This window comes from Xenopus tropicalis, chromosome 1, assembly GCF_000004195.4.
Source record: "Xenopus tropicalis strain Nigerian chromosome 1, UCB_Xtro_10.0, whole genome shotgun sequence".
NCBI classification, from domain to species: Eukaryota; Metazoa; Chordata; class Amphibia; order Anura; family Pipidae; genus Xenopus; species Xenopus tropicalis.
Window position 1 is genome coordinate 105,137,300 of NC_030677.2, and position 60,948 is coordinate 105,198,247.

General features: G+C 38.0%; 6 protein-coding genes across 8 annotated transcripts; all 6 read left to right on the forward strand.

Annotated features, from left to right (window-relative positions):
• The first annotated feature begins 108 nt into the window (after positions 1–108).
• On the forward strand, positions 109–1,668 carry LOC116412095 (gamma-crystallin-1-like). The gene is made up of 3 exons (XM_031905608.1): positions 109–144; positions 903–1,145; positions 1,328–1,668. The coding sequence occupies exons 1-3, from the start codon at positions 136–138 to the stop codon at positions 1,601–1,603; spliced, it is 528 nt and encodes a 175-aa protein (XP_031761468.1). The 5' UTR covers positions 109–135; the 3' UTR covers positions 1,604–1,668.
• A 5,003-nt stretch (positions 1,669–6,671) lies between these two features.
• crygdl.31 (crystallin gamma D like gene 31) lies at positions 6,672–8,095 on the forward strand. Its single transcript, XM_002939781.3, has 3 exons — positions 6,672–6,692; positions 7,330–7,572; positions 7,756–8,095. The coding sequence occupies exons 1-3, from the start codon at positions 6,684–6,686 to the stop codon at positions 8,029–8,031; spliced, it is 528 nt and encodes a 175-aa protein (XP_002939827.2). The 5' UTR covers positions 6,672–6,683; the 3' UTR covers positions 8,032–8,095.
• Positions 8,096–23,905: 15,810 nt separating this feature from the next.
• On the forward strand, positions 23,906–25,188 carry crygdl.32 (crystallin gamma D like gene 32). The gene is made up of 3 exons (XM_002939786.5): positions 23,906–24,013; positions 24,468–24,710; positions 24,849–25,188. The coding sequence occupies exons 1-3, from the start codon at positions 24,005–24,007 to the stop codon at positions 25,122–25,124; spliced, it is 528 nt and encodes a 175-aa protein (XP_002939832.2). The 5' UTR covers positions 23,906–24,004; the 3' UTR covers positions 25,125–25,188.
• Positions 25,189–37,073: 11,885 nt separating this feature from the next.
• On the forward strand, positions 37,074–38,358 carry crygdl.33 (crystallin gamma D like gene 33). The gene is made up of 3 exons (XM_004910963.3): positions 37,074–37,162; positions 37,622–37,864; positions 38,019–38,358. The coding sequence occupies exons 1-3, from the start codon at positions 37,154–37,156 to the stop codon at positions 38,292–38,294; spliced, it is 528 nt and encodes a 175-aa protein (XP_004911020.2). The 5' UTR covers positions 37,074–37,153; the 3' UTR covers positions 38,295–38,358.
• Positions 38,359–45,186: 6,828 nt separating this feature from the next.
• Positions 45,187–46,449, forward strand: crygdl.34 (crystallin gamma D like gene 34). Its single transcript, XM_004910959.4, has 3 exons — positions 45,187–45,257; positions 45,724–45,966; positions 46,110–46,449. The coding sequence occupies exons 1-3, from the start codon at positions 45,249–45,251 to the stop codon at positions 46,383–46,385; spliced, it is 528 nt and encodes a 175-aa protein (XP_004911016.1). The 5' UTR covers positions 45,187–45,248; the 3' UTR covers positions 46,386–46,449.
• Positions 46,450–50,290: 3,841 nt separating this feature from the next.
• crygdl.35 (crystallin gamma D like gene 35) lies at positions 50,291–57,328 on the forward strand. 3 transcript variants are annotated; one of them, XM_031905460.1, is made up of 3 exons: positions 50,291–50,379; positions 50,788–51,036; positions 56,989–57,328. In XM_031905460.1, the coding sequence occupies exons 1-3, from the start codon at positions 50,371–50,373 to the stop codon at positions 57,262–57,264; spliced, it is 534 nt and encodes a 177-aa protein (XP_031761320.1). In that variant the 5' UTR covers positions 50,291–50,370; the 3' UTR covers positions 57,265–57,328. The 3 variants fall into 3 exon arrangements, with proteins under 3 accessions (XP_031761320.1, XP_002939835.1, XP_002939823.2); XM_002939789.4 differs by lacking the exon at positions 56,989–57,328 and adding an exon at positions 51,312–51,651 and having other exon boundaries at positions 50,788–51,030; XM_002939777.4 differs by lacking the exons at positions 50,291–50,379; positions 50,788–51,036 and adding exons at positions 55,748–55,782; positions 56,593–56,835.
• The last annotated feature ends 3,620 nt before the right edge of the window (positions 57,329–60,948 follow it).

A 60,948-nucleotide genomic window follows, 5' to 3' on the forward strand; every position in this document is an offset into this window, starting at 1 on the left:
AAGATCTGTACATTTTACTTACTAGTCAAAAATACAGGTTCCAGGTTGAGCAGATGCAGACAGCAGCAATACAGGGCATATATAAAGGCTGCCTCTTCTCTCCTTTAGTGGCACTGACACTGTGATCCATTCACAATGGGAAAGGTAAGTCACAACCATCTAAATGTCCTGATAATCCTGTTGGTTGCTAATTACTATATAACATATATGTTATGAAAACTTTAAATGTGCAAATGATAGAACTGCACCCATTTATATTAAACAAATACTTACAGAAATACTATTTTTATAGTGATGAAGATTGAGTTCCCATTGCTTTGATTTATATATCTGAACAATATTTACTTACTTAAATATCAATACATAACTACATCTTGTAAAATTGAGGTTTCAGCTCCAACATTAAGAGAGTATAGACCATTTTGAAAAAGATGATTTTTCTTAAATTTACCTTAAAGGACCATTGAACAATCCAGTTAAGGATTAAAAATGACACTAGGTGGTTATGCATTAAAAGACACTAATTTTGCCCAGGAGCAGTAACCCATAGCAACCAATCAGCAGGAATAATTTAACTAACCTTGTTTATAGAATAAACATCTTATTGGTTGCTATGGGTGACTGCTCCTAGGCAAATTTAGTGCCTTTTATTGCACATGGGGGTTGATATTCTTATTTTATGCTGATTCATGAAAAGCCTTCTTGAAGTAAATTACACTACTAAGTGTCTGTTTGCAAGTTTAGTCCTCTTACTGTTCTCTAAGCTGCATTTATATTTTACATTCTGTTGTACAACATTGTGTAGTATGTTGGCACATTATAAACACAGGTAAATAATATAGTAATTACACTTTTCATTTCCAGATATGTAAAAAGATTTTAAATTAGAATGCTTTTTTTAGATCTTCTTCTACGAGGAAAGGAACTTCCAAGGTCGCCACTATGAGTGCGGCTCAGACTGTTCTGACCTGTCCTCATACTTCAATCGCTGCAACTCCATCAGGGTAGAGGGTGGTAACTGGATCCTCTATGAGAACCCCAGTTACAGGGGAAACCAGTATTACCTCTGGCAAGGAGAATACCCAGACTTTCAGAGATGGATGGGCTTCAATGATTCCATCAGGTCCTGTCGTTTTCTTCCCAATGTAAGTGTTTTCAAAGCTTTCCTAACATTAACCTCTTCTTCCAGTTTGAGTGTAGCAATAGTAGAAAAGAATATTGTACTTAAAGAGCTAGTAAAATAAAATAGAACAAGACTGATTAATGAAAAGATTTCATGTTTCCGAGTTTGTGGCTTGTTCAATATTTTTCATGTATTTATTTAAAGCACCATGGACAATACAAAATGAGAATCTATGAAAGGGGAGACTACCAAGGGCAGATGATGGAGTTCTTTGATGACTGCCCCAATACTTATGATCGATTCCGTTTCCATGACATTCACTCCTGCAATGTGTTTGATGGCCACTGGATGTTCTATGAGGAACCCAACTACAGGGGACGTCAGTACTACCTGAGACCTGGACAATACAGGAGATACAGTGACTGGGGAGCCTCAAGCGCCAGAATTGGTTCATTCAGAAGAGTTTATCACAGATTTTAAATCATTTTGAAACATTGCACACCAACTATGTTTATGTTTTAATAAAAGTGATAAATCCCTTACTATTCTTTTTGTAATTGTTATTTCTACATGTAGTGCAGTTTTGGTCTCCGGAACAACAAAAAGAAATAGAAAACTCAACAGAGTCTACCGAAGGGTATTAAAGTTAAAGTAGAGAATGGGTGTGAGTTATGTAGATAGACTGATCAAGCTGAGTTTATATACAGCAAAGAAGAGGTGATTTTGGTGGGATATAATCACTTTACATCACAACACAAAAAGAACAAAATTGATAGCTTGGTGACTTAATTGAATTTAGCTCTACCTATCACAAAATAAAAACATTAAATATATGTGTGGATTTCAAAACATTGAAAAAAGATGGGAAAGGTTAAATAGGCCTTTGCCAAAGTTAGAATCATGTTGTACAAGGATGTGTGCTAGTAAGCATCTATTACATAGTAATGAAATGGTGAAATCCAGATAGTTGCTATTGAATGGGCTTTAGAGTCTTCTCAAGTTACCAAGAAAGATTAGCTCAACTGTTCCTTTTCTCTTCCTGCAAACTTTGTAAAGATGCTGAAAAATTCCCAGAATGGTGACATTGACTCTTGTATACCACATGCATTAGAGTGAATGGGTGTTTTGTGCTGCATATTTTCTCACACCAAATAATTGGAGTCAATGGCTTTTATTTCAAATTTTTTCCCTATCGAACAAAAAAATATTTATATTTTGTGAAGCTAGAAAACACATTGTGAAAATCTGCTGAACACAGAGGTACCTTTCTTAATCACATCCTCTGATAGTAAACCCTGAGCTTTGAATTTTAATGTTTAATCTATGGGCATTTTATTGTATTACCTCTTTCTGTGACATTTTCCTAAATTTAACTTTAAAGGGTTTGATCACATCTGCCTTGTTTGCCAGAACTACTCTGATCTCAAGAGCTTTATACAATACTGTAGATCTCTGCTTAGAGATCTGTAAAATGTAATGTCCACATTCCTGTCTACTCCAAGTGCCCATTTCTATAAAACCTTTTCCCCTGTTTTCTTTAAAGGAGAAGGAAAGGCTAATAAAGAGTTAATCTCAAGCTGCAGGCATACCTTCAGTTGTCTCAATAGTGCCCTTAAGTCTCCCCATATTTCACCTGTTCAGATGATCAGAAGCCAAACAGGAAGAAAAAACACTGAGCTGTGTTAAGAAAGTTCCCATAATGCCTCACTCCTGCACCGAGACCCAGACCAGTGTACATGCTCAGTTAGTTAGACTATGAGGAAGCTTCCTGCTGATTGGCTCAGATCCACATTCCTAAGGGGGGGTGAGTTCTTAGCATTCTTGAGGGAGGGGGAGCAGGAGAGGCAAAACAAGAAACAAGAAATCCTGTATCTTTTGAAAGAGAACCCAGTGCAGTATTTCTGTGAGTGCTTATGGCTGTATTTACATAGACCTTTCTGATAAAGCTTACTTAGTTTTTACCTTTCTTTCTCCTTTAATGTCTTCCTCTAGACCTATCACTGTGCTTATATTCAGATCATATACTAACAGATTATATATCAGATCATATACTAACATTATTATTATTACTAAAATGCAAATGCACTTATTTTAGCAGTAAAATAAAACATTGGTTGCCATAACTGCCTTATATATTATTTGTATTGAAAAGTAAACATATTCCTTTAAATATGACAAAGAAAAAGATATTTCTGTAAAATGTTATGGCTTATTTGTTGGAATGATGGCTCAAAGGATAGTATTTAGATATGGGCTCCTACTCCTATGAAATTGAAACATAGAAGAGAGGCACATCTGACATGAAATTGGTGTCATTCTACTCCCTCCCTACAAGGTTATTAAACACAGATCAAAATACGCTTCTTATTGAAATCAATAATAATCTGATGATGGCAATTCCTGATAGTGGGAACCCCATGATATGTCCAATACAGAGGGTGATGTTACCTTTAAACAAGCTATGAAGGACCTAAATGAACTTTTAACTGAAAGTCAGGATGTAACATCAACTGTCAAACCCAAAGGCGTTTTTATGCCTCCCCAAAATTCTAGTTCTACAGTCACTATTTTTGGTTAACTGGTAATGAGGGACTTCTTACACTTACCTAATAGTGGTTACTCTAACCTGAGTGCCGATGAAAAATCAGCCATCAAACAAATTCAAACTTGGGGTGATGTGGTGGTAAAACCCTCTGACAAGGGTGACAATGTAGTGATTTGGCCTAAAATTATGTCTAAAATGGAGGCACTTAAACAACTCACTGATGTGAAATTTTATAGCAAGTTGCACCATGACCCAAATAATGCATTCCAGGAGGAATATAATGGTATCACAGAGGATGGATATCAGACTGGTTTGTTAACCAAAACTGAACGTAAGGCATTAATCAATATTTATTCCAGAACGCCCACTTTGCACATGCTGCTCAAGGTCCACAAAAATATTGCCAAATCCCCAGGAGGCCGATTGTCTCCGGTAATGGTAATATATGTGAACAAGCGAGTGTATATATTGATAAAAAGTTACAATCTTTTGTCTGCAACCTTCCTTCATATATACGCAATACAGGTGATCTTTTGTCCAAGGTTACAGGGATGAAATTACTTGCTGCTACAATTTCAGTATGCTGTGATGTAGAACACTTGTATTCAGCATAAATTCAGTCTGAAAGCAGTATGATTCTTTCTGGAGACAGAGACTGATTTGGATCATGAGTATATTGATTTCGTGATATCGCTAATACAGGTTTGCCTCACTCATAATTTTTTTCATTTTTAACAATAAATCCTATCTTCAATAGAGAAGAGTTGCGAAGGAGGCAGCCTTCGCTCCCACATATGCAAATGTATTCTTGGGTTGGTGGGAGGCAAATTGGGTCTTTACTGATGAAACCACAAAATATACAAGATATATAGTGGATTGGTTCCGTTATATCGGTATGACCTGCTGTTTTTGTGTATGGGGACCCCTGAAAGGTTAGAAATTTTTTTGTCGGTACGTAACGATAATGATCTTAACATCAGATTTCCCTCGGTATTACAACAGATGGTGATATAGTCACTGACATATAGAAAACCCACTGCCACCAATTCAATTCTCTATTATGAAAGTCATCATCACACTCCTACTAAAAAAGCTATCCCCTTTGGGGAGTCTGTAAGTGTGAAACATAATTGTTCGGAACATACTACTTTTGTGAAACGGGCCAAAGAACTTAAAATTAGGCTCTTACAAAGGGGTTACTGTAGAAGAGTGATTAAAACCTTTTACCATAAGGCTGCCAATCTGTCACGGATTACAGATAAAAACTAAAAACACACAAACATCTGATAGTTACATTCGGTTTATCAGTACTTACAATAATCAATGGCCCTCAATCACTGCCATTTTGAGGAAACATTGGCATGTATTGGGGACAGATGTGATACTGAGAAAATATGTGGGGGAATACCCATGCACGTGCTGTAGAAGATCTCCCAATCTTCATGATAAACTCGTCTCAAGTCATTTTCAATCCATCACTTATAATGGTGAGAACAGACAAAAAGGCACATTTATGTGTGGAAATTGCAAAGCGTGCAAATACATGTACAATCTCAAATCAATAGAGGATAGGTTCAATAGAAAACATTATATTAATGATTTCTTTAACAGACTGAAGGTGTATTTGATTACATGTCCGTGTGGCAAAGTCTATGTAGGCAAAATGCTCGGATGTTGAAAAACAGACTCTTAGAGCATGTCAGAAATGTAGAATCATCCCCTCAGGATGCACTGAAGAAGAATAAATTAACCCCCATTGTTAGGCACTTTCTGGAATATCATGGGGGTAGTAGGAAGGGGTTAAAAATTTCAGGTCTATGTCTGATCAATCTGGGAATAAAAGTTGGTAATGTGGATAAAGTCCTAATGCGAAAGGAAAATGAGTGGATTTTTTTAATGAATTCACGTCTTCCCAAGGGGCTTAATGAAAGTGTATTGTCATAAGTATTTTTCTTGATAAATCAACTGTCCTATTCAGGTGTTATTTTTGTAAACCTATAACCTTTGCTCTTTCTTTCTTCCCCCTTTTCTTTTTGTAATTATAAATTATTTAAGGCACCCCAGTTCTAATTTGAATCAGCCTTTAAATTCTATCTAAGAGTGCATGTGGGTGGGACTAAAAAAAAGTTGTCATTTAGCATATTTATAAACCTATTAGCTTTTTCTGCCCCCCATTAATTGACACAATGTCTGCATAATTAAAGTCCCCTATAATAACAACTTGACCTAGTTGTGAAGCCTCCTCTATTTGCACTAGTAGCTGGGCCTCATCCTTCAGTGAGAAGACACCAATAGGCAGACTCATACATCACTGGGATAATATCTTTAGAATTGTAGGTCTATTTCTTGTTCACATATATGTTAAACATGGTAAATGTCACAGAGATAGGCGGATTTTGATGTATAGTTTTAGGGGAAGTATGGTGGCAATTTGGTAAGCACTGTAGCCTTGTAGTCCTGGTAGGGAGGTAGGTAGGTAGGTAAGAAAATAATCTGTGTAATTGTTAAACATTCTATGTGAAGTATGAAAGAACAGTTATATCAGTACTACACAAAACATAAAAAGTATTTTATTTACAAACAACTAATTATAAGCATCACAAAAATGGAAATGTTGTAAGTCTTATCTTAAAAACATAAAAACTATACTAAAACACACACAGTCGGACCAAGCACATTTTATTAAAATCCTTCAAAATTTCACACGAAATGGTTCCAAGGAGAGTGTGTTTTCTATAGAACCAATCACAGCCATTTATTCACTGAGATAATACATAATGCAGGGTATCACTTTAAGTAAAGCAATAGAATATAGGTGTCAAAAAAAGAGTAGAGAAACAGCTGTCACAGTGCAACAACAATAGAAACAAAAGAAGACAAAAGATCTGTACATTTTACTTACTAGTCAAAAATACAGGTTCCAGGTTGAGCAGATGCAGACAGCAGCAATACAGGGCATATATAAAGGCTGTCTCTTCTCTCCTTTAGTGGCACTGACACTGCGATCCATTCACAATGGGAAAGGTAAGTCAGAACCCTCTAAATGTCCTGATAATCCTGTTGGTTTCTAAATACTATATACCATAAATGTTCTGAAAACTTTAAATGTGCAAATGGTAGAACTGCACCCATTTATATTTAACAGAAACCTACAGAAATCATATTTTTACAGTGATGTAGGATTGAATTCCCATTGCTTTGTTTTATAGATCTGAACAATATTTACATTTTTAAATATCTATACATAACTACATCTTGTAAAATTGGGGTTCCAGCTCCAACGTGAAGGGAGTATGTACCATTTTTAAAAAGATGGTTTATCTTTAATTAATAAAGGAATATTGAACAATCCAGTTAACGATGTAAAAAAACACTAGGGGATTATGAATTAAAAGACACTAAGTTTGCCCAGGAGCAGTAACCCATAGCAACCAATCAGCAGGAAGAATTTACTGATCACTTAAAGTAAACATCTTATTGGTTGCTAGGGTTGACAGTTTTGTCCTCTTACTGTTCTCTAAGATGCATTTATGTTTTCAATTCTATTGTACAACATTGTGTAGTATGCTGGCACATTATAAACACAGGTAAATAATATAGTAATTACACTTTTCATTTCCAGATATGTAAAAAGACTTGAAATTAGAATGCTTTTTTTTAGATCTTCTTCTACGAGGAAAGGAACTTCCAAGGCCGCCACTATGATTGCGGCTCAGACTGTTCTGACCTGTCCTCATACTTCAATCGCTGCAACTCCATCAGGGTAGAGGGTGGTAACTGGATCCTCTATGAGCACCCCAGTTACAGGGGACACCAGTATTACCTCTGGCAAGGAGAATACCCAGACTTTCAGAGATGGATGGGCTTCAATGATTCCATCAGGTCCTGTCGCTTTATTCCCAATGTAAGTGTTTGCAAAGCTTTCCTAACTTTAACCTCTTTTTCTAGTGTAGTAATAGTAGAAAATAATATTGTACTAAAAGAGCTAGTAAAATAAAAGAGAACAAGACTGATTAATGAAAAGATTTCATGTTTCCGAGTCTGTGGCTTGTTCATTTTCATTTATTTTCCATGTATTTATTTAAAGTACCATGGCCAATATAAAATGAGAATCTATGAAAGAGGAGACTACCAAGGGCAGATGATGGAGTTCTTTGATGACTGCCCCAATACTTATGATCGATTCCGTTTCCATGACATTCACTCCTGCAATGTGTTTGATGGCCACTGGATGTTCTATGAGGAACCCAACTACAGGGGACGTCAGTACTACCTGAGACCTGGACAATACAGGAGATACAGTGACTGGGGAGCCTCAGGCGCCAGAATTGGATCATTCAGAAGAGTTCATCACAGATTTTAAATCAGTTTGAACATTACAGAAAAAATATGTTTATGTTCCAATAAAAGTGACAAATTCCTCATTACTATTTTATGTAATTATTATTCGTACATGTAGTGCAGCTTTGGTATCCAATACCAAAAAAAAAACCATGGGATTAAAAGAGTGTACAGAAGACTATTAAAGTTTATTTAGAGAATGGGTATCAATTATGTAAAAACACAAACACAGCATTGTAGTGACGGTAAAAAATGCAGTAGGAAATAAAGAGAGGGTTTGTGTAAACATTCTGATCCTCAAAGCTTGCCAAGTACAGGTTGGCATATGTAGGTGCCACATTACTTCCCATTGCTGTCCCCCAGCATTACATATATTATAAGTCACCAAACAGAAAATAATTGTCATGTAATACAATTTTCAATAAATCAAGCAGAAACCTTTGTTCAGCATTATAGTATTTGGTGCTCTTGAGTGAATTCATAACCACTTGGATCCCCATGTTGTGGGATATGGAAGTGTACAGGCTCCCCAAATCTAGGCTCACTAGGTAGAACTCTAGGTAAAGAGATATTACCTAGTAGATTCAATAGTTGCATATTATAATAAGTGGTTGTAGGACCTTATCAAGGTAATTTGCTAGTGGGGGAAAAAATCAACTCAGTTCCCGCTACTATTGGCCTCCCCAGTGGATGAGATGGGTCTTTGTGAATTTTAGGTAGAATTTAAAATACTGGTGTAATTTAAAATACTGGTGTTCTTTTATCAAAAAATTTGAAGTATCCTTATCAAAAACACCCTGATCAGAGGCCTGTTTGACAATTTGTGCTATGCGGTTTTTAACTTCATATAAAGGGTTCCTGGTAGCCATAGGTGGAGGGTGACTTTTTTGTTTGGGGAGGCTAAATATGGGCCGTACACAGACTGACCTACAGCTAATGTGAGACTTAGTGGATTCGCTGCTGGTGTAAAAAATTAACCTCCCAACTACCTCTTGCCATTCCCACTGACTCCCAGGGATTCTGTGCAAAAGTGCAGGTGGGGGTGCTTTTTTTAACCCTAAAATGCTTAGGATGTAAAAGCATTCATACGTGCACTTCTGTTAGGGGTTCTCTATACATTTGTGTTTGTGATCAGTTAGCTTCAAGGGGTAGTTAACCTTTAAATTAACTTTTAATATGATGTAGACATTGATATTCTGAGACAAGTTGCAATAGGTCCTCTTTTATTTTTTATTTATTTTTTTTAAAGGTAAATTTTTATTAACAACAGACAGACAATTGTGCCAAACATTAGTAGTGTACATTTCCCAATAGTTTAAATTGGTTATACAGAGCTGCAAGACATACTACATAGAGATGTAAATTCACTTTGCATATAAGACTTGTTGTATAGAGTTAGTCCAACCCTGCCTCAATCCACGGGTTCCAGATCAGGTCAAACTTAGCCTGTGTTCCCCTTGCTTCTGAGGTAAGTTTAATTAGTGGGATTGCTTGGTTTACCAACTGTTTCCATGTTTTTATGGATGGTGGTCATGCTCCCATCCAATGCATGGCGATGTTTTTCCTAGCATAAAAAAGAAGGGTTCGGTACCGATTTCTGGCATAACTGCTTGGAATAATGTCTTCTAGTATTCCAAAAAGGCATATGGAGGGTGAGGTGACATGGGGAAAGTCCAGGTTATCAGCTAGATTTTTTAAGATTTTATACCAGTACCTGGCAATGTCCTCTTTTATTTTTAATGGTTTTTCGGTTATTTAGCTTATTGTTCAGCAGCTCTCCATTTGGTATTTCAGCAGCTATCTGGTTGCTAGGGTCTTATTTACCAGGTAGTGGTTTAAACAAGAGATGGGAATATGAATAGTTAAGGGGCCTGCATGGAAAAATAAAACTGTAGCTTCACAGAGCAATACTTTTTGGTCAGGCCCGGATTTGTGGCGAGGCCACAAAGGCCCGGGCCTAGGGCGGCAAACATTTAGGGGCGGCATGCCGCCCCGCCGCACCGAAGTTCTGCTCCCATACGGAGCAGCGGGGACCTCTCCCCGCTGCTCCGTATGTGTTCATATCAGCGCCCGCAAAAATGCGCATGCGTGCGCTGGGGGGGGTGAGTTGCGCATGCGTGCTCTGGGCGAGTTGCGCATGCGCGGGGGGCGGCTGCGTTGGGTGGCCTCCGGGCGCTCAGATTTTAAATCCGGCGCTGTTTTTGGTCAGTGACCCTCATTTGAAAGCTGGAAAGAGGCAGAAGTGAAAGGCAAATTATTCAAACTATAAAAAAATTAACTAGGAAGACCAATTGCAAAGTTGCTAGGAATAGGCCATTCTATAACATACTACAAGTTAACTTAAAAGTGAACCTCACCTTTAGATGTGTTTAAGTTAGCTTTATAGAGAGAGAGGCAGCAGGTACTGACATCCCATGCACGTTATATACAGTGAGACGCAGTCTTTATATACAAAACCAGCACATTATATGCAGTGAGACGCAGTCTTTATATACAAAACCAGCACATTATATGCAGTGAGACGCAGTCTTTATATACAAAACCAGCACATTATATGCAGTGAGACGCAGTCTTCACATACAAAACCAGCACATTATATGCAGTGAGACACAGTCTTTACATACAAAACCAGAACATTATATGCAGTGAGACGCAGTCTTTACATACAAAACCAGCACATTATATGCAGTGAGACGCAGTCTTTACATACAAAACCAGCACATTATATGCAGTGAGACGCAGTCTTTATATACAAAACCAGCACATTATATGCCATGAGGAGTAGTCTTTATATACAAAACCAGCACATTATATGCGGTGAGACGCAGTCTTTATATACAAAACCAGCACATTATATGCCATGAGAAGCAGTGGGTACTGATGGCAGATATTCAGGCCCTGGCACTATAACACTGGCACTGATACACAGCATTGGCTCCACTAACTGTAACTAACTAGAAATGAAAAAAACAATGACAAAAGTAAAAGAAAAATAGAAAGTGCAAAAAACCATAACAAATATATAAAAGCACAATGAGCTTTGTCAGGGGGAAAAGTTAACTTACCCTCCATCTGTTAGGGTAGGGGATAGGAATATTATAGATATCAAAAAACTATTTAATTTCAGCTAATGGGTCAGTCTTTAGAACATATAAAGTATAGTACTTGTGTATAGTACCTGTGTATAGTGCCTGTGGGATTAAAACTGCAGCAAAAGTTCAAAGTTGGTTTTTGGGTAAAGTTTACAGCCTGCAGATTCTTCTTTTTTTTTGTCTTCAATTCTGCACTGCCTCCAGTTTGCAAAATCTCCCGATCCCTGTCTGCATCTGTGCCTTGATTGGTCAATTTTACTGCCTGTCAAGAAAGCTGTGCTCTGATTGGAGAATCCACAAGAAGAAAGATCCAATCAGAGCACAGCTGATTTCTGCAGAACCCGGAGAAGATTTGCAGGACAGTGCAGGTTTTAAGGTGCCAAAGCAGGTTTGGGGAGGCTTAGCCTCCCCAAGCCTTATTGAAAATCCGCCTATGCTGGTAGCCCTTGTATTTACCTCTGTGTTATAAGTTGACTTTAAATTTCTTGGACATAATATTCTTTGTCCATTAGTACTAGGGCCCCTCCCTTATCTGCTGGTTTAAAAATCACATCAGGGTTGTTGATTAACATTGTTAATAGCTCTTTCTCCTTTTTATTTAAATTGGATTTGAACTTATGAGGGGGTACCAACACATTCCCTTTTAAAAGATTCAACATCTTTTTTAACCAGCTGTATATAAGTTTCTACAGCGCTGCCACCTGGTGGAGGAAGAAATGTACTTTTGTTACATAAACCAAAGTTCTTAAAAGTCAATTGTGAACAGTTCAATACTGCATTGTGGCTGTTAGTATCCACCGCTTTGTTAAAGTATGACTTTAATCTTTGGGTTCTAAAAATCCTTTCCATTTCCCTTTCCATTTCCACTTCCCTTTTGCAAGAAAGACACACAAATAGGAAGTCCATCAGACTGGCCTTTGCGAGTCAATACACATCTGCCAGTGGACATATTTGTATGTATGTATGTATGTATGTATGCATAACTTTATTTATAAAGTGTCACAAGGGTACGCAGTGCTGTACAATCTTACAGAATACAAAATTACACACAGGGAGGACAAGTGATATAATAAATAAATACAATAAATATATATATATAAGTGCCATGTGGTATGAGACACAGTAGGAAGGAGGTCCCTGCCCCGTAGAGCTTACAATCTAAGTGGTTGGGTAACATACTGGCACAAATTGGAAGGTAAGAGTGCACCAGGTATGGGCATTTGCCCTTAAGCGCAGGACTGGGCAAAATTCTATTTCTATTCTATTTCAAAAATTCTACGCAAACACTGGCATATACTACAGCACAGTGCCCCTGAAATAAAGGAATTTGAAACACTCCCTCTAATGGCATACAAAAGAGGGAGAAACAGAAAAGATTCTCTGGTAAAAGCAGACATAGGCCCAAAGAAAAAAAGTGGCAACAGCTAAAACCAGGGACTTGAATTGTATGCAATGCAACAATATTGTAAAGGGTAACAATTTCACTCATCCCCACACTGGAAAAAGGTTCACCATCAAACAATTCTTTACATGTGAATCCACATATGTTGTATATCTAATTAAGTGTCCCTGTGGATTAGCATATGTGGGTGAAACAACACAAATGGTAAAGGACAGGATTTCAAAGCACAAACCTACCATTAGATGTGATAAACTAGAGCTTCCCTATCCCAGCCCATTTCCATGCAGCGGACACACACCCTGCCAGTTAAGATTCCAGGTAATTGACGGGGTCCCTAAACTGAGATGAGGAAGAGACCATCTAAAAGCTCTCAAAGAGAAGGAAACATTTTGGATCAATAAGTTAGATACACTTTGGTCAAAACGTTTAAATAAAGAATACACACCCATTTCATTTATTTGAGGTAATTCCCTTTGTGTTCTATTAAAGGTCTGCTTTGGTTTTAAACTATATTAATAAAAATGTTTCCTCTTTTTTTAAGGTTTTCAACATGTATAAAAATTGGTACCAGATCCCAGACTGCATTAGGGAGGATGCCTTGTTTCTTTCCTATCTGGGGAAAAGGTACAAATCCCTGATTTGTATTGCTATTCACTTTTATTCATATGTCTAATGTACTTTATTGAAAATCAAGGTTGACTTTATGTTACTCTCTATGCTTTGCACATTAATTGGTGGATCTGTAATTTCGGGGTGTGTCCTGGTATAATCCATGTAAGAAGTGTTACCAGGCAGGCTTGAGAAAGGGCTGATCTAAGCCTGAAAGGTTGCCTGTTTATTCTGACCTGCAAATAAAAACACCTTTTCACTTTTGCAACAAGGATGTCCTGCAGTTTAATTTCACTGTGATGTTCATCTAAACCCTTGGCAAGGGGTTATATGACTGCTTAGCACCGGGCTGAAAAGTTCATGGCAAGGTGGTAGAGGCACACACCAATAGAGTGAGTAAGGATAAAAGCAACAAAACTGATAGCCTAGTGACGTACCCAGATTTAGCACTAGACATCTTGTAATACGTTACAGAATGGGAAATATGCATCTAGCTCTAGTGAAGTGGGGGAACAGGGACCCCGTGAATGAGCAATATTAAGGGGCTGATTTACTAACCCACGAATCCGACCCGAATTGGAAAAGTTCCGACTTGAAAACGAACATTTTGCGACTTTTTCGTATGTTTTGCGATTTTTTCGGATTCTGTACGAATTTTTCGTTACCAATACAATTTTTGCGTAAAAACGCGAGTTTTTCGTATCCATTACGAAAGTTGCGTAAAAAGTTGCGCATTTTTCGTAGCGTTAAAACTTACGCGAAAAGTTGCGCATTTTTCGTAGCGTTAAAACTTAACGCTACGAAAAATGCGCAACTTTTCGCGTAAGTTTTAACGCTACGCAAAATGCGCAACTTTTTACGCAACTTTCGTAATGGATAGGAAAACTCGCGTTTTTACGCAAAAATCGTATTGGTAACGAAAAATTCGTAAAGAATCCGAAAAAATCGCAAAACATACGAAAAAATCGCAAAATACCGATCATTACGAAAAAAACGCAATCGGACTCCATTCGACCCGTTCGTGGGTAAGTAAATCAGCCCCTAAGTGTCAGGATAATTTATAAGGTATATGTTTAGAGAGAGCCTCGCACTACAACTCTACTATAGGGTGCTCAGATGTGTAATGGAAATTTAGATAAATTGAAAGGACACATATTTAGAGCTGGCACACCTATAACTAATAAAATTTAGCCTTTATTAAGAAGATACTAAAACATATTTAGTTTAAAAAGATAGAAAAGCAAGAAAAAAGGATTTCTAAAATAACTACCCTATGCCTTGTTTGTAGATTATACTGACATATCTGTGACAATCGTCACATTACTGCTCTATCGAGGTTTCTGAAGAATTTCCTCAGATATTGTAACAAATGTAACAGTACATTCAGTGTAAGCAGTTCTGCTGATGCTCTCGACTGGAACCTTTACTATGTTGCAAAGGGCCGGCAATTGTATCAAAACATTTAGCTCACTCGGTAGCGAGAGTATAGGGTAAGTTTTTAACCTGTTTATTTCACAGGGTTCTATGGTTCAAATCCCGGACCTCTCAAATTGTTGCGCTCACAGTATTACTGATGAGAAATTATTCACTCTTTTCATGTTCACATTTCTTTGTTAGTTAATTATTTATTGTATATAGTTTTTAGTTTGTTAATGCAATTAATCGGCAGATATAACCGATTCATATGGGACACGTGGGAACAGGAGCTCACGGTAAGTTTGTGACCTGTTTATTTCACAGGTTCGAATCCCCAATCTCCCGAGTTGTGCCACTCAAAGTATTGCTAATAAAGAGTTAATAACTGTTAGCGTGTTTGCGTTTCTTTATTGGTTTTGGCTTTTATTGTGTATTATTTTATTATAGATAGAAGTGTATATACCCAAATCAACTTGTAGCGTGCATCGTCATTGCACACAGGTATAAAACTCGATCCCAACACAGTCTTAAGCTGTCAGTATAAACTCCGATTTCTTATAAAGTATCATATGTGCTAATATAAATTGTATATAGACAGTAGGTTAAATTGTAGTTTAGACAAGAGTTCAAGTCGCTATACTAAGGCCAACACCAATCAGTCCGATAGTCATTAGCAGTTAGTCTGAACTATAACTCCCACGTATTGATTGAGTCGGGGAGAGTTCTACTTTGATTCTGGTCCACCGCGCTTATTAAATAAAAAGCATTCGGTCTTAATTATGCACATACATGTCGGTCCGGGCTTGCTACCACTTACTTAATTAAGGTAAAGTTCGTGGATGGTATTCAACTTGTTTCTCTGTCTGTGCCTTGCCTACTGATACTCAGCGTGATAGAATCTCAAAAAAGTGCGTGACTACTTAATAACAGACCTTTTTTTTGTACGAAAGCGATTCTGATTACGGCTGTCAGTTAATATTCAACTGACTTTCACTAGTCTCACAGAGGTAGCCGGGAATTATAATTGGGTCAAATGATTTCCCTAACACTCAAAAATGATCTCCGTTTACAATCCCCTGCGAACCATTACATGATGCGTTTACAAACTTCGCTTCTCCCCCCACTATTAGCTCTGATATCAAGGTACGAAGTCAAGGAATGCGAAAAGTGTTCTTTCTCAGCTGGAGTGTCAAACAATCTTAAGATTTAAATCCTTGTGCCTACAACTCCACAAGGTTTACCTCGGCACGGGAGATATAATAGTTAAATATCCTATGTTTACTACCCGGTACTTTTTTCGGCAACGGGGATGATAACCCGGGGTATACACGCCGCCCAGTCACAACTCCCAAAACAAAGATTCGGACGTCTATTTAAGGTTGTTCTCAATTTTAACACTAGTAGTTCTGTGCCTACAAATCAGCGTTTCTTTTACCTCGGCACAAGAGTTGCCCGCACAACTATATACTCCTCCCAATCACAGCTTTGACGGTGAGGATTCAAGATAACACTCTCAATTCTAGATTGGTAAAGTCTTTGTGCCTACACCTCATTGTTCTTTTACCTCGGCACAAAGATTGTAACATACACATCCGATCACAATACTAGATCTCAACAATAACTATATAAGCCGATCTCGACGTAAGGGGGTTGATTAATCGATTGATCAAAATCCCATGCCTACCACTCATTATTTTAGTACCTCGGCATGGGAATTGGTCATATAAAGGTACACACCCAATCACCGCTTCAACAAATAACGAGAATTGCGAACATCAGTCTAAAGTTTAAGTCAGTAAACCCTTGTGCCTACAACTCAGTGATGTTTACCTCGGCACAAGGGTAAATGGCATAGAGTATACACGCCGACGCGCGTTTCGCTCGAAAGCTTTGTCAAGGCAAATCTTGCTCCTTTCCCTGACGGGTTCTTTTTGAACCCTTCTGAGCCAATCAAATAAATTATTACTAATGCCCCGCCTCTTGGACTCTACGGTAGAGAGTCCGAACATTTGGATTCAGGGCAGGGGATGAAATTATATATTTTATGCTCTTATGTGTTTGTATTTCATGCGAGTTACATAGACGCAATGAATCATCAATTTACATATACGATTTGGGATAGGGAACAGAGTTCTGTTATTTATGCTTTTGTGTGTTTCCATTCTAATTTCACGTTCCAATTATATGGAACGGGTAGGGCATCAATTGGTTAATAAAATCTCTAAGAGGGCCATCGTAAAAATAAAAGAATAAAAAACAAGAACAACGTTCCGTTGAGAGTGTTCTTCTGTCAGTTTCCTTATATGTTACCCGTCGTGTCTTGGTAGGGGAGTGCAATGTGTAACCAGGGTACAGGATACATAAGGAAGTGAGGGAGAAGGAAGGAAAATAGACTGAGTGAATTTGAATGTGGCAAGTGTAATAATAGTGACTATGTACATTATGCATAGTGCGTATTTCTGAAAGACCCACTGTGCTTTGTGGTGATGTGGACCACAGTGAGAGTGAAACAAAAGAAGAAAGGGGGGGGGGTAGAATCATTTACCCAATATTCATAAAAACTTAAAAGTGAATGGAGCAATTTGCCCTTGATTCGTGAGGACTGAGGTGAAAAAGGTGACGGATTGATTAGTGAAAAAGGGGAAATGTTGTTCAGGATATAATAGTGTGCTATAGAATAAATAGAATAATATGGTGAAAGTGGGTGTGAAAGCAGGGAGGGAGGGGTGTGTTGGGGGCGTGGATTCGTACAACACCCTCCCTGGCTAAAGTGCTGCGTGCCGAATAAACGTGAATGATCATGAAAATGGTTGCGGAGGTGAATCAAATCCATAACATGTGACGAATGATCACATGAATAAATACTTCAATCCCTTAGAAATGTGCTTAAATCGATATTTTCATTCATCCCAAATGGGGAGAGGGAATTGAGAAGAAAAATCCATCTACTCTCCCTCCTCAACAGGTGTTCAGTAATATTACCTCCCCTGATTCCCAAAGACACGTGTTCAATTGCCCAGAATCTAAGCTGACTGGGACACGAGTTATGATATTCGAAAAAAAGATTCGCTACGGTACTTAATATTTTGTTATTTTTGCGATCCTGTTCTGCATTGTTTATTGTACTAGTGTGTTTCTGTATTCGTTTATTCAGGGGTTGGGTAGTCATACCCACATATTTCTTGTTACATGGACATTCTAAACAATATATTACATTTGTAGTTTTGCAGTTTATATAGTCATTGGTGTAATGTAGATTACCAAAACGATCTTTGAAATTTTTTTGAGTTTTTACCAGATTACAGGATACACAGCTCCCACATTTAAAGGTTCCCTTGACTATCGGTTGTCTCTTTTTGTTAATAAAGTGACTCTTAGTTAAGTGGTCTTGTAGGTTACGGCATCTCTTATAACCAAAAGACACCTGTGCCGGTAAAATATGTTGTAAATCTGGATCTTGTCTCACTATGGGCCAGAATTTATTAATGGTTTTTTGAATCTCTGAGGAGTGGGGACCAAAGGTGGTTATGAACCTAACAGGTTGATCTTTTGGGGATCCCCTACGGTTTGTTTTTAGTAATTGATCTCGATTAGTCGTGGAGGCTCTGTGATACGCTCGTTTTAACATCTTATTGGGGTAGCCTCTTGCCCTAAGTCTTTCCTGCAGTTGTTTTGCTCGGACCTTGAATTGGTCAAATGTAGAGCAGTTGCGTCTTATCCTTAGGAATTCCCCTGTGGGTAGTGACTGTTTCACTGTATGCCTATGGAAACTGTTATAATGCAAGACAGTATTGGTGGCTGTCTCTTTACGGAAAAGGTCCTTGATGATATTGAACTGCTCATCTATGCGCACAGTGAGATCCAGAAATGGAACTGACTCTTGTGACATAGTTTTGGTAAGTTTAATATTGAGTTGATTATTATTTAAAATGTCACAAAAGTCATTCAGGAGATTTATGGGGCCTTCCCATAGGAACAGGATATAGTCGATGTAACGAATCCACAATGGGATATAATTGGTGAATAAACTTAGATCATCACAAAAGACGTGATCCTGTTCCCATTTGCCCAGGAAGATGTTAGCATAGGTAGGAGCACAAGCCGTACCCATCGCTGTCCCTTGCACTTGTAAGTAATAGATATTATTGAACACAAAGTAATTGTGGTGCAAGATAAAGCTTAGTAGCCATAAAAGGAAATATGCATAATCCTGGTTCATTGAGGAATCCATCTCCAAGAAGTATCGAGCTGCTTTTATACCCTCTTCGTGCTTAATTGATGTGTACAATGCCTCTACATCTAATGTTACCAACCAAGTATCCTTGGTTACATGTATCCCCTCTAATTTAGCTAGAACTTCGGTCGTATCCCTGACATAGGAAGGCAGGGATACAACGTATTTCCTTAAGTTAAGGTCAACGAACTTGCTAGCGTTTTCAGTAAGGTTCCCATTTCCTGATACTATAGGTCGACCAGGAGGTTTCGACCTACTTTTGTGGATTTTTGGTAGCAAATAAAATGTAGCTGTTCTCTGCTGTTCTACCATTAAAAATTATTTTTCTTGATTTGAAATTAGCAAGTCTTTGGAGGCTTCATCAATTATTTTGTTGTATTTCCTAGTGTATATTTCTGTTGGGTTGAAGGTAAGTTTTTTATAGGAATTTGATTGTAATTGGCGTTTAGCCTCGAGGGTATACAGCTCATTGGCCCAAATGACCACGTTACCCCCTTTATCAGAGGGTTTAATCTGGACATCCTCCCAGGATTTGATTTCCTTAAGGGCTGTCCTCTCTGATCGTGTTAGATTATCATAATTCGCTCTTGGCTTAGAATTTAGGCTTAAGAAGGCCTCAGAAACCATGTCTTTAAAAACTGCTACAAAGCGACTTATTCCGTACGATGGAGTGAAGATTGACTTTTTCTTACATTTGGTACTTATATCCATAGAACCTCCACTAAGGGACTCATTTTCTTGTAAGAGGGTATTCAAGATCTCTAACGCCTGATGATCTGTAGACAAAAAGGAACACCAAGAGCCCCAATAGTGTAATATGTTTTTACAAGGAGTAATGGTAGAATAAACAAATAAATACTCACAAGCCAGGGTTACCAATAGGCAACCACTGTATAGGCAGGTGGGGAGATTGTCCTGACCCCACTCAGGAATAAGAAGTCGCTCTCTGTAGAAGGAAGAAAAATGGGGATGACACCCCTCCACTCGGGGTGGACTCGGTATAGTGATAAGACAAAACAGAGGCGCCAAAAGGATAAAATTAGCTAAAAACACTTAAAAACCCAATGGGTAATTCAGAGGAGGTAGTAGTAAGCTTACCTCCTCCAGGCAGACACCAACAAAAGTGGTAATTTTCAGTAATAGTTTATTCACAACTGATGCCTGATGATCTGTGTCATTGTTTAAGTCGGAGTTCTCTTTGAAATGTTTTTTTAGGAGTATTTTCCTACAGAACAAATTTAAGTCTTTTTCTAATTCGAAGGGGTCCCATTGTGGTGTGGGACAGAAAGATAACCCTTTACTCAAGACTGTGATGTGATCATCATTTAAAGTGTGTTTGGAAAGATTAATAACTTGCAACGCTGTATTCCCTATAGCTGATGGCGATATCTCTTGTAGTTGTAATTGCGTCTGGCTTGTGGTCTGAGGGTTTCTCTTTCTCTGTCCCCTCCTGATCTTGAATTTCGATTTAGTGGGGGAGTGTGATCTGTTTGGTTTCTTCTTATTTGGGGTCTGTTGTACCGCTGACGTTCTTCTAAAAAATCTTTTCTAAATTTTCCGGTCCTCGGGGGTTCTGTGTCCGTATCTGATGTATCGAGATCTTTCTCATCTCTTTTAGTGAGGTTTTGTTTCTTATGTGGCCAGATGTATACCCTACCCATGTCAAGATCTTGTTGGTCCCTAAAGAGTTTGCGTTTTTTTTTCGATGAGGATTGATTCGAATCTATCCACTTCTGCTATTAATTTCTCATACCCTCTCTGGGCTTCAGATTGGCTTAACATGATTTCTTGTTGTATTGACTCAATCTCCTTTTCCAGTTTGTCTAGCTTTTCTCGTTCGTTCGCAATCAAAATGCCCATTAATTTAAAAGAACATGTGGAAAGGGTATCCTCCCATTTCTCTTTGAACTCCATATTGGAGAATTCAAAGGAGGGGAAGATGTTAACTCGCAGACCTCTAGGAATAAGATTTTGTTTGGAATATTGTTCAAAAAAGTTCATGTTCCACCAACTTTTGGTTTGTTGGAGCATTGTCCCCTTTAAATCCCTTAGTAATCCATTGCTATCATTGCCGTTACTTCTATCAGAGTTTAACGGTTTAGAGAAAATTGTGGAAAGATTTTCTTTTCTCTGTTCGTTCCTCTGTCTGATATTGAGAGAGGAAGTTTCGTTGCCTACTTGAGAAGTGTTTCTCTGAGACATGCTGGCTAATCAGGGAAGATGAGATGTGTGCAGAGGTGATAGGGTAGTTATTTTAGAAATCCTTTTTTCTTGCTTTTCTATCTTTTTAAACTAAATATGTTTTAGTATCTTCTTAATAAAGGCTAAATTTTATTAGTTATAGGTGTGCCAGCTCTAAATATGTGTCCTTTCAATTTATCTAGGATAATTTATAAGAGCACTTTCTAGGAAAGTGAGATAGTGAGATTAGTTAGAAAGAGCCGTTTTCTGGCTCCAACCAGGAAAAATTAGCATTCTTCCCTACAGGCATTGTTGCCTTAGAGCAGGGCCACAGTCAAGAGGCAGGTATCAGGTGAGTTTCTATCCCTGATCCATAGTTGGCTGTGAGGGATCCTTGGTTGTTAAGGGACACCCTGAGGATACAGATACTTGGCCAGGCTACTCTCTACATGGAGGCCATGCTGGTTGGTGGTACTTTCCTTCCCCACCCTCGGCTGAGGTGGGCAAAGCCGGTGGAAACGATATTTTTTTTGACTGTTGTGCAATTGCCTGATATCTCCTCTGTGTGAGTTTTGCTATAACCCTAATTCTATTGTTCAACTGCAAGAAACTTCTGGTGCCCATTTGTTACTTTGCACTGCACACAGCAACAATGAGTTGTAGTTGCACTACACTTTAGCTCCGTTTGGTCACTTCCACATAGCAAAGGCCCACCCTGAAGGATTGAGTCACGTGTACCCCATGCTCTAAACCTAAACTAGCCATGCTGTCGGCTTGGTTACAGCCAAAAAGGGGTTACAGACTCATTTACTAACTTTTGAATCTTTTTTTAACTAAAACAAAGTGCAAATGTTCCAAAACCGTACAATATTACACATTATTTGTATGCAAAAGTAAACACTTTTCCTTCAGACAACAGTGTCCCTTCAAATGAAATATAGAAAGAAATTGTCAGCGTTTGGTCTAACCCACACCGTAGTGTTGACCAGCTGCTAGAAACACCCTTGTGCCAGCACTTGGTCTAACCCACATTCAGGAGTTGACCAGCTGCTAGAAACACCATTATTTATGCACAAAAGGAAAGAGAAAGATTGCCAGCGCTCAGCTTGCCTTTAAAAATTTTTTTTACAAAAAATGATGTGTAGTAGTACCACACTTTGGCCAAAATATGTAAGCTATTGTTTTTAGCAGCTGGTTAATGCCAGAATGTGGGTTAGACCAAATGCTTTCTATGTTTGGTGTACAAATTGTAGCCAAATAATGCTTCTAGCTGCTATGTAGCCTTAGAAAAAAGGAACTAATTTCAGGTATATGTTAATTACCTGGGTCTTAAAAACCCCCTGCTGTCTTACTGGAGCTCTTGAGTTAAGGGTAAGTTCAACATGGTCTTACTACTGTTACATTGTTCCCTAGGAGACTAATGATTTTACATGCAATACAGACTTAGGACTCATGTATAATGAGGGGCCTTGATGTGGCATGTGAGCTTACATATTTTGACAATTACTAACACCTCATTTTTTGTAAAAAAATATTTTTAAAGGCAAACTGAGTGATGGCAATCTTTATCCTTCTATTAGTGTCCCTTTAAATATAGCTTACAAGAGGAAAGTTTCTTTAAAAAGTTATGGTTAACTTATTGAAATGATGGTGTGAGGGATATTTAGATAGGGGCCTCCAATTCCTGTTATAATTCTCCTGATACAGTGGGATACTTTGTATAAATGTGTCAGGAACTTTAATTGTAAGCTCCACTGGGGCAAGGACTGATGTAAATGATGAACAATCTTAATAATAATTAATAATAGATTTAAACCCCAATACTTTTTTAGCACACTGGATATAGTAACAAAGACTCACACTGTTATTATAGTATATCTAGAATTTGATTTAAAATGTAAATATTTAAGATTAACTACATACTAATAACATAGTAAGTTAGGTTGAAAAAAGATACACATGTATGTATGTATGTATATCTTTATTTATAAAGCACTACTTATGTACGCAGCGCTGTACAGTAGAATACATTAATACAAACAGGGTGTTAATAAGATAATAGATAAATACAAAGTATAATAATAAATACAGATAAATACAGCTGCAATAAGTTAAGAGTCGAGGACATAAGAGGAAGGAGGTCCCTGCCCCGTAGAGCTTACAATCAAGTTCTACCTTTTTTATATATATAATCTGCCTAACTGCTATTTTATCCAGAGGAAGGCACACGCCCCTTCTGAAGAATGTCTAATTTGCCTCAAAGCTGAAAAAATTTGAAGAATTAGCAAAACAGCAAAAAAATCACAAAATGTGGCTACTGAATGACTTTTTTTTTATGTGACCCCAACATTTTTTACATGGTCGCAACTTTTTCCTCAATCTGCAAATTTTTGTTGTGGTGAATTTTTGGGGTAGTTTCTCTAAAAATTTGCTCATCATTGTTCCTGACTCTAAGATGGCAATCGGATCAGTCCACAGATCAACTTGTACTAAGATCTTTTTTCAATTACCCTGTATTTCCTCACTTGCTAAAAAACATCCAACCCCTTCTTGAAGCTATCCTATACAGTATATCTGCAACATCTGCTGCTCCAACTACAAAACCCATTGCACCAAAGTATTGCAGAAAACTGTAGTTAATGTTCACAACTTATTATAGAAATTACATAAAAGGAAAATGGTCTTTTTTTTTAAAGCATAAAATATTTCATTATTATCCTTCAAGATTACCATTATTATTTCACTGTGAATGGTTCTGAGAGGTTCTGTGTTCTTTATAAAAATGAATGACACCCATTTGTTTACAAAGATGGCTAAACTGTTGATAATGCAGGGTAGCTCTTTAGGTGAAGCCATGGAATATAGGTGTCAGTAAGAGTAGAGAAACAGCTGTCACAGCACAGCAACAGGAAACAAAAGAAGACAAAAGATCTGTACATTTTACTTACTGGTCAAAAATACAGGTTCCAGGTTGAGCAGATGCAGACAGCAGCAATACAGGGCATATATAAAGGCTGCCTCTTCTCTCCTTTAGTGGCACTGACACTGCGATCCATTCACAATGGGAAAGGTAAGTCACAACCATGAAAATATCCTGATAATCCTGATGGGTTTTTAACTACTATATAAGTAAAATGAACATTTTTTTTTTAAATCAAGCTGTGGCAAAAAAAACAGTTGCATACTTTACCCTAACTTATATCCATAATTATTCCAAATATAGCATGAAATGATAGAAGATTACTATAAATGTTCTGCAACCTTGTAATGTAAAAATGATAGAACTGTACCCATGTAAATTAACAGAGAACTACCGATAAAAATTGCATTGCTTTGATTAATAGATCAAATTGGGGTTCCAGCTCCAACTTAAACAGGATATATATCCCTTATAAAAATTACTTTCTTTTAATTGATTTCCCTTAAATGAATATCACACTACACAGTTATATAAATACAGGTAAATAATCACTCTTTTCAGATGTGTAAAAAACAAGATGTTAAAGCACAATGTTTTTCTTTAGATCTTCTTTTACGAAGACAGGAACTTCCAAGGCCGCCAATATGAGTGCGGCTCAGACTGTTCTGACATGTCCTCATACTTCAATCGCTGCAACTCCATCAGGGTAGAGGGTGGTAACTGGATCCTCTATGAGCACCCCAGTTACAGGGGACACCAGTATTACCTCTGGCAAGGAGAATACCCAGACTTTCAGAGATGGATGGGCTTCAATGATTCCATCAGGTCCTGTCGCTTTATCCCCTGTGTAAGTATATACTAAAACAGCTCTAGTGTTGCAATTGTAGAAAAGAATATTGTACTAAAAGAGTAAAATAGAATAAGAAAATGAAATATGTGGCTTGTTTATCTTTCATTTATTTTGCATGTATTTAATTTTTTTAAGCACCATGGCCAATACAAAATGAGCATCTATGAAAGAGGAGACTACCAAGGGCAGATGATGGAGTTCTTTGATGACTGCCCCAATACTTATGATCGATTCCGTTTCCATGACATTCACTCCTGCAATGTGTTTGATGGCCACTGGATGTTCTATGAGGAACCCAACTACAGGGGACGTCAGTACTACCTGAGACCAGGACAATACAGGAGATACAATGACTGGGGAGCCTCAAGCGCCAGAATTGGCTCATTCAGAAGAGTGTATCACAGATTTTAAATTATTTTGAACATCACAGAAAAAATATGTTTATGTTCCAATAAAAATGACAAATTCCTCATTACTATTTTATGTAATTATTATTCGTACATGTAGTGCAGCTGTGGTATCCAATGCCAAAAAAATCCATGGGACTAAACTGAGTGTAGAGAATGGGTATCAATTATGTAGATAGACTGACCAGACTTTGCTTAAATGGAGGAGAGATTCTTATGGTGGGATACGATTAGCTTGTATCTCAAAATAAAAGCAACAAAACTGATAGCCTGGTGACCAGGGTCAGACTAGGGGTTGCAGGTGCCCACCGGGGCTCCCGCCACAGGGGCCCCCACTGGCTACATCCCCTAAGCCCACCCCCACAGGGGCCCTCCTAACTCTCCCAGGGTCCCCCACCCAATGTCCTCCCCGAGCGTGCATAAATTTAACGCATCAGGGGAGGAACAGTCGGGCAGGGGGAGCACCGGCAAGGGTTGGGTCTGGGCCGCCGGGGCCCACAAGGATTTTTCACAGTGACCTGAAGGCCCAGTCTGACCCTGCTGGTGATGTACCCAGATTTAGCACTAGCCATCTTATAATACGTTAAAACATGGGAAATATGGAAAAAAAAAACATAGGAAAAATTTCACAACAGAAAACAGGGAAAGGGTTAATCGGGTGGTTGCCAAAATTACAAACATATTGTACAACAAATGCTGTTAGTAGGCAATTATTGTAGAATACATTGAATCATGTTCAATTAGATACATAGCCCAACATACAGACAGCTAAATCCAGATACAAAGTTGCTAACTAAATGAGTTCCAACGTCTGCTCATCTTGCAAACCAAAATGAGTTTCTGGGGCCTCATGGGTGACTCAAGCCACACATATGTATTTGGATTGGTTTTGTGGAGATTTTGCTACATAGCTATTTTGTACTTATTTGTACTTACTCTTATATGGAAACCAGTCTATCTTTGTGCCCACAACCAAAGGATTTTTTCCTGTACCGATGAATGTTAAACAGATATGCTAAACCTAATAACCAGATTTTTTTAAATGTTGCTCCGTGTATTCTGCTCAACATGTGATAAGAATGGGACAAATTAGGCATAGCTTACAGAGATGTACCTCAGACTCTCTATCAGGCAAATCCTTTTAACCCTCATTTTCATTTCATTAATAATAATATAATAAAATCAATCATTTTAAAGGGTTTATAGTAATACTGATTACCTGCCTCAAGGCATTGTGCTACTTACCAGAAGATTATTATTACTGTGAATTTATAGAACACCAACACTTACTCAGCAGGGTTGTGCAATAAATGGGTTTATATATGAAACATACAAGAAAAAACAAAAACCAATATAATAGGTAAAGTGGGCCCCACCCAAAAGATCTTATAATCATTAAACATTTTTTGACAAAGACCAACATTATGGTGCAGATTTATCATTGTGAAATTAGAGCACACCATAGAAAAACTCACTCACTTTCTTATGGGGTGCCGTTTGTCCAAAGTACATTTTGTCTATAAAAATACATTCTATATACAAAAAGCAGCATGGATATAAAAAAATATACAAAAGATATATTTCTAGTGAAGAATGAGACCAAAATCAACTTTATGCACAAAAGGATATTATTAAATTACAAACGCCATTCTGTACATTTTAACAAGCATTCTGTCTCACAAATGCATAACATCCATACAAAAAACAGTTATGTGTAAAGTTACTCCCAGAATGAATCATGTAAAACAAAACTTGACAAAACATATAATGGTGTAACGGAATAGAATATTCCAGCTACATTTTTATGACAAAATAGATGTGTGTGGCAGAAAGCAAGATTCTATAGCACAGAATTCATTCTATCAACAAAATTCTATCAAATCAACTGTCAATAAAATTCCTGAACCAATAAGAAACAAGCATGTTCATTGTCCAATAATATGCAGGTTTTAACTGGAGTCAGTTTACTGGTTTTCCCACTGTTTTGTCTATAAAGTGTTTACACACACACACATACACACAAGGATTTTTTTGTTGGGTTTAACAACAATAAAAAGCTGCAAGCTCAGCCCCACAAGGCTGCATTATCCCTAGTGCTGAGGAGACTGTCTGGCCTGGTATAGAGGGTGCCCTCTAATTGCTGCTGTGTTGTAGGTTTTTAATCAGAAGGTCTTCCAAATGGATGAAAAATATAGTGCTGTACCGATGCTGTACTGATGCTGCACCAAAATACTGATGTAGTGATGTTTCTAGGCATTGTATTCCTTATAATGAGCTTCAAAGAAAACAAAACAAAAAACATTAACCCTTTCCCTGCCACCCACGTAGGTACTACGTTGTTTTAAAAAAGGCAGTTTCCTGCCAACACCGTAGTACCTACGTTTTCCCTCCCTGTGCCATTCTCTCTGCATCGGCGGCAAAAGCCGCCGGTGCAGAGAGATAGAAGTGCCCCAAACCCCTTCGGCAGTGAGCCGAGGGGGTTGGGGGGGATGGTCCTGCGATGCGATTGACGCAGGACCATCCTACACGCAGCAGATGCGATCGCATCGCATCTGCTGCTTGTACTGCTTCCTGCTTCCCCCCTGAGCCGCCTCCTACCTACTTCCTTCAGACGGCTGCAGCATGGAGGAGCTGGGAAACGATCTGATCTTCAGGACAGGTAAGTGTGACTTTATTTTTGTTTATACACACTTTTACACACACTTACATACATTTATACACATTTATACACACATACAACACAATTTAGCACAGGTTTTTTTTTTTTTGTAATTTTTTTTTTTCCAACTTTGCACACTTATATACACTCATATACACTCATATACACTCATATACACACTGTCACACAACTTTTACATGTGCACATGTATACACAAACTCCCAAAAACTTTTTAAAATTTTTTTTATTTTTTTTTCATTTTACTTCTTTTTTTTTTTTTTTTATTTCCCCCAAAAACTGTTTATTTTGACAGCGTGACTATTGGATCAGATATTCTGACCACTAATTATGCTGTTGTGTGACTTATTTTGTTGTTTCATTGATTTGCACATTTTTATCCCTATATTAGTATTCCTGATCTGTTTTTAGCGTAGCTTTGCCATGTGTAACTTTGGTGTACAAAAATAACTTTACCTATTTTGAATTCATCAGAATGTGTACTTTCCAAAAATATATGGTTTTCTGGGGGTCCCTGTGTAGTTTGGGGGTCTTACTGCACATAATACACTGACAGGGGGCTCTGTGTGCAAAAGCTGAGCTGGCAGGCGAGAAATCCTTATGCGCTATTTTCATTTTGGGGTCAGTACATACCGCAGACTTTGGTATATCTATGCATATTGGGCATCAATCTGTTCAGTAGGCCTTAGGTGTTCCAATTTGGGGTGAGTTGCCTTTGTACGCAAGAAATTGTGTGAGATAAATGCGGCAAACTGCAACATTTTCATGCGATTTTCTCAATAGTCATAAAAACCACTAACTTTAGGAAAGCTTTGCAGATGGGTACTTTGGTGTAGAAAGAACTCTTTACCCTTGTTGGATTTGTCAGAATATGTACTTTCCAAAAATATATGGTTTTCTGGGGGTCCCTGTGTAGTTTGGGGGTCTTACTGCATGTAATAGGCTGTCAGGGGGCTCTGTGTGCAAAAGCTGAGCTGGCAGGCGAGAAATCCTTATGCGCTATTTTCATTTTAGGGTCAGTACATACCGCAGACTTTGGTATATCTATGCATATTGGGCATCAATCTGTTCAGTAGGCCTCTGGTGTTCCTATTTGGGGTGAGCTGCCTTTGTACGCAAGAAATTGTGTGAGATAAATGCGGCAAACTGCAACATTTTCATGCGATTTTCTCAATAGTCATAAAAACCACTAACTTTAGGAAAGCTTTGCAGATGGGTACTTTGGTGTAGAAAGGACTCTTTACCTTGTTGGATTTGTCAGAATGTGTACTTTCCAAAAATATATGGTTTTCTGGGGGTCCCTGTGTAGTTTGGGGGTCTTACTGCATATAATAGGCTGTCAGGGGGCTCTGTGTGCAAAAGCTGAGCTGGCAGGCGAGAAATCCTTATGCGCTATTTTCATTTTGGGGTCAGTACATACCGCAGACTTTGGTATATCTATGCATATTGGGCATCAAACTGTTCAGTAGACCTCTGGTGTTCCTATTTGGGGTGATTTGCCATTGTATGCAAGAAATTGTGTGAGATAAATGCGGCAAACTGCAATATTTTTATGTGATTTTCTGAAATTTCATAAAAACTGCTAGCTTTAGGAAAGCTTTGCAGATGGGTACTTTGCTGTAGAAAGGACTCTTTACCCTTGTTGGATTTGTCAGAATGTGTACTTTCCAAAAATATATGGTTTTCTGGGGGTCCCTGTGTAGTTTGGGGGTCTTACTGCATATAATAGGCTGTCAGGGGGCTCTGTGTGCAAAAGCTGAGCTGGCAGGCGAGAAATCCTTATGCGCTATTTTCATTTTGGGGTCAGTACATACCGCAGACTTTGGTATATCTATGCATATTGGGCATCAAACTGTTCAGTAGGCCTCTGGTGTTCCTATTTGGGGTGATTTGCCATTGTATGCAAGAAATTGTGTGAGATAAATGCGGCAAACTGCAATATTTTTATGTGATTTTCTGAAATGTCATAAAAACCGCTAGATTTAGGAAAGCTTTGCAGATTGGTACTTTGCTGTAGAAAGGACTCTTTACCCTTGTTGGATTTGTCAGAATGTGTACTTTCCAAAAATATATGGTTTTCTGGGGGGCCCTGTGTAGTTTGGGGGTCTTACTGCATATAATAGGCTGTCAGGGGGCTCTGTGTGCAAAAGCTGAGCTGGCAGGCGAGAAATCCTTAGGCGCTATTTTCATTTTGGGGTCAGTACATACCGCAGACTTTGGTATATCTATGCATATTGGGCATCAAACTGTTCAGTAGGCCTCTGGTGTTCCTATTTGGGGTGATTTGCCATTGTATGCAAGAAATTGTGTGAGATAAATGCGGCAAACTGCAATATTTTTATGTGATTTTCTGAAATGTCATAAAAACCGCTAGCTTTAGAAAAGCTTTGCAGATTGGTACTTTGGTGTAGAAAGGACTCTTTACCCTTGTTGGAATTGTCAGAATGTGTACTTTCCAAAAATATAGGGATTTTAGGGGTCACCCTACATTTCTGCAGCTTCTACCCCTCATAAAACTGCCATGTGTTTATGAATTAGGTAAAGATAAGCCATGAAATTAGTGTGCACAAGGTATATTTGGGGGTCTCTAAGTGCCATGTGCTTTGATAAACCTATGTACAGTGGGCATCAAACTGTTCAGTAGACCTCTGGGGTTCATATTTAGGGTGTTTTATCTTGGTACCTAATGACCTGTAGAAAATAAGATGCTGTATAGTGGAAGTTTTGAGGTGATTTTTGGAAATTCCATAAAAATCATCAAACTTAGGAAAGCTTTATGGCTTGGTACTTTGGAGTAGAAAGACATGGGTACCCATTTTAGATTCGGGGGGATGTGTACTTTCCAGAAATATATGACTTTCTGGGGTGAATGTACTTTTTACTAGCATTATCCCACATATAATGATGTAAATGTGTTGATTTTGCAGGAGCTGAAATGACAGAAATGATAGATCATAGGGGGGTATGTTCTCATTGGGGCCCCTACATGCCACATACTTAGGTAAACCTATACATATTGGGCATCAAACTGTTCAGTGGGCCCCTGGCGTTCATATTTAGGGTGTTTTATCTTGGTACCTAATGCTATGTGGGAGATAAGATTCTGGAAACTGGAAGCTTTGTGTGGATTTTTGGAAATGTTATCAAAATTGCCAACTTTAGGAAAGCTTTGCGGCTTGGTACTGTGGAGTAGAAAGACATGGGTACCCATTTTAGATTCGGGGGAATGTGTACTTTCCAAAATTATATGGCTTTCTGGGGTGAATGTACTTTTTACTAGCTTTATCCCACATGTAATGATGTAAATGTTGATTTTGCAGAAGCTGAAATGACAGAAATGACAGTACATATGGGTATATGTTCACATTGGGGCCCCTACATGCCACATACTTAGGTAAACCTATACATATTGGGCATCAAACTGTTCAGTAGACCTCTGGGGTTCATATTTAGGGTGTTTTGTCTTGGTACCTAATGACCTGTAGAAAATAAGATGCTGCATAGTGGAAGCTTTGAGTGGATTTTTGGAAATGTTATCAAAATTGCCAACTTTAGGAAAGCTTTGCGGCTTGGTACTTTGGAGTAGAAAGACATGGGTACCCATTTTAGATTCGGGGGAATGTGTACTTTCCAAAAATATATGGCTTTCTGGGGTGAATGTACATTTTACTAGCTTTATCCCACATGTAATGATGTAAATGTTGATTTTGCAGAAGCTGAAATGACAGAAATGACAGTACATATGGGTATATGTTCACATTGGGGCCCCTACATGCCACATACTTAGGTAAACCTATACATATTGGGCATCAAACTGTTCAGTAGACCCCTGGGGTTCATATTTAGGGTGTTTTGTCTTGGTACCTAATGACCTGTAGAAAATAAGATGCTGCATAGTGGAAGTTTTGAGGTGATTTTTGGAAATGCCATAAAAATCGTCAAACTTAGGAAAGCTTTATGGCTTGGTACTTTGGAGTAGAAAGACATGGGTACCCATTTTAGATTCGGGGGAATGTGTACTTTCCAAAAATATATGACTTTCTGGGGTGAATGTACTTTTTACTAGCTTTATCCCACATGTAATGATGTAAATGTTGATTTTGCAGAAGCTGAAATGACAGAAATGACAGTACATATGGGTATATGTTCACATTGGGGCCCCTACATGCCACATACTTAGGTAAACCTATACATATTGGGCATCAAACTGTTCAGTAGACCTCTGGGGTTCATATTTAGGGTGTTTTGTCTTGGTACCTAATGACCTGTAGAAAATAAGATGCTGCATAGTGGAAGCTTTGAGTGGATTTTTGGAAATGTTATCAAAATTTCCAACTTTAGGAAAGCTTTGCGGCTTGGTACTTTGGAGTAGAAAGACATGGGTACCCATTTTAGATTCGGGGGAATGTGTACTTTCCAAAAATATATGGCTTTCTGGGGTGAATGTACTTTTTACTAGCTTTATCCCACATGTAATGATGTAAATGTTGATTTTGCAGAAGCTGAAATGACAGAAATGACAGTACATATGGGTATATGTTCACATTGGGGCCCCTACATGCCACATACTTAGGTAAACCTATACATATTTGGCATCAAACTGTTAAGTGGGCCCCTGGCGTTCATATTTAGGGTGTTTTATCTTGGTACCTAATGCTATGTGGGAGATAAGATGCTGGAAACTGGAAGCTTTGAGTGGATTTTTGGAAATGTTATCAAAATTGCCAACTTTAGGAAAGCTTTGCGGCTTGGTACTGTGGAGTAGAAAGACATGGGTACCCATTTTAGATTCGGGGGAATGTGTACTTTCCAAAAATATATGGCTTTCTGGGGTGAATGTACTTTTTACTAGCATTATCCCACATGTAATGATGTAAATGTTGATTTTGCAGAAGCTGAAATGACAGAAATGGCAGTACATATGGGGGTATGTTCACATTGGGGCCCCTACATGCCACATACTTAGCTAAACCTATACATATTGGGCATCAAACTGTTCAGTGGACCCCTGGCATTCATATTTAGGGTGTTTTATTTGGTTACTTTATGACCTTTAGGAGTTAAGATACTATAGACTGGAAGCTTTGAAGCGATTTTAAAAAAAATTCACAAATTTTGATAAAAACCAATAACTTTAGGAAAGCATTGCGACTTGATAGTTTGGAGTAGACAGACAGTTGTGCCTATTCTGGATTCCCCAGAATCTCTTCTTTCTAAAAATGTAAAATTTTCTGGGATAAACTTTCTGTTAGCGGAATTTTTGGCCTTAAAATCTAAAGTATGCAGCTTTCTGGAGCAGTGCTTTGGAAATTTGGTAGGTTACTGCTGGGAGTTTGTGACCTATACAAGTGAGAAATCTCCATAAAACTATATATATATTTGGTATTGGCACGTTCAGGAGACATGGGACTTTCCAAATCAGGTGTATTTTCATGCATAAAATATTTTTTGTTTCTGGTATGTGTGTTTATATTATGGAAAATATAATTTTTTTTCATTTTTTAGACATTTAGAAGCCTATATCTTGTTACAAAATTGGAATTACACAAAAATTCTACCATATTTTAAAAGCTTAGGTTGTCCTGAAAAAAACAATATATTGTTTTCCTGGGTAAACTAAAAGTCCCCCCAAGGAAAGGCTCCTAAAGTGAAACAGTGCAAAATGTTCAAAAACTGTCTGGCAGTAGAAGTTCCGCTTTGTTCAAAACGGCTGGCAGTGAAAAGGTTAATAGGATAACTTAAGGCTATTCTTACTATCTCCCAGCCTAACCCATCATTATAATATGCCTAATATCCCCTCATTAACATACAAGTCAATAAAACACAATATCTTAATTCTATCATATTAACCATATTAGCACATTAATCACATTAGCAGCAGGGAGAAAAATCCAGTAGGCCCCACTTTGGGTGCACCACCCCTAACCCCAATAGTGGCTGCAAGGAGGAAAAAGGGGGTACGCAGTGTGCATTACACACAGGGTGGGGGTGAAGGCTAGCAGCGGTGGAGAAGTTGGCAACTGAGGTGAGGGGCTCCTGGGGTGGCAACCTTGCTGAACCCTGGACACTCCAGTGCAACACCACGTAGACACATAATACATCATATAAATAAATGATGGTCCCCCTGAAGTACCAATATGTAAATGATTCCTTTTGTTTACACACAGTACTCATGTATGAGTATAGGATACTGCTCATAAGGCCTACACATCATACTATACAACCAGCCTGTCTGCATCAAGTTCTGAAGTGGCTGAATCACATGGCTACAGGTATTATGTAGTAATTGAACTATAGCTAAGCACATTTGTAATAGAGTGCTATCAGCTAACTGGTGCAATATTACGGCTAGGAGGAGGACAGACATTGGAGCCTAACATAACACTCATCTACAAAGCTTATTAGAATCACTACTACAGTTGGGAATTATGCAAACTTGTGCAACTTCATATTGTAGTGTAAAGTTATGAATCAGCTGGTATCCTTGGAGGGAGGAGCTTATGTTATATGGGTTTGTGCTCTACTCACTGGTGTATGTATAAGTGTCTCACATATACTGAGTAACACTGCTACCATAAATACCTGTTTGGTATATTGTACTATACCGAGGGGCCCCCACATGAGTGGTTATTCTGCTAATGTTAGAGTTTTTTTTTTATAAATAATGCTATTAATATCTTATGTTTTATTGACTTGTCAGGTGTAGGGTTGCTACCTGGCCAGTATTTTGCCAGCCTAGCTAGTAAAATACCAGGCAAGGCCGGGGCCAATACTGTGAATTTACCAGTCTACCTGTCATTCTACCTCCGGCCTACCCTCAACCTGCCCAAAATTCCTAATCAAGCAGGTTGTTATTGCCCATACACACAGGGTTTCTGTTGCTCTGTCTCCAGCCTGCCCATCTATATCACTGGTCCAACTCCTTTTGCATCACCCCTCCTCCCTCTACATTGTTGTCTCACCCTCTCCATGTCACCAATTTGCCTACTCCCACTCCCTTAAATTGAGCAAGAATCTTTCAAAAAAAAAAAAAAAAAAAGGGGGGGGGGGCAATTATAATGAGGGGATATAAGGCCTATTATAATGATGGGAATAGCTGATTTATCTCAAGGTATCATATTTATTCTTTGAATGCTTTCATTTAAAATTCATTTTTAGCTGCACAATCCATACAAACATCAGTTTTGTGCCACAAAATCAGTACAGCATTATAGTTCCCTCCATCTGTAAGACATTTAATTTAATAACCTGTAGTGTTTAATAGCTGCCCTTTTAAGAGTGTTTGTTCTTTGTTAATGCACTAGAGGGCACCCTCTATATCAGACCTCACATCATCGATGCACTGGGGATGGGGCAGCCATGTGGGGCAGAGCTGGCAGTTTTTTACCTTGTTAAATACATGCTTTTGTGTGTGTGTGTGTGTATGTGGGGGGGGGCAGGGTCAACACTTTATAAAAACAATTCAAACAGTGAAAAAAAAGACCAGTAAATTGACTTCAATTAAAACTTGAATGTTATTGGATAATGAATATACTTGCTTCTTATTGGTACAGTATTTTGACTGACAGTGTTGTTTCACAGAATGGATATTTTATCAGTTTTGTGGAACTGAGTATTCACTTTATTGATAGAATAAATTCTGTGCAGCGTGGCCCACTTTTGTGGCCACGCCCCCATTACCACACCCCATTTAAAAAAAAACACTTTTATATAGTTGAAATGGCGCGATCAGATGCAAATGTGCTATACCCTCATACTGTACTACCTAAGGAAAACAATATAGCAACTCCTACATATAAAATACAAATAGAGAAGGCAGCCAGTTATAAGTGAGTTATAACTATGTACCAGTTTTTCCCCCCCATACACAGTGCCCCCAATGGCCCAATAGACAGTACCCCTCATAGACAGTACCCCCCATACACAGTGTCCCCATAGACCAGGGGTGTCAAACTCAATCACATAAGGGGGCCGAAATCTAAAACACAGGCCAAAACGCAGGCCAAATTTTTTATTAATATACTTAGTAAGATACTAAGGGGTATATTTATTACAATGTGTAAAAACATTACTGTTAATGCTTCACTCCACATTTTACACAGCATGATAAATATACCCCTTAGTCTTAGTTACTATGTGAGGAAAATGGAATTTGATCAGGCTGGATGGTCAGACACACTCACCAAGGGCCACATAAAACAGCCAGGTGGGCCGGATTTGGCCCGCGGGCCTTGTGTTTGACATATATGCCATAGACAGTACCCCCCATACACAGTGCCCCCATAGAAAGTACCCCCATAGAAAGTGCCCCCAATAATTTGGGATAGTATATCTGTAATTTGATTTAAAATGTAAATATTTAAGATTAATTACATACTAATAAGTTAGGTTGAAAAAAGATACAGAACTATCAAGTTCTACAAGTTCTATATATATATACTGTATAATCTGCCTAACTGCTATTTTATCCAGAGGAAGGCACACACACCCCTTCTGAAGAATCTCTAATTTGCCTCAAAGGAGAAAAAATTTGAAAACTTAGCAAAACGGCTAAAAAATTCACAAAATGCGGCTACTGCATGACTTTTTTGACTCGCATGATTTTTTTTTATGTGACCCCAACTTTTTTTTACATGACCGCAACTTTTTCCGAAATCTGCAAATTATTGTTGTGGCGAATTTTTTCACTAAAAATGTGCCAATGCTGAAATGCAGAATTTTGCATTATTATTCCTGACTCTAAGATGGCAATCGGACCAGTCCACAGATCAACTTGTACTAAGTTCTATTTTCAATTACCCTGTATTTCCTCACTTGCTAAAAAAAATCCAACCCCTTCTTGAAGCTATCCTATCTATCTGCAACATCTGGTGCTCCATCTAACAAACCCTTTGCACCAAAGTATTGCAGAAAACTGTATTTAATTTCCACAACTTATTATAGAAATTACATAAAAGGAAAATGGTCTTTTTTTAAAGCATAAAACCATAGAACATTTCATTATTATCCTTCAAGATTACCATTATTATTTCACTGTGAATGGTTCTGAGAGGTTCTGTGTTCTTTGTAAAAATGAATAACGGTCATTTTTTTACTGAGATAATGACTAAACTGTTAATAATGTATGGTAGCTCTTTAGGTGAAGCCATGGAATATAGGTGTCAGTAAGAGTAGAGAAACAGCTGTCAATGCACAGCAACAAAGGAAACAATAGAAGACAAAAGATCTGTATATTTTACTTACTAGTCAAAAACACAAGTTCCAGGTTGAGCAGATGCAGACAGCAGCAATACAGGGCATATATAAAGGCTGCCTCTTCTCTCCTTTAGTGGCACTGACACTGCGATCCATTCACAATGGGAAAGGTAAGTCACAACCATGAAAATATCCTGATAATCCTGATGGTTTTTTAATTACTGTGTAAGTAAGATGAACATTTTTTTTTTTTTTTAAATCAAGCTGTGGCAAAAAAAACAGTTGCATACTTTACCCTAACTTATATCCATAATTATTCCAAATATAGCATGAAATGATAGAAGATTACTATAAATGTTCTGCAACCTTGTAACGTAAAAATGATAGAACTGTACCCATGTAAATTAAACAGAGAACTACCAATAAAGATTGCATTGCTTTGATTAATAGATCTAATCAGGGTTCCAGCTCCAACTTAAAAAGGATATATATCCTTTTTATATCTTTTAATTAATTTCCCTTAAATGAATATCACACTACCCAGTTAAACTGTATAAATACAGGTAAATAATCACTCTTTTCAGATGTGTAAAAAAAAAAAGATGTTAAACCACAATGTTTTTCTTTAGATCTTCTTTTACGAAGACAGGAACTTCCAAGGCCGCCACTATGAGTGTGGCTCAGACTGTTCTGACATGTCCTCATACTTCAATCGCTGCAACTCCATCAGGGTAGAGGGTGGTAACTGGATCCTCTATGAGCACCCCAGTTACAGGGGACACCAGTATTACCTCTGGCAAGGAGAATACCCAGACTTTCAGAGATGGATGGGCTTCAATGACTCTATCAGGTCCTGCCACTTTATCCCTTGTGTAAGTGTTTCCTAAAACCACTTTAGTGTTGCAATAGTAGAAAAGTATATTGTAGTAAAAGAGCTAGTAAAGTAAAATAGAATAAGAAAATGAAATTTGAAATATGTGGCTTGTCCATCTTTCATTTATTTTGTATGTATTTAATTTTTTAAAGCACCATGGCCAATACAAAATGAGCATCTACGAAAGAGGAGACTACCAAGGGCAGATGATGGAGTTCTTTGATGACTGCCCCAATACTTATGATCGATTCCGTTTCCATGACATTCACTCCTGCAATGTGTTTGATGGCCACTGGATGTTCTATGAGGAACCCAACTACAGGGGACGTCAGTTCTACCTGAGACCTGGACAATACAAGAGATACAGTGACTGGGGAGCCTCAAGTGCCAGAATTGGCTCATTTAGAAGAGTGTATCACCGATTTTAAATCATTTTGAACATCACAGAAAAAATACTTATATGTTCCAATAAAAATGACAAATTCCTCATTACTATTTTATGTAATTATTATTCGTACATGTAGTGCAGCTGTGGTATCCAATGCCAAAGAAAAAAAACATGGGACTAAACAGAGTGTACAGAAGACTAGTTTATTTAGAGAATGGGTATCAATTATGTAGATAGACTGACCAGACTTTGCTTAAATGGAGGAGAGATTCTTATGGTGGGATATGATTAGCTTCTATCTCAAAATAAAAGCAACAAAACTGATAGCCTAGTGACCAGGGACGGACTGGGGGTTGCAGGTGCCCCCACTGGCCGCATCCACTAACCCCCCCCCGCAGGGGCCCCCCTAACCCCCCACAGGGTCCCCCACCCGATGTCTTTCCCGAGCATGCATAAATTTAACGCATCAGAGGAGAACAGTCAGGCAGGGGGAGCACCAGAAAGGGTTGGGTCTAGGCTGCTGGGACCCACTGGGATTTTTTCACGGTGTCCTGATGGCCCAGTCTGACTCTGCTGGTGACGCACCCAGATTTAGCACTAGCCATCTTCTAATATGTTAAAACATGGGAAATATGTAAGGGAAAATTTCACAACAGAAAGAAAACAGGGAAAGAGTTAATCGGGTGGTTGCCAAAATTACAAACATATTGTACAAACACTGTTAATACGTAATTATTGTAGAATACATTGAATCATGTTCAATTAGATACATAGCCCAACATACAGACAGCTAAACCCAGATACAAAGTTGTTAACTAAATGAGTTCCAACGTCTGCTCATCTTGCAAACCAAAATGAGTTTCTGGGGCCTCATGGGCGACTCAAGCCACACATATCACATTATTATTTTTATGTATTTGGATTGGTTTTGTGGAAATTCTAATTTTGCTACATAGCTATTTTGTACATGCTCTTAAATGGAAACCAGTCTATCTTTGTGCCCACAACCGAAGGATTTTTTCCTGTACCGATCAATGTTAAACAGATATGCTAAACCTGATAACCAGATTTTTTTAAATGTTGCTCTGTGTATTCTGCTCAGCATGTGATAAGAATGGGACAAATTAGGCATAGCTTACAGAGATGTACCTCATACTCTCTATCAGGCAAATCCTTTTAACCCTCATTTTTATTTCATTAATGATAATAATAATAATAATAAAATCAATCATTTTACTAACAAAGGGTTTATAGTAATACTGATTACCTGCCTCAAGGCATTGTGCTACTTACCAGAAGATTATTATTACTGTGAATTTATAGAACACCAACACTTACTCAGCAGGGTTGTGCAATAAATGGGTTTATATATGAAACATACAAGAAAAAATGAAAAAAAACAACAAAAACCAATATAATAGGTAAAGTGGGGCCCCACCCAAAAGATCTTATAATCATTAAACATTTTTTGACAAAGACCAACATTATGGTGCAGATTTATCAGTGTGAAATTAGAGCACACCATAGAAAAACTCACCCACTTTCTTATGGGGTGCCGTTTGTCCAAAGTACATTTTGTCTATAAAAATACATTCTATATACAAAAAGCTGTGTGGATATAAACACTGGTAAAAAATATACAAAAGATATATTTCTAGTGAAGAATGAGACCAAAATCAACTTTATGCACAAAAGGATATTATTAAATTACAAACTCCATTCTGTACATTTTAACAAGCATTCTGTCTCACAAATGCATAACATCCATACAAAAAATCAGTTATGTGTAAAGTTACTCCCAGAATGAATAATGTAAAACAAAACTTGACAAAATATATAATGGTGTAACTGAATAGCATATTCCAGCTACATTTTCATGACAAAATAGATGTGTGTGACAGAAAGCAAGATTCTATAGCACAGAATTCATTCTATCAACAAAATTCCTGAACCAATAAAAAGCAAGCATGTTCATTATCCAATAATATGCAGGTTTTAACTGGAGTCAGTTTACTGGTTTTCCCACTGTTTTGTCTATAAAGTGTTCACACACACACCAACACACACACATAAGGATGTATTTGTTGGATTTAACAATAATAAAAATCTGCCAGCTCAGCCCCACAAGGCTGCATTATCCCTAGTGCTGAGGAGACTGTCTGGCCTGGTATAGAGGGTGCCCTCTAATGGCTGCTGTGTTGTAGGTTTTTAACCAGAAGGTCTTCCAAATGGATGAAAAATATAGTGCTGTACTGATGCTGTACTGATGCTGCACCATAATACTGATGTAGTGATGTTTATAGGCATTGTATTCTTGATAATGAGCTTTAAAGAAAACAAAATAAAAAACATTAATTTGATAACTTAAGGCTTTTCCTATTATCTCCCAGCCTAACCCATCCTTATAATATGCCTAATATCCCCTCAGTAACATACTAGTCAATAAAACACAATATCTTAATTCTATCATATTAACCATATTAGCACATTAATCATATTAGGAACAGGGAGAAAAATCCAGTAGGCCCCACTTTGGGTGCACCATCCCTAACCCCAATAGCGAGGAGGAAAAAGGGGGTACGCAGTGTGCATTACACACAGGGTGGGGGTGAAGGCTAGCAGCGGTAGAGAAGTTGGCAACTGAGGTGAGGGGCTCCTGGGGTGGCAACCCTGCTGAACCCTGGACACCCCAGTGCAACACCATGTAGACACATAATACATTATATAAATAAATGGTGATCCCCCTGAAGTACCAATATGTAAATGATTCCTTTTGTTTACACATAGTACTCATGTATGTTGTAGTTGAACTACAGCTAACTAGGATACTGCTCATAAGGCCTACACATCATACTATACAACCAGCCTGTCTGCATCAAGTTCTGAAGCGGCTGAATCACCTGGCTACATGTAATATGCAGTAGTTGAACTATAGCTAAGCACATTATTAATAGAGTGCTATCAGCTAACTGGTGCAATATTACAGCTAGGAGGAGGACAGACATTGGAGCCCAACAATCATCTGCAAAGTTTATTAGGGTCACTACTACAGTGGGGGAATTATGCAAACTTGTGCAACTTCATATTGCAGTGTAAAGATATGAGTCAGCTGGTATCCTTGGAGGGAGGAGCTTATGTTATATGGGTTTGTGCTCTCACCCCCTCCATGTCACCAATTTGCCTACTCCCACTCCCTTAAATTGAGCAAGAATCTTTCAAAAAAATAAAAAAAGGGGGGGGGGCAATTATAATGAGGGGATATAAGGCCTATTATAATGATGGGAATAGCTGACTTATCTCAAGGTATCATATTTATGTTTTGAATGCTTTCATTTAAAATTCATTTTTAGCTGCACAATCCATACAAACATCATTAGATCAGTTTTGTGCCACAAAATCAGTACAGCATTATAGTTCCCTCCATCTGTAAGACATTTCATTTAATAACCTGTAGTGTTTAACAGCTGCCCTTTTAAGAGTGTTTGTTCTTTGGTAATGCACTAGAGGGCACCCTCTATATCAGACCTCACATCATCTATGCACTGGGGATGGGGTAGCCATGTGGGGCAGAGCTGGCAGTTTTTGATCTTGTTAAACACATCCTTGTGTGTGTGTGTGTGTGTGTGTGTATGTGGGGGGGCAATTCAATTCAAACAGTGGAAAAAAGGCCAGTAAATTGACTTCAATTAAAACTTGCATGTTATTGGATAATGAATATACTTGCTTATTATTGGTACAGTATTTTGACTGACAGTGTTGTTTCACAGAATGGATATTTTATCAGTTTTGTGGAACTGAGTATTCATTTTATTGATAGAATAAATTCTGTGCAGTGCGGCAATTTTTTGACCATGCCCACTTTTGTGAGCACGCCCCTATTACCACACCCCATTTAAAAAAAACACTTTTATATAGTTGAAATGGCGCGATCAGACACAAATGTGCTATACCCTCATAATGTACTACCTAAGGAAAACAATATAACAACTCCTACATATAAAATACAAATATAGACAGAAGGCAGTCAGTTATAAGCGAGTTATAACTATGTACCAGTTTTGCCCCCCCATACACAGTGCCCCAATAGACAGTACCCACCATACACAGTACCCCCCATACACAGTACCCCCCATACACAGTGCCCCCATAGAAAGTGCCCCAAAGACAATAGAAAGTACCCCCATAGACAATACCCCCATAGAAAGTGCCCCCACAGACAGTACCCCCCATAGAAAGTGCCCCCATAGACAGTGCCCCCAATTGACCCCATAGACCATACCCCCCCATACACAATGCCCCCATAGTATGTGCCCCCATAGACAGTACCCCCATACACAGTGCCCCCAATACACAGTTGCCCCCATACACAGTAGCCCCCATAGGCATTCTGGCTTCTTCTGCTGTTCTGCTCTTTATGCCGCTCCTTGCACGGCGGCAACAGGCCCTTTATAAGGTTGCACCCCGTGCGTATTGACGTCAGACGTACACACGGGACGCAACCTTATAAAAGGGCCTGTCGCTGTCACGCAAGGAGCGGCATAAGAAGTAGAGCAGCAGAAGAAGCCGGAGCGCTTGGCTACAGTTAGCCCATCCCGCTGTGCTGGATAGTTCAATGAATGTCCCGCATTTCCGTAATCTATTATTTTTTGTGCATTAAATTGATTATTTTTACAGAAATATGTCTTTTGTATATTTGATACCAGTGTATATGGCCACACATTTATTCTGTGTACTGGGGATTGTGCTCTGTATACAAAATGTATTTTTGTAGACAAAATGTACTTTGGACAAATGGCTCCCCATACTTTCTATTCATTTCTCTAAAACTAGGTGAGTTTTAGAAGTGTAATTATCAATGCGTAGATGTTACAGTTCATCATTTGATAACTATGCTTCTAACTATGCTGATAAGTGGGTAAACTTATCATAGTGATACCTTTCTTAATCACATCTTCTGCTATTAAGGCTGAGATTTGAACTTTAAACTTCAAGACAAAAAACAACGTGTTAGACCAGTGCTGTCCAACTTCTGTGGTGCCGAGGGCCAGAATTTTTTTAGCATAAATAGTGGAGGACCGCTAATGGAAGCCAGTTTTGACCACTTCCCTTTTTTTAACTGCACCCACTTCAAACCACACCCATTTTATTAACACATCCATACCCATTTTAAAAGCATTAAAAAATCCCAACTGTCAATTATATATTGCCTGCCCCACCTCTATGCCACCTCTAACAGTGTCCACAAAATGGTGGCTGCCTGTCTGCTTGCTGCAACTGTGAATTCCAAGGCTGAAGAAAATAAGATTAAACTAATTTATATGGTGTATTATTTCTTAGGGTGACAGGTCCCCTTTAAAAAAAGAAACTCTTTTATAGTGTATGTTAATAACCTGGGTCTTAAATAACCCTGATTTCTCACTAGAGCTCCTGAGTTAAGGGTAAGTTCAACATGGTTCTACTACTCAGTCACACTGTTTGCTGGGAGACTAATGATTTTACTAATGCACTACAGACATAGAATGCTAATAGGCAGTGCAGGACTCACGTATAATGAGGGGCCTTGATGTGGCATGTGAGCTTAAATATTTTGGCCATTACTAACACCTTATTTTTTTTTAAATATTTTTTAAAGTCAAACTGACTAATGGCAATCCTTTATCCTTCTATTAGTGTCCCCTTAAATATAGCTCAGCAGAAGAATTTTTCTTTCAAAAGTTATGGTTAACTTATTGAAATTATGATGTGAGGGATATTTAGATAGGGGCTTCTCCTATTCCTGTTATTAATCTCCTAATACTGTGGGATAGTATATCTGTGATTTGATTTAAAATGTAAGTATTTAAGATTAATTACATACTAATAAGTTAGTTTGAAAAAAGATACAGAACTATCAAGTTCTACTCTTATATATACTGTATATATAAATATATATAATCTGCCTAACTGCTATTTTATCCAGAGGAAGGCACACACTCCTTCTGAAGAATCTCTAATTTGCCTCAAAGGAGAAAAAATTTGAAAACTTAGCAAAACGGCTAAAAAATTCACAAAATGCGGCTACTGCATGACTTTTTTGACTCACATGATTTTTTTTATGTGACCCCAACTTTTTTTTACATGGCCGCAAGTTTTTCCTGCAGATTATTGTTGTGGTGAATTTTTTCACTATAAATATGCCAATGCTGAAATGCAGAATTTTGCATTATTTTTCCTGACTCTAAAGGCTCTGCCACACGGGGAGTTTAGTCGCCCGCGAAAAATCTCCCTTGTCACGGGCGACTAATCTCCCCGAAATACCATCCCACCGGCGAACATGTAAGTCGCCGGTGGGATGGTACACGCTGTGCAGGCGATTTCGGCAAATCGACAAAGTTGCCTCGCGTCGCCACGTGTGCCATCCCACCGGCGAATTACATATTCGTCGGTGGGATGGTGGGCGACTAATCTCCCCATGTGCCAGAGCCCTAAGATGGCAATCGGACCAGTCCACAGATCAATTTGTACTAAGATCTATTTTAAATTACCCTGTATTTCCTCACTTGCTATCAAACATCCAACCCCTTCTTAAAGCTATCCTATGTATCTGCAACATCTGGTGCTCCAACTACCAAACCCATTGCACCAAAGTATTGCAGAAAACTGTATTTAATTTCCACAACTTATTATAGAAATTACATAAAAGGAAAATGGTCTTTTTTTTAAAGGCCATTTGTTTTTTTTTAACGGCCATTTGTTTACAAAGATGGCTAAACTGTTGATAATGCAGGGTAGCTCATTAGGTGAAGCCATGGAATATAGGTGTCAGTAAGAGTAGAGAAACAGCTGTCACAGCACAGCAACAGGAAACAAAAGAAGACAAAAGATCTGTACATTTTACTTACTGGTCAAAAATACAGGTTCCAGGTTGAGCAGATGCAGACAGCAGCAATACAGGGCATATATAAAGGCTGCCTCTTCTCTCCTTTAGTGGCACTGACACTGCGATCCATTCACAATGGGAAAGGTAAGTCACAACCATGAAAATATCCTGATAATCCTGATGGGTTTTTAATTACTATATAAGTAAGCTTAACTTTTTTTTTTTGTTTTTAAATCAAGCTGTGGCAAAAAAACAGTTGCATACTTTACCCTTACTTATATCCATAATTATTCCAAATATAGCATGAAATGATAGAAGATTACTATAAATGTTCTGCAACCTTGTAATGTAAAAATGATAGAACTGTACCCATGTAAATTAACAGAGAACTACCGATAAAGATTGCATTGCTTTGATTAATAGATCAAATTGGGGTTCCAGCTCCAACTTAAAGAGGATATATATTCTTTATAAAAATTACTATCTTTTAATTAATTTCCCTTAAATGAATATCACACTACCCAGTATATATATATATAAATACAGGTAAATAATCACTCTTTTCAGATGTGTAAAAAACAAGATGTTAAACCCCAATGTTTTTCTTTAGATCTTCTTTTATGAAGACAGGAACTTCCAAGGCCGCCACTATGAGTGCGGCTCAGACTGTTCTGACATGTCCTCATACTTCAATCGCTGCAACTCCATCAGGGTAGAGGGTGGTAACTGGATCCTCTATGAGCACCCCAGTTATAGGGGACACCAGTATTACCTCTGGCAAGGAGAATACCCAGACTTTCAGAGATGGATGGGCTTCAATGATTCCATCAGGTCCTGTCGCTTTATCCCCTGTGTAAGTGTTTACAAAAACTACTACTGTTGCAATAGTAGAAAAGAATATTGTACTAAAAGAGTAAAATAGAATAAGAAAATGAAATATGAAATATGTGGCTTGTTCATCTTTCATTTATTTTGCATGTATTTAATTTTTTAAAGCACCATGGCCAATACAAAATGAGCATCTATGAAAGAGGAGACTACCAAGGGCAGATGATGGAGTTCTTTGATGACTGCCCCAATACTTATGATCGATTCCGTTTCCATGACATTCACTCCTGCAATGTGTTTGATGGCCACTGGATGTTCTATGAGGAACCCAACTACAGGGGACGTCAGTACTACCTGAGACCTGGACAATACAGAAGATACAATGACTGGGGAGCCTCAAGCGCCAGAATTGGTTCATTCAGAAGAGTGTATCACAGATTTTAAATCATTTTGAACATCACAGAAAAAATATGTTTATGTTCCAATAAAAATGACAAATTCCTCATTACTATTTTATGTAATTATTATTCGTACATGTAGTGCAGCTGTGGTATCCAATGCCAAAGAAAAAAAACATGGGACTAAACAGAGTGTACAGAAAACTATTAAAGTTTATTTAGAGAATGGGTATCAATCATGTAGATAGACTGACCAGACTTTGCTTAAATGGAGGAGAGATTCTTATGGTGGGATACGATTAGCTTGTATCTCAAAATAAAAGCAATAAAACTGATAGCCTGGTGACCAGGGTCGGACTGGGGGTTGCAGGTGCCCCTGCTGGCCACATCCACTAACCCCCCGCAGGGTCCCCCACCCGATGTCCTCCCTGAGCGTGCATAAATTAAACGCGTCAGGGCAGGGGGAGTGTCGGAAAGGGTTGGGTCTAGGCCACTGGGGCCCACTAGGACCGGGGCCCACTGGGATTTTTTAATGGTGTCCTGATGGCCCAGTCCGACTCTGCTGGTGACGTACCCAGATTTAGCACTAGCCATCTTGTAATATGTTAAAACATGGGAAATATGTAAGGGAAAATTTCACAACAGAAAGAAAACAGGGAAAGGGTTAATCGGGTGGTTGCCAAAATTACAAACATATTGTACAAACACTGTTAATACGTAATTATTGTAGAATACATTGAATCATGTTCAATTGGATAAACAAAATCTACTCATCTTGCAAACCAAAATGAGTTTCTGGGGCCTCATGGGCGACTCAAGCCACACATATCACATTATTATTTTTATGTATTTGGATTGGTTTTGTGGAATTTCTAATTTTGCTACATAGCTATTTTGTACTAGCTCTTAAATGGAAACCAGTCTATCTTTGTGCCCACAACCGAAGGATTTTTTCCTGTACCGATGAATGTTAAACAGATATGCTAAACCTGATAACCAGATTTCTTTACATGGGACAAATTAGGCATAGTTTACAGAGATGTACCTCAGACTCTCTATCAGGCAAATCTTTTTAACCCTCATTTTCATTTCATTAATGATAATAATAATAATAAAATCAATCATTTTATTAACAAAGGGTTTATAGTAATACTGATTACCTGCCTCAAGGCATTGTGCTACTTACCAGAAGATTATTATTACTGTGAATTTATAGAACACCAACACCTACTCAGCAGGGATGTGCAATAAATGGGTTTGTATATGAAACATACAAGAAAACATAAAAAAAACTCAAAAAACAATATAATAGGTAAAGTGGGACCCATCCAAATGATCTTATAATCATTAAACATTTTTTGACAAAGACCAACATTATGGTGCAGATTTATCAGTGTGAAATTAGAACACACCATAGAAAAACTCACCCACTCTCTATTCATTTCTAGGTGAGTTTTAGAAGTGTAATTTTCAATACGTAGATGTTACAGTTCATCATTTGATAACTATCCTTCTAAAAATCCCACAGGAATAAAAATTGGGTGGGTAAATTTATCACAGTTCCGCAGTGAAAGGTATCAACCTTTCACTGTGGGCCACCAGTTGGACGGCACTGTGTTAGACCATTTATTGTATTGCTTTTCATTTCATGATTTTTTGTCTTCTCTTAAGGTCTTCAAACGTTTGGTCACATTGTCTATGTTGCAGAACTCCTAATTATGTTCCCTATAACTATATCCAATACTGTTGCTCTTTAGTTAGAATTGTAAAATGTAATGTCCCCATGCCTTCTAATGTCATCTAGTGCTCATTACTATACAACCCAGTTTCCTGTTTTATTTAATGTCTGCCACCTGACTGTGTGTCTACATTCTAAGGACTCATTAAATCTTTTTTTTTTTTTTTTTTTTTACTAAAATGAAAGTCCTTCAGACAACAGTGTCCCTTTATATGAAACAAAGGTAGAAATTGCCAGCATTTGGTCTAACTGTAGCTGTAGAATTGACCAGCTGCTAGAAACACCCTTGTGGCAGCGCTCCATCTAGCCCACATTCTGGAGTTGACAGCCGCTAGAAACCATAAAAAGCCATTATTTGTACACAAAAAGAAGGAGAAAGATTGCCAGTGCTCACTTTGCCTTACAAAATAATTTTTACAAAGAATGAGCTGTTAGCTTACATATTTTGGCCAAAGTGTGGTACTACTGTTTCTAGCAGCTGGTTAACGCTAGCATCTGGGTTAGACCAAGCACTGGTGATTTCTTTCTATGTTTTGTGTACAAATTGTAGCCAAATATTGCTTCTAGCTGCTATGTAGCCTTTAAAGTGGACCTGTCACCCGGGCATAAAAAGCTGTATAATAAAAAATGTCAAATTAAATATGAACCCCAAACTCATTTTTTTATTAACACATCCATACCCATTCTAAAAGCATTTAAAAATCCCAACTGTCAATCATATATTGCCTGCCCCACCTCTATGCCTTAGGAATAGATGTGGGGCTGGCAGTAACTTTCACCTTCAATTCAGAACTTCTTAGATGTTGCTGCACTCTTCACATTCTCCCTCCCTTCTCACATCTAATTTTGTAACCTGTGCATGGATATAGGTATCAGGTTCCCCCATACTGGCACAGAAATAAGATTTTGACAGGATACAAAGCTTGCCTTAATAACAGTGTCCACAAAATGGTGTCTGTCTGCTTGCTGCAACTGTGAATTCCAAGGCTGAAGAAAATAAGATTAAACTCATTTATATGGAGTAAGTGAAGTTTATTTTGCTTGACAAACACAATTGAAAACAATCTGGAATTATTTCTTAGGGTGACAGGTCCCCTTTAAAAAAAGGAACTCTTTTATAGTGTATGTTAATAACCTGGGTCTTAAAAATCCCTGCTTGCTCACTAGGGCTCCTGGGTAAGTTCAACATGGTCCTACTACTCAGTCACACTATTTGCTGGGAGATTTTACATGCACTACAGACTTAGAATGCTAACAGGCAGTGTAGGACTCACATACAGTATAATGAGGGGCCTTGATGTGGCATGTGAGCTTACATATTTTGGCCATTACTAACACCTTATTTTTTTGTTGAAAAAAGATACACATCTATCAAGTTCTACCGTTATATAAATATATATATATACAGTATATATATATAATCTGCCTAACTGCTATTTTATCCAGAGGAAGGCACACACCCCTTCTGAAGAATGTCTAATTTGCCTCAAAGGGGAAAAAATTTGAAAACTTATCAAAACGGCTAAAAAATTCACTTTTTTGACTCGCATGATTTTTTTATTATTATTTTTTTGACGCTAACTTTTTTTTACATGGCCGCAACTTTTTCCTAAATCTGCAAATTAATGTTGTGGCGATGTTTTTCACTAAAAATGTGTCAATGCTGAAATGCAGAATTTTGCATCATTATTAAGATGGCAATCGGACCAGTCCACAGATCAACTATTTTCAATTACCCTGTATTTTCTCACTTGCAAAAAAACATCCAACCCCTTCTTGAAGCTATCCTATGTATCTGCAACATCTGCTGCTCCATCTACCAAACCCATTGCACCAAAGTATTGCAGAAAACTGTATTTAATTTCCACAACTTATTATAGAAATTACATAAAAGGAAAATGGTCTTTTTTTAAAGCATAAAACCATAGAACATTTCATTACTATCCTTCAAGATTACCATTATTATTTCACTGTGAATGGTTCTAAGAGGTTCTGTGTTCTTTATAAAAATTAATGACGGCCATTTGTTTACTGAGATAATGACTAAACTGTTGATAATGCAAGGTAGCTCTTTAGGTAAAGCCATGGAATATAGGTGTCAGTAAGAGTAGAGAAACAGCTGCCACAGCACAGCAACAAAGGAAACAATAGAAGACAAAAGATCTGTACATTTTACTTACTGGTCAAAAATACAAGTTCCAGGTTGAGCAGATGCAGACAGCAGCAATACAGGGCATATATAAAGGCTGCCTCTTCTCTCCTTTAGTGGCACTGACACTGCGATCCATTCACAATGGGAAAGGTAAGTCACAACCATGAAAATATCCTGATGGGTTTTTAATTTTTTGATCTGTGGCAAAAAAACAGGTGCATACTTTACCCTTACTTATATCCATAATTATTCCAAATATAGCATGAAATGATAGAAGATTACTATAAATGTTCTGCAACCTTGTAACGTAAAAATTATAGAACTGTACCCATGTAAATTAAACAGAGAACTACTGATAAGTATTGCATTGCTTTAATTGATCTAATTGGGGTTCCAGCTCCAACTTAAAGAGGATATATATCCTTTATAAAATCTTTTAATTAATTTCCCTTAAATGAATATCACACTACCCAGTTATACTGTATAAATACAGGTAAATAATCACTCTTTTCAGATGTGTTAAAAAACAAGATGTTAAAGCACAATGTTTTTCTTTAGATCTTCTTTTACGAAGACAGGAACTTCCAAGGCCGCCACTATGAGTGCAGCTCAGACTGTTCTGACATGTCCTCATACTTCAATCGCTGCAACTCCATCAGGGTAGAGGGTGGTAACTGGGTCCTCTATGAGCACCCCAGTTACAGGGGACACCAGTATTACCTCTGGCAAGGAGAATACCCAGACTTTCAGAGATGGATGGGCTTCAATGACTCCATCAGGTCCTGTCGCTTTATTCCCCATGTAAGTGTTTTCAAAGCCTTCATAAACCCACTCTAGTGTTGTAATAGTAGAAAAGGATACTGTATTAAAAGAGCCAGTAAAATAAGAAAGAATAAGACTGACTCGTGAAAAGGTTTCATGTCGCTTTATCCCCTGTGTAAGTGTTTCCTAAAACCACTCAAGTGTTGCAATAGTAGAAAAGAATATTGTACTAAAAGAGTAAAATAGAATAAGAAAATGAAATATGAAATATGTGGCTTGTTCATCTTTCATTTATTTTGCATGTATTTCATTTTTTAAAGCACCATGGCCAATACAAAATGAGCATCTACGAAAGAGGAGACTACCAAGGGCAGATGATGGAGTTCTTTGATGACTGCCCCAATACTTATGATCGATTCCGTTTCCATGACATTCACTCCTGCAATGTGTTTGATGGCCACTGGATGTTCTATGAGGAACCCAACTACAGGGGGCGTCAGTTCTACCTGAGACCTGGACAATACAGGAGATACAATGACTGGGGAGCCTCAAGTGCCAGAATTGGATCATTCAGAAGAGTGTATCACAGATTTTAAATTATTTTGAACATCACAGAAAAAATATGTTTATGTTCCAATAAAAATGACAAATTCCTCATTACTAAGTTTTGTAATTATTATTTGTACATGTAGTGCAGCTTTGGTATCCAATAATTGAAAAAAAGAAACATGGGACCAAACAGAGTTTACAGAAGACTATTAAAGTTAATTTACAGAATGGGTATCAGTTATGTAGATAGACTAACAAGGCTTTGCTTAAAAACACCGGAAAAGAGAGAAAAACTAAACTGAGAGCCTAGCTATCTTGAAATAAAAAAAAATAAATATATAAGGGCAGTTAAAGAAAAGAGTGAAAGGGTTAATTAGATGGTTGCCAAAGTAACAATCATATTGTACAACAAAGGTTGCTAGTAGCCAACTATCATATAATATATTTAATAACATTAGTTTAGATCCATAGCCCAAGATATGTATAGTAAAATCCAGATACAAACTTACTTGAATGTGCTCTAGAGTCTGCTCAACCTACCAACTGTCAGAACCTGGACTACATAATTTATTTGTATTGTTTATTTGGATTGGTTTTGTGGAAAAGAAAATTTTGTTACATACATTTTTGCACTTACTCATAGAAACAGCTAGAGATATTGAATCTGATGGCCAGATGATGGTAAATGATGCTTAGTCAATACTGCTAAGGATGTGATGAGAATAGAACAAATTGTGCATGGCTTACAAAGATGTACTCTCTATCAACCAAACTCTTTTAACTCCCATTATGATATCAATAAAATCATTTTACAAAGATGGGCTTCAACTTCTCAGACTGATCATTAGACAAGTGATATTGATTCCCTGCCTCAAGGTATTGTGCTTCTTACTAGTGGCTAATTATTATTATTTATAAAACAGCAATATATTCTGAAGTATTGTACAATAAATATTTGTATGAATCAAAGAAGCAAACGTTATTGTTGCATCTCACACACAGTGATTACATCCATCACTATTAACTTTAAAGGAGAAAGAAAGGTAAAAACTAGGTAAGCTTTATCAGAAAAGTCTATGTAAATACAGCAATAAGCACTAACAGAAATGCTGCACTGAGTTCTCTGTCAAAAGATTTATTGTGTCTGTTTTCCTGTGCCAGAGACACGCAGATCTCTGCTCTCTACCCTCACCTGCTCCCCCCTCCCTCAAGAATGCTAAGAACTCACTCCCCCCCTTAGGAATGTGGATCTGAGCCAATCAGCAGGAGGCGTCCTCATAGTCTTACTAACTGAGCATGTACACCGGTCTTGCTCTTGGTGCAGGAGTGAGGCAATATGGGAACTTTCTTTACACAGCTCAGCATTTTTTCTTCCTGTTTGGCTTCTGATCATCCGAACGGGAGAAATATGGGAAACTTAAGGGCACTATTAAGAGAACTGAAGGTATGCCTGCAGCTCTTTATTAGCCTTTTCTTCTCCTTTAAGCTTCAAGACACAGACCTTTTATTGTATCACCTTTCATTTCTTGACATTTTGCCTTCTCCTACACTTGAATTTAAATTGGTTGCATCATCTTAATATCCAGAACTCTTAACTGTGTTCTTTTTAACTATAACCAATACTGAAGATCTTTAATTAGATATCCGTAAAATGTAATGTCCACATGCAATCTCTAATCCTAGTGCTCATTATTATAAAACCCCTTTCCAGTTTTATTTATTGTCTGCCACCTGAATGTGTGTTTATATTCTAATTTCTCATTTACCTGTACTACCTTTTGAATATTTTTTCTTATAAAAATAGAAGTGCAAGCATTAAAAGTGCCAAAAACTTTTCCAGCAATAAAATAAAACAATAAAACAATCTTCCAAAACTGCACAATATTACATAATATTTGTATGCAAAAGTACACACTATCCATTCTGATAACAGTATCCCTTTAAATATAGGTTAACAAATGAAAACTTATGTCAAAAACATTATAGCTTATTTATTGAAATAATGGTGTGATGGATATTTAGATTCTCTTGTTCCTGTAAAGCTGAAACATTGCAGAAAGGTTAATATGGTGGCACATCAGACATGAAACTAATGTCATTCTACTCCCTCCCTACAAGGTTATTCAACACCCTTTTTACAGATTATTGTCCAGGTTGTACCTTGCCCCCCACCCATAGTTATGACTCTTTAAATACAACCCATGTGTGGGCTTGATAGCAGACCTGCAGGTGATATTTTAGTGCAATCTAAATGAATCTAGACTTGAGTTTTCTCATTTACACTGTGTTATACAGGGCCTATTTCCTTGCGATACTCATTGTTGTTCTTTTGTTTAAGTCACAGGCATTATTTTAAACTACAGAAGTCTAAACTTGGTCCTAGGTGATCTTATCAAGTCCAGCTCATTAAAGGAACAGTAACACCAAACCATAAAAGAGCTTTAAAGTAATAAAAATAAAATGCACTGTTGCCCTGCACTGGTAAAACTGGTGTGTTTGCTACAGTAACACTACTATCATTTATATAATAAGCTGCTGTGTAGCCCCGGGGGCAGCCATTCAAGCTGGAGAAAAGGAGAAAAGGCACAGGTTACATAGCAGATAACAGATAAGTTCTGTAGAATACAATAGTGTTTTATCTGTTATCTGCTAAGTGCCTGTGCCTTTTCTCCTTTGAATGGCTGCCCCCACGGCTACACAGCAGCTTATTTATATAAATTATAGTAGACTTTCTGAAGTAAACACACAACTTTTACCAATGCAGGGCAGCAGCACATTATATTTTAGTTAGTTTTTTACACTTTCATTTTTTGGTGTTACTGTTCCTTTAAAACCATTTATATGGTGAAGAATGGCCCATATGAAACTTCAACAGATAAGATCATTTAGTTATATAAACAAGTGATAATATTTGTGAAATTCAGAGCATTTACCTCACATAAAAATGCCAGTTTGCAAATCTGTGTGTTAATCTTGACCCACTAAAACTAATACTTAGCAATATCAACTGGAATGAAAAAACACTTTATCACTTGTAATGGGCAGATTCTGATGTACAGCGGCTGTGTAAACAAAAAAATCCTCACTCATTGTTCTGTATCTAAGTGAAAGGTGTGTTAAAGGTCTATTTGATATAACCATATGGACATATGAACATATAAACACTTACCAACAGCATAACTAAGAGCAAAAAAAAATGTTTCTAGCTAATGATAGAGGGAAGCAGGGAGAATAAACCAAATAGGAAGGCTCATGCATCACCAGGATAATATATAGAATTGTAGTTTTTATCCAGATATAAATGTCACAGTGGTAGGAAAATGTTGGTTTATAGTTTTGGGGGAAGTATGGCGGTAATTTAATTAGTACTACTGCCTTGCATATCTGCAAGGAGTTTTTCTGTCCCCCCATGATATTGCAGGTTTCATTTCAAACACCTTAAACTCACAGACAGGCAAACTGACTCCTATTAAAAATGAAAATAGTGTGTATAAATGATGAACAATCTATATGAAGCATTGAGGAATACTGTATGCCAGTGCTGCACAAAAGATAATAATAGTTGTCTTGCAGCTTTGGTGCCCTAGGTTTAAGTCTACCAAGGGTACTATCTTCAAGGAGTTTGTTTGTCCTCCTCATGATACTGTGGGCTTCCTCTAGATACTTGAGTTTCCTCTCAAACACCTAACATACAGGCAGGTAGATTGACTCCTAATAGTTTGTATGAATGTGGCAGAAACCTTAAATTGTAAGCTTCACTGGGGCAAGGATTGATGTAAACGATGAACAATCTTTGTGAAGTGTTGAGGGATATGTCAGCACCAAATAAACAAAGGATAATAATAGATCCAGTGAAAATATTACAAAATGTAAATATTTAAGATTAAGTACATAGTAATAACATAATAACATAGTAAGTTAGGTTGAAAAAAGACACATGTCCATCAAGTTCAACCTTTTTTGTCTGTATAAAACCTGCCTAATGGCTAGTTGATCCAGAGGAAGGTACAAACCCCTTCTGAAGCCTCTTCTTCTCAACTCATTACAAAGAAGGAAACAGCTGTGACAGCACAACAACTAAAGAACAATAGAAGACAAAAGATCCATACATTTTACTTACTAGTCAAAAATACAGGTTCCAGGTTGAGCAGATGCAGACAGCAGCAATACAGGGCATATATAAAGGCTGTCTCTTCTCTCCTTTAGTGGCACTGACACTGCGATCCATTCACAATGGGAAAGGTAAGTCAGAACTATGAAAACATCCTGATAATCCTGATGGTTACTAATTACTGTATAAGTAAGATAAACAGTTTTTGGAATCATGTATGGTAATCATTAAAGAACATTTTTTAGATTGCATACTAGTGATGGGCAAAAAAATTTTGCCAGGCTTGGATTCGCGGTGAATTTTCTGCAAATTTCACCATTGTCAGATTTATTTGTGAAACAGGCGCACATAAAAAATAATGTTGTGTGCACCATTTTTGCCGTTTTACAAATTTTTTCCCATTTCGCTCATCACTATAGCATACTTTACCCTTACTTATATCCCTAACTGTTCCAAAAATATCAGGAAATGATAAAAGATTACCATAAATGTTCTTTTAATAAACAAATGATAGAACTGCACACATGTATATTAAACAGAGACCTAGAGAAATAACATTTTCATTGTTATATAGGATAAAGATCCTATTGCTTTGATTAATAGATCTTATTGGGGTTCTAGCAAAAAGCATAAATATATGCCCTTTTTAAAAAAGGTTTCTCTTTTAATTCCCTTTAAAGGAACATTGCATTACCCAGTTATGGATTTTAAAAATATGAACTTTTCTGCTTATTTATTAGAAAAAAAAAATCTTGATGCAAATTAAACTTTTACAAGGTTTGTCCTTTTACTGTTCTCTAAGCTGCATTCATATTTTCAATTCTGTTGTACGGCATTGTGTAGTATGTAGGCACATTATAAATACAGGTAAATAATATAATAATCATTTTATTTTTCATTGTTAAAAAAATCAGATGTTAAAGCACAATATTTTTCTTTAGATCTTCTTCTACGAGGAAAGGAACTTCCAAGGCCGCCACTATGAGTGCGGCTCAGACTGTTCTGACATGTCCTCATACTTCAGTCGCTGCAACTCCATCAGGGTAGAGGGTGGTAACTGGATCCTCTATGAGCACCCCAGTTACAGGGGACACCAGTATTACCTCTGGCAAGGAGAATACCCAGACTTTCAGAGATGGATGGGCTTCAATGATTCCATCAGGTCCTGTCGCTTTATTCCCCATGTAAGTGTTTTCAAAGCCTTCATAAACCCACTCTAGTGTTGTAATAGTAGAAAAGGATACTGTATTAAAAGAGCCAGTAAAATAAGAAAGAATAAGACTGACTCGTGAAAAGGTTTCATGTCATTTATTTTGCATGTATTTAATTGTTTAAAGCACCGTGGCCAATACAAAATGAGCATCTATGAAAGAGGAGACTACCAAGGACAGATGATGGAATTCTTTGATGACTGCCCCAATACTTATGATCGATTCCGTTTCCATGACATTCACTCCTGCAATGTGTTTGATGGCCACTGGATGTTCTATGAGGAACCCAACTACAGGGGACGTCAGTACTACCTGAGACCTGGACAATACAGGAGATACAGTGACTGGGGAGCCTCAAGTGCCAGAATTGGTTCATTCAGAAGAGTCCATCAAATGTTTTAAATCATTTTGAAACAGTGCTCAACAAATATGTTTTCATTCTAATTAAACAAATTCCTTAACACTTGTAATGTAATTTTTATTCACACATTTAGTGCAGCTTTGGTATCCAATATATGTGTATGTGTACAGAAGGGTATTTAAGTTAATTTAGAGAATGGATATGAGTTATGTAGATAGACTGACCAAGCTGAGCTTAAAAACACTGGAGGACAGATGCTTTTGGTGGGATATGATTAGCTTGTATCTCAAAATAAAAATAATGACATTTATATGCTGGTGACCTAAACAACTTAGCTATTTTGAAAGAAACACATTATATGGTTGCCAAAGATACAATCATATTGTAGAACAAAGGTTGCTAGTAGGCATCTATTATATATGAAGATACAATCTTGATGAATGAATGAACTTCAGGGTCTGCTCAACTTATGAACTGTCAAAACCAAAAAGAGACCCTGGGCCCCCATGGGCTAAATAATTTATCCCATTATTATCATTTATGTATTTGTATTGTGTCCTGGGGTGTCTGTTTGGTCGTATTTGTCCATATTTGTTATATTCCAGCATATATGTGATTTTTTCATTGGCAACAAACCACCAGATTTTCTTTTCCACCATCTGTGGTTGGGGGCCAGGTCCTTTCCAGTTGGAATCTAGTGCACATCTTGTGGCCAAGCAGATTTGAGAAATTAATTTGTTTTTTGATTGGGTATATTTGGAAGGTGTCTGCTCAGCAATGCAGCCCTGGGATTGGGATTTATTTGTCAGTAATGGCTATCATAGTAGGGTAAACGTGGAAGCCCAAGTTTGTTGGACCATTGGGTATGTCCACCAATTTTGCCAGTTGTCTGCCACTGCAGACCTATTGTGCCCCATAATCGTAAGCCATCTGCATTTATAGGGGGTTAGCTTATAGGTTAGCTTTGAAAAATTACAATGCAAGAATTTTCAGTTGAAGCAATCGTGGCTTATATGGATCCTCTTAGGCTTAACCCCCTGTGCTTCTTCATGCTGGCCGAAACATGTAGTGTGGTGCAAAACTAATAAATTAAATTGCAGCAAAGTTCTGCTCCTCTGCTTTCTCCATATTTTCTTTTTGGTCAGCTTTGAAAAAATAATAATATGACAAATAATTAGTATGTATTATATATATTATATATACAGTGGAGGAAATAATTATTTGACCCCTCACTGATTTTGTAAGTTTGTCCAATGACAAAGAAATGAAAAGTCTCAGAACAGTATCATTTCAATGGTAGGTTTATTTTAACAGTGGCAGATAGCACATCAAAAGGAAAATCGAAAAAATAACTTTAAATAAAAGATAGCAACTGATTTGCATTTCATTGAGTGAAATAAGTTTTTGAACCCTCTAACAAAAAAAGACTTAATATTTAGTGGAAAAACCCTTGTTTGCAAGCACAGAGGTCAAACGTTTCTTGTAATTGATGACCAAGTTTGCGCACATTTTAGGAGGAATGTTGGTCCACTCCTCTTTGCAGATCATCTCTAAATCCCTAAGGTTTCGAGGCTGTCTCTGTGCAACTCTGAGCTTGAGCTCCCTCCATAGGTTTTCTATTGGATTAAGGTCCGGAGACTGACTAGGCCACTCCATGACCTTAATGTGCTTCTTCTTGAGCCACTCCTTTGTTGCCTTTGCTGTATGTTTTGGGTCATTGTCGTGCTGGAACACCCATCCACGACCCATTTTCAGTTTCCTGGCAGAGGGAAGGAGGTTGTCGTTCAGGATTTCACGATACATGGCTCCATCCATTTTCCCGTTAATGCGAATAAGTTGTCCTGTGCCCTTAGCAGAAAAGCACCCCCAAAGCAAAATGTTTCCACCCCAATGCTTGACGGTGGGGACGGTGTTTTGGGGGTCATAGGCAGCATTTTTCTTCCTCCAAACACAGCGAGTTGAGTTAATGCCAAAGAGCTCTATTTTGGTCTCATCAGACCACAGCACCTTCTCCCAGTCACTCACAGAATCATTCAGGTGTTCATTGGCAAACTTCAGACGGACCTGCACATGTGCCTTCTTGAGCAGGGGGACCTTGCGAGCCCTGCAGGATTGTAATCCATTGCGGTGTAATGTGTTTCCAATGGTTTTCTTGGTGACTGTGGTCCCTGCTAATTTGAGGTCATTAACTAACTCCTCCCGTGTAGTTCTAGGATGCTTTTTCACCTTTCTCAGAATCATTGACACCCCACGAGGTGAGATCTTGCATGGAGCCCCAGAGCGAGGTCGATTGATGGTCATTTTGTGCTCCTTCCATTTTCGAACAATCGCACCAACAGTTGTCACCTTCTCTCCCAGCTTCTTGCTAATGGTTTTGTAGCCCATTCCAGCCTTGTGCAGGTCTACAATTTTGTCTCTGACATCCTTGGACAGCTCTTTGGTCTTTCCCATGTTGGAGAGTTTGGAGTCTGCTTGATTGATTGATTCTGTGGACAGGTGTCTTTTATACAGATGACTAGTAAAGACAGGTGTCCTTAATGAGGTTGACTAATTGAGTAGTTTAAGTGTCTAACCACTCTGTGGGAGCCAGAACTCTTAATGGTTGGTAGGGGTTCAAAAACTTATTTCACTCAATAAAATGCAAATCAGTTGCTATCTTTTATTTAAAGTTATTTTTTCGATTTTCCTTTTGATGTGCTATCTGCCACTGTTAAAATAAACCTACCATTGAAATGATACTGTTCTGAGACTTTTCATTTCTTTGTCATTGGACAAACTTACAAAATCAGTGAGGGGTCAAATAATTATTTCCTCCACTGTATATACTCAGGGCCACCATCAGAAATCACAGGGCCCCTCACAACAAAATTTTCTGTGCCCCCCTCCCACATAGCCCCACCCTTCAGTACAAAGGACACACAGACATAAAAAGTATCAGGGCCCCCCTAACAGTGCCCCCTAATGCTATGTTGGCCAGGGCCCCCCATACACAGGGCTCCCAATTGCCCCCATACACAGTGCTCCCAATTGCCCCATGAAGACAGTACCTCCCTACAAAGTACTCGACTAGATAGGTCCTCTGCGCCCAGCCTTCCAAACCTTATACATCAAACTCCCAGCAATAGAGCCACACTCTCAGCCAATAGGGCCGAACTCTCGCCCTCCCTACACAGTGCCCCCAATTGCCCCATATACAGTGCCCCCAATTGCCCTGAAGACAGAGCCCCCCTAATGCTATGCTGGCCAGGGCCCCCATACACAGTGCCCCCATAGACAGTACCCCCCCATAGACAGTGCCCCCATACACAGTGCCCCAAATTTCCCCCATACACAGTGCCCCAAATTGCCAGGACATTTCATGACAGAGACAGTTTTTGGGCTCCTTGGGACATTTCATGACAGAGCCAGTGTGTGGGCTCCTTGAGACATTTCATGACAGAGACAGTGTTTGGGCTCCTTGGAACATCTCATGACAGAAACAGTGTGTGGGGAAACAGCATTTCAAGACAGACAAAGTGTGTGGCCACTAAGCATTTCATGTCACAGTTATTTCTACCCATACATTTAAAAAGACACAGATCTCAGGATAAGTAATTTTTAAATCTATTGTATAAAAAACAGTCAAGTGAGAAACAATTATATTTTTATTGCTGTATCTGTAGGTCCTCATACTGTATTGATGTTCTTCTTAGTGGGTTAGTGGGTCATCATTTCATAAAGTGAAG

Excerpts from the sequence above, each read along its gene's own strand:
- crygdl.34 (XM_004910959.4), top strand. Across the intron at positions 45,967-46,109 it reads CCTGTCGCTTTATCCCCTGT|CACCATGGCCAATACAAAAT; the intron begins GTAAGTGTTTAC and ends AATTTTTTAAAG.
- crygdl.35 (XM_031905460.1), top strand. Across the intron at positions 51,037-56,988 it reads GCTTTATTCCCCATGTAAGT|CACCGTGGCCAATACAAAAT; the intron begins GTTTTCAAAGCC and ends AATTGTTTAAAG.
- LOC116412095 (XM_031905608.1), top strand. Across the intron at positions 1,146-1,327 it reads CCTGTCGTTTTCTTCCCAAT|CACCATGGACAATACAAAAT; the intron begins GTAAGTGTTTTC and ends ATTTATTTAAAG.
- crygdl.32 (XM_002939786.5), top strand. Across the intron at positions 24,711-24,848 it reads CCTGTCGCTTTATCCCCTGT|CACCATGGCCAATACAAAAT; the intron begins GTAAGTATATAC and ends AATTTTTTTAAG.
- crygdl.31 (XM_002939781.3), top strand. Across the intron at positions 7,573-7,755 it reads CCTGTCGCTTTATTCCCAAT|TACCATGGCCAATATAAAAT; the intron begins GTAAGTGTTTGC and ends ATTTATTTAAAG.
- crygdl.33 (XM_004910963.3), top strand. Across the intron at positions 37,865-38,018 it reads CCTGCCACTTTATCCCTTGT|CACCATGGCCAATACAAAAT; the intron begins GTAAGTGTTTCC and ends AATTTTTTAAAG.